Source organism: Microtus pennsylvanicus, chromosome 1, assembly GCF_037038515.1.
Source record: "Microtus pennsylvanicus isolate mMicPen1 chromosome 1, mMicPen1.hap1, whole genome shotgun sequence".
In the NCBI taxonomy this organism is placed as follows: domain Eukaryota; kingdom Metazoa; phylum Chordata; class Mammalia; order Rodentia; family Cricetidae; genus Microtus; species Microtus pennsylvanicus.
Window position 1 is genome coordinate 150,164,532 of NC_134579.1, and position 70,454 is coordinate 150,234,985.

Sequence of the window (70,454 nt, forward strand, 5' to 3'; positions counted from 1 at the left end):
CTGATCATGCAACTTCAGCCTATCCCACCGCATGGCAAAGCTAAGATCTCACCACAGTGCTGCCATGAAAGACACTGCATGAGTGTGGGCCCTCCCGGGGCCTTTCCCGTACAATGCATTGGTGTAGGTATTGGAACTGGGCTTCATTGGCCATGTTAGGATGGGCACTGGGGCTTGGCAGCTTCGTCAAAGGTGCTGGTGGCACCCACCTGCCATCTGTGTCTACACCTTTGTGAACGTCTACATTCACAGCTACAGAGTGGCTGTAAAATGTTGGACAATCCAATTAGAAGTGCCCTACCCACAACCACAAGAACTGGAAGCCAGAGGCAGCTGCAGCGTGACTGACGGGGTGGGGTGGTGGGACGTCACCATTAGGACTGCTGGTGTGAAGGGGAGGCCGTGTTATTAGCCAGGTCCTTGGAACGCTGGTGAAACTCTCTTTGCAGAAAGGGCTGTCCACCCTTCTTTCCTATCTGCAAGCTGCAAGACCTCCCAGCCACCTTCTCAGTTCAAGAAAGAGCTCTTACCACTAGAGGGCGTCATTGCTTCAAATGAACGTCTGCTCTGATGAAGACAGCCAGCCCTGGTTTCCTACCACACTACCCTCCGAAGCCTATTTCCTAGTGAACACCCAATTTCTTCTAGGAATCTAGCCACACCCATATTCTTTCATTTACTTATACATTGATTATTCCTTTTATAAAACGTATAAAGGCATCCTGCTTTGACCATTTCTTTGGACACATCTTCCAGGGAAGGTCCATGTGTCCATTAAGAATAAGTAAGGGTAGTTCCAGGACAGGCACCAAAGCTACACAGAGAAACCCTGTCTTGAAAAACAAGCAAATAAATAAATGGATAAATGAATAGGACTAGGCATAGTGGCCCACACCTTTAATCCCAGCACTCAGGAGGCAGAGGCAGGCGGAGCTCTGGGAGTTTGAGGTCAGCCTGATCTACATGGCAAGTTTTTCTGGACAGTCAGGACTACATAGAGACCTTGTCTCAAAAAACCAAAAAACAAACATAGAGAATAAAACCTGGGCATGGTGGCACAGCATTTAACCCCAGGCATCATCATGCACAGCTATGTTCCCAAAACCGGGGGGCAGAGAGAATTGGAGACGCATGGTCATCTTTGGCTACACAGTAAGTTCAAAAGTTAGCTTGAGCTGCTCTGGCAAGACCATCTCAAAGCACTGGGGACCTTCCCCTGTACCCCCGCATTGTGCATGTTACATAGAGATGGTGTGGAAGCGGAGTCCTGGGGCTCAAATCGAGTGTCCAAAGACCCCCGCAGGGCGGGCCGAGGGTTCCTCCCTGGAGAGTCAGGTCTAGACTGCTGCACTGTGACGGGGCAGACTGAGGACAAAGGGCAGCCTTCACCTTTCCAAGGCCAGAATGGAGTCTTCTTGGCAAACTGCACTGTCCCAGACTGCTGGCACTGGTTATCTGGGGGTCCCTCGATGACACGGAGTCACCTAACTGGATAACTCGGCGTCACCTAACTGGATAACTCGGCATGGGTGGGGGGTGACAGCGAAGCACAATTTAAGAAATTGAAACTTCTCAGCGTGTAGCACAGGCCTTTCGTCCCAGCACCCAGGAGGCCAGGGCAGCCAGAGCTATAGAGAAATCTTGTCTCAAAAGATACAAAACATAAATTGAACTCTTGCAGAGGGGCACCACCTGCCTGAAGTTCCGCAGCCAGGACAAGCTGGACTGGAGCGGATCTGGTACCAGACCTTCCATGAACCTAGTGCTTGCTTCTGCAATGTGAACGTGAGGTGGAGCCCCACCCAAGTCCCCTGTGCCTCAGATGCTCAACCTCCCACAACACAGGAGAGTCCCAGACTCCTGTACACACCGAGTCCGTCACTTTATTACTCTCACTAATGCTGGTGACCTGCCATCTCTAACAAGCTTCTCAGGCACCTCTGCCCACCTCATGCCTTTGAGCTGTGCAGAGAACCAGATCCTAGTCTGAGCCTGCTCCTCAGAAACTATTGCCGCCTCTTGCCCCGACTCTGTCCTGGGGCCCAAGACTGCCTTCCTCAGGAGGCGGGAGGAGGAGGGGGTTTCCTCCTTCCCTGAGCTCCTTTTCCCACGTGAAGGGTGTCCTGGGACAGGTCTCCCCTCCATAAAAAAGAGAAGGAAAGGAGGGGGAGAGAGAAGGATCTTTTGTAGGGGCAGGTGAAAGCTGAACGCTCCAGAAGGGAGGAAGGAGTGGAGACGGGGCCTGAAAAGGGAAAGCACCATTTGGGCAGGAAAGAGGTGGCGGGGAGGTGGGTGGGGTGCTAAGGGGATGACGCCGCTTCAGCAGGTGTTTGGAACTGCAGCTACCCCAGGGCCCAGGGTGGGAAGGCACCGCCACCCTCCGGACCTGGTGCTGCAGTCCCCTGCGCTGCGGCAGCCCGGCCATGAATGCGCTGGTGGCGGAGCACGTGCTCACGCCGCCCGAAGCCCTTGCCACACTCCCAGCAGGCGAAGGGCCGAGCGCCAGAGTGCGTCTTACGGTGGCGCACCAGGTGCTCGCGCCAGTAGAAGGTCTTGCCGCACTCGCAGCATGCGTGTGGCTTCTCACGTGCCGGCAGGGGGCGCAGCGCGGGCCCCGGGCTGCCAGGGTGGGTGCCACGGTGGCGTCGCAGGTGCTCCTTGCGCCGGAATGCCTTGCCGCACTCAGGGCATGTGTGCGGCTTCTCGCCTGTGTGGCTCTGCCGGTGGCGCAACAGGTGAGCCGGCTTCAGGGGAGACTTGCCGCACTCGGGGCACGATACGGTGCCAGGGGCCGCCAGGAAAGCAGGGAGGACGGGGACGGGTGCCTGCGGGGTTGGTGGGGGGCTGCCCGGCTCCTGCTTGTAAGGGCGCGTGGCCCCTGCGTTCTCAGTTGCAGGCACCTCTGTCCCGGAGGCCCTGGTTCCTGCAAGGGTAGGGAGAAGCAGCAGGGTCAGGGTGGGCAGCACAGTTGGGGACACGGAAGTGGCATGAAGGGCAGGTTTCCCATCCCTGTGTCTTCTAGAAAGGAGCCTGACACTCCCTGATAAATACTAGGTCAAGGGGTACCTGACTAGATAGGGACCCGAGGAGGGAGTAACAAAACAAACAGCAAGCGGGCAAGAGGGAGCAGCACTGCGGGAGCGGACCAATACACATGGGTGAGGATACACACTGATTTAGGACCAAAGAAACCAGGTGTGGGGAGGGAAGGGTACACAGATGGGTGGGCGGACTTCCCTGGGTAAGGCTGAGGGGGTCCGAACAGAACAAACAGGTAGAGGCAGGTAAGAGATAAGTATATATGTCTGCTCTGTCCAGGTGTCCTATCTGCCCTAGGCATTCCCACAACCTTGGTTTTGGTAGTTTTACATCATGAACTTAGTGTCCTCTTCTGTCTGAAAGGCCCATTTGTCTCCCCTTGTTCCGGCCCCACCCTCAGCAGTTACCCGGTATCTTCTGGGATATCTGGCTTCTGGCCCACTGTCTAGAGACACATGGAGTCACCTCACCCTAAAGAGATGGAACAGACTCCACGCCCATCTCAAGGGCTGGGCACATGATACAGAACCCTGACACAGCAGCGGGGAGGGAAAAGTGGGAGCTGATCTGAAAGAGGTTGAGGGGGCACAGGATCTGAAGCAGGCTGCCTGGGCCCAATCATGGTTTAGCAGCACGCACCCCTGGGAGAGTCCTTTTGGAACCCTGGATCTAAATACACTGCAGCCGGTTCTCACTGGGGCATGCTGCAGGCATGCCGGTAATCTCAGCACTCAGGAGGCCGAGCAGAGACTGTGCCAGCCGGGGCCACACAGGGAGGCCCTAACTACAGGGACTGCATCTGTTAGGTGCTGCTATGGGTTCTATGCACCGGCAAAGCAGCTCCTGGCAGACAGCAAGAGTCTGACCCCACCTTCCATGGGCTTCCCAAAGGCACAGGCATGTGTTGAGCTGTCCCAATGGCACTCACTGAGCAAGTAACAATGGCCAGGCAAGTCCCTGCCCTAGCCTGCGACACAAGAACCCCTGATCATCAGGAAGGAAGCTGGAAAAGAGGCCAGTTGCTCACCTAAGGGAGTCACCCCACTTTCTTCCTTTCCAACACTGACCCCCGAGGCTTCTGTCATATCCCGAGGTGCCCTCATTGCTGAGGACCGATCTGGGGAGGTTTCTGGGCCCTGAAATGAGATAGCATATGCCAAATTGAGAGATTACAATAGCCTGTTTTTGCCTCCCTCCCTCCACACTTTACAGAGTTCTCAAATCCTGCCTTCTTTTTTAAAAAATATTTATTTATTTATTATGTATACAATATTCTGTCTGTGTGTATGCCTGAAGACCAGAAGAGGGCGCCAGACCTCTTTACAGATGGTTGTGAGCCACCATGTGGTTGCTGGGAATTGAACTCAGGACCTTCGGAAGAGCAGGCAATGCTCTTAACCACTGAGCCATCTCTCCAGCCCTGCCTTCTTTCTTTTTAAAAATATTTTATTATATACACAGTGTTCTGTATGCATGAAAACCTACACACCAGAGGAGGGCATCAGATCTCATTCTAGATGGTTGTGAGACACCGTGTGGGTGCTGGGAATTGAACTCGGGACCTCCAGAAGAGCTCTTAATCTCTAAGCCACTTCTCCAGCCCTGCCTGCTTTTTGTTTAAGATTTATAGCTAGTATGCTGGGGTGGGATGCATAGGCACGCATGCATGCGGAGGCAGAAGATGGTGTCTGCTCCTCTGGAGCTGAAGTTACAGATGTTGTGAGTCACCTGACATAGGCCTTGAGAACCAAACTCCAGTCCTCTGCAGGGGCAGAACGAGCTCTTAATGGGAGAGCCTTCTCGCCACCCTGTGTGTGTGTTTACATATGGAGGTCAGAGAACTTTGCTTTCGAGACAGGGTTTCTCTGTGTAACAGCCCTGGCTGTCCTGTAACTAGCTCTGTAGACCAAGCTCGCCTTGAACGCGCAGAGATCCACCTTCCTGGGCCTCCTGAGTGCTGACATTAAAGGTGTGCAACACCAAGTCCTGCGCTGTTTGCTTCTGTGCTAATGCTGGTCTCTGCCGAGTCCCCAGGCTCCACTGGGCTCCACTACAGGCTGCCCTCGGTCTTTGCAGTCGTTAAATTTCCCAACAGAACATTCTTTGAGAACACATGGTTTAACAACCCTTGCCTGGAGTCAAGTGGACAATATTCTACTGGAGATCTTTGGATCTATTCTCGTTTAGACAGGCCTGGGCTCGCCTTTTTTAGGCTGACCTTGTATGGCATGGTTAGACTGTGGGGTGGTGAGGCCAGGGGGTTGGCAATCTAGCAAAATGAGCTGGGTGCCACCCCACTTCATACTCTAAGCAGTCTGTGAAGCAGAAGAAAGCTCCTTTCCTAGAGATTTAGCAACACATAAGGCTATCAGGGCCTGGTGTCTTTTGAGTGTGAGGTCTTTGGTCACTGTTTTCAGCCCTCTGATCTCTGGTTTTCAGGTTCAACCTGTTGCTTCTTCATGAGACTACTTTGGCAGTTTGAATTCTAACCCGCCCCACAGTGTCCACTCCCTCTAGGGTTTACACTTGTACAAGCTGTTCCAGCAGTAGTTTTCTCATCTGCTCACACCCGCACCGCTGTGGTTTTGTTTCTGGTACCTATTGCTGTTTCTCCTTTGGCTCCTGGGCAACTTGCTGCAGAAGGCTTATGCTACTCTCTGATGCTTTGGGGCTTTTTTTCCCCGTTGTTGCTTTGCTCTGTTTTTGAGACGGGGTTTCTCTATGTAGCCCTAGCTGTCCTAGAACTCACTTTGCAGACGAAGCTAGTCTTGAACTCACAGAGGTCCACCTGCCTTTGCCTTCTGAGTGTAGGGATTAAAGGCGTGTGCCACCGACTGGCCATTGCTGATGCTTTTCAGAAGTCAGCTTTGGGGTTCTAGCAATCAACATGCCTTGGATTATTTCTTTTCTTTCTTTCTTTCTTTCTTTCTTTCTTTCTTTCTTTCTTTCTTTTTTTTAAACTAATTTTTCCTCTTGTCACAGACACACATTTGTGGTGATTTTCCATGCTCCCAGCTGCCTCCGGGGCAGACTACCCTCAATTCTGATCTGAGACAAACTGGTGTGGCGTTTCTTGTTGTTTAACCACAGGCACTGGCTGGAGGTGCCTCTCCCAGGTTCCTAGCCCAGCCACCAGCCTTTTTGGGTCGGCAGACACCCTGCTCCCAGGGTCTCACACAGTCCCATGGCTTCCATCCAGAGGCTGGATGACTATGGGCGAATCATTCTGTTTTATGGGGCATGTCAGGCTGTCTCTAGAGATCAAAAAGATCAACCAGAATACACCTGGCCTTCGGCTATGAAACAAGTGTTTACTCAGCACCTACTAACGCAAGACGCTATTCCACCAGGGACACATGAACGAACAGGACAGACAGTGGGGCTGACTCTACAATGCAGACTGGACCAGGCCCACCGCTGAGGAGCAACAAGTGCACTGTGGTGGTTTACACTGACACCTCGACAGGACCAGCATCACCTAGGAAGGAGCCCCTCTCTGCGCATGCCTGTGAGAAGGAAGACGCACCCTAACTGTGGCTGGCCATTCATGGCCAGGGTCACTGACTGAATCTAGAAGAGAGCGAAGAGCCAGGTGTGGTGGTGCACACCCTTGATCCCGGCACCTGGAGGCAGGTGGATTCTGAGTTCAAGGCCAGCCTGGTCTACACAGCAAGTTCCTGGACAGCCAGGAATATACAGAGAAACCGTGTTTGTTTTTCAGCCTGGGTCTCTGATGAGCTAGCTGCCTCTAGCTCCGAATGCTGTGACTTCTCCACCACAGACTGCACCCTTGAACTGGGAGCCCAAAGCTTCCCTTGAGCTGCTCTCAGCAGGGTACTTTACCACACCGATGGGACAGGTGATGCAAGCACCATTAAGGGAAACCTGGGAGAGGTTTCCCTATGTCCCTCAAGCCCCCAGAACACAAGGAGCCGAGCAGAGTCTTCTGAAAAGAGAGCCCGTGGATCTCTGTGAGTTCGAGGCCGGCCTGGTCTATGGAGTTCAAGGACAGTGTAGGCTACACAGAGAAACCCTGTCTCAAAACCAACACGGAAAGAACACAGAGCCCAATGACCTCCGCACCTGTAGACTCTCTGACTAGAACTCCCCACCACCTAGCCAATAACAGTGGTTGTTGTTGCAGACACAGCCTTCCTCTGTAGCCCAGGCTGCTCTAAAACCAAAATCCTCCTACCTTAATTCCCAACAATGAGATTAGAGGTGTGTATTGACACATGGGTCTTTGAAGGATTTTTCCCCCTAAATTCTGCTAGATATCTGTAACAAAAACAGGGTGGGCCATTGAAATGGCTTAGCAGGTAGAGGTGCCTGTTGTCAAGCCTGACACAAAGTCGTGAGTCCTACATGGCAGAAGGAGAGAGACAACACTAACAGTTGCCCCTTGACCTGGCCCCCCACGCACCACCACCACCACACAAATACATATACTTGTCACGGAAAACACTTTTAATGGCGCCGGAGAAGGCTGGCTGTTGTCCTGGCTTCTGGGAAGTCATATGCAAAGTTTCAAATGTCACACCTAGAAAGAGGGTGTCTGCCTGGGTCCCAGACCAGACAAAAAACCATAACAGATCTGAGGTGGCGGTTTGGACCTGGCAAGATTAGCCAAGCTCTGGAAGAGCTGGTGACAGATCAGTCACATCGCAAGCCACCATGTTGCCAAGCTTGGGACCTAGTAAAAACTCTGGACTGCAAGGTGAGGCTTCCTAACTGAAGGCACTCCCTGCTTCTTGCTCTATTGTGAGGTTTGCTTCTTTTTAACGAGACAGGGTCTGGCTACAGACTGCCCTCCATGACCTTCCTGCCTTAGCCCCTTTGGCAGGTATGAACTACCAAACCAGACTAAAGGCTCCCTGCTCACAGCTCCCCACTTTGTAGCTAATACCAGTTGGCCCCGTTCTGTCAGATGGCTTGGAATCTTCTAGAGACACCCTCACCCACCACCTGTGCTGGCTCCCGGGGCTTCCTTTAGCTGATGTCCTTGTTTAGCACTTATGCAGACCCTGGGCAAGCCAGCCTTCAGCTAGGCCTTTCCTCAACTATCACTTGAAGGAGGAACTGGGGACCCTGATGTACAGATGACACTGGAGAAGCACCCTTGTACCTCGGGAAGAGCAACTTCACCCCAGTCCCAGCCATGGACCACACCTTCATGTCCAGGGACTTTTTGATTATATGTGATGTGCAGTCGCGTGCTGAGAAGCACAATTCAGTGACACCCCTCCCACAGCCACGGCCACCACGGACTCCTGCTCACCCAGAGCTCCTCCAGCAGTGCCACAGCCTCCTCTCCACTCTGGGGCCGGCGGCTACACACCCAGGCCTGGGTGTCTGCGGGGAGGGCACTCAGGAACTGCTCCAGAACCAGCAGCTCCAGCATCTGCTCCTTGGTGTGTACTTCTGGCTGGAGCCAATCCCGACACAGGGCCCGGAGCAGCCCCAGGGCCTCTCGTGGTCCCGCTGCATCGCCCAGGTGGAAGTGGCGGAAGCGGTGCCACGGGGAGTCAAGTGTCAGGGCCTCTACGGACAAGGTCTCCTGCTTCACCGCCTGGGTTGCTGGGGCCTCCATGGGGCCACCTGGGTTCGAGTCACCAGCGCCTGCAGAAAGGAACAGTCAGTAACAGGAGGGTAAAGGTCAGCAGTCGGACTATGGCCTCATATGTGGGCGAGAGAACTGGCCTGAAGCCAAACAGATATCAACCACTACCTGCTCGTCCCCTTAGCAGCCTCCTGGGCTTTGATTTCCTACTCTGTACAGCGAAAGCTTGCCTGCTTGCCACTCAGACCGAAGAGAAGACAGGCCATCAGTGCCTGTGAGGTGGTGATCAGTGATGAAGCAAGGCTGATTGGAATCATCTCTTCTAGGGGCCGAATGGAAACCAAATACAGTAGAAAGTTCCGTGTGTGTGTGTGTGTGTGTGTGTGTGTGTGTGTGTGTCTGTCTGTCTGTCCAAGTAACTGGAGAGACAGAGCCCCTACTGAACATCTCTTGTCACCAAATGAAACTTCCAGGAATGGATACCTCCAATCAAGTTGTTAACTAACAGGGCCCCAAACAATCCAGGCTATTGTCAAAGCTACTGGTAGCTCTCCACAAACTGGCCCTAGACAACTCACTGAACACAGACAGAGAAGTTCCACTGGTGCCTACCTGGAGCTTCACCCAGGACGGGTGTTCACTGGCCTGGAATACACTCTGCACAAGGCCAAAGGAGAAAGGTAAACACTCACCCAGCTAGAAACCCTTCAATCGACAATCATAGTCTGATGGAGGAAGGTCACTGGTTAAAAAATAAAGAAACTGCTTGGCCCTCATAGGTTAGAACATAGGTGGGTGGAGTAAACAGAACAGAATGCTGGGAGGAAGAGGAAGTGAGCTCAGACTCGATAGCTCTCCTCTCTGAGACAGACACGATGAAGCTCCGACCCAGGATGGACGTAGGCTAGAATCTTCCCGGTAAGCGCACCTCGGTGCTACACACATTAATAGAAATGGGCCAGGCAGTGTTTAAATGAATACAGTTTGTGTGTTGTTATTTCGGGGTATAAGCCAGCCAGGAGGCCAGGAGCTGGGGCGGCAGGAATGCAACCCGCAGCTCCTCCTTCAACAATAGTCTGCCTACCAGATGCCCCGGTGCAATAGTGGAGTGGCCAACCACTGTCTGATTGGATTAAAGGCCCATTTCATGAGATGGAACCAACCCTGACTGCTCAGGTGGCCAGGAATCAGGGACCTGACAGGCCAGGGATCTGGGGGAAACCAAACACTGCTCTTCTTTTAAAGGACTAGAGCAATAAAATGACTCCTAGTGGTATCTGCTAGACTCAGAGACTGGTGCCTTGCTCAGCCATCACAGAAGCTTCCTCTTACAGTAGACAAGAGCAATAGAGACCTACAATGGGACAATGTGCACAGTGAGAAACCTTGGAACACTCAGTCCTAAGGAGGACATTTCCATCAAATCCCTCCCCTCAGGGCTCAGGGAATCTTGCAGAAGAGGCAAAAAGACTGTAAGAGCCAGAGGGTATGGAGGTCACCAAGGAAACAGTGCCTTCCAAACACACACAACTGACACACATGAACTCAGAGACGGAGGCAGTATGCCCCAGGCCGACATGGGGTCCCAGAGCTGAGAGCGGGAGCGCATGCCTTCATCCCTAACCCAGAAGCTGTATTCCATTGATGACCACTTGCAAACTAAAAATTAGGTTTCTCCAACAGTTTCACTGGGTATACAAACCATTCTGTTATTTGTTTTTTGAGACAGGGTTTCTCTGTGTAGTCCTGGCTGTCCTGGAACTCAACTCTGTCGACCAGGCTGGCCTTGAACTCAGAAACCTACCTGCCTCTGCATTCTGAGTGCTGGGATTAAAGACGTTCGCCACCACTGCCTGGCTTTAAAGAGTGCTGAGAATAAAGGTGTGTGTTGCTACCACCTGGCTTATAAGTAGTTTTTGAATGCTCAGCTCTAAGTGGGACATCTATGTTACTCCTTCCAAGGCTCAAGGTATAGGGAATTGGAGAAGGAAGAATGTAGGGCCAGGCATTGTCTACACGCCTGTGAATAACCCCTCACCCACACTCAGGTAAGTAACCCAGTTAAACGCCTAGGGCTCGACTGAAAAAGGAAAAAAATACACAAAAGAAGGGAGACAATTTGAGAAGCGGGAGGGACAAGGGTCACGAGAGGGTTATGAAGTTCACGTGAATATGATCAAAATACATTATATACATATATGCCACGGGATCATTATTAACATAGTTAACATGGGCTAATAAACACTTTTTTAAAAATGGGGGGAGCTCAAGAGATGCTCAGCAATTAAGAGCACCTACTGCTGTTCCACAGGATCTGTTCCCAGCACCCAGACTGGGTGGCTCACATCTGACTCCCTTCTGGCCTCGCTGGGCACCAAAACATGTGCAGCACATACTCCAACACATGTGGACACACATGTGCAGCACATACTCCAACACATGTGGACACACACACGTGCAGCACATACTCCAACACATGTGGACACACGTGTGCAGCACATACTCCAACACATGTGGACACACATGTGTAGCACATACAACACATGTGGACACACACATATGTGCAGCACATACTCCAACACATGTGGACACACACATATGTGCAGCACATACTCCAACACATGTGGACACACACATATGTGCAGCACATACTCCAACACATGTGGACACACACATATGTGCAGCACATACTCCAACATATGTGGACACACACGTACAGCACATACTCCAACACATGTGGACACGCACACGTGGAGCACATACTCCAACACATGTGGACACACACGTGCAGCACATACTCCAACACATGTGGACACACACACGTGCAGCACATACTCCAACACATGTGGACACGCACACGTGCAGCACATACTCCAACACATGTGGACACACACGTGCAGCACATACTCCAACACATGTGGACACGCACACGTGCAGCACATACTCCAACACATGTGGACATGCACACGTGCAGCACATACTCCAACACATGTGGACACACACGTGCAGCACATACTCCAACACATGTGGAGACACACACGTGCAGCAATACTCCAACACATGTGGAGACACACACGTGCAGCACATACTCCAACACATGTGGACACACACGTGCAGCACATACTCCAACACATGTGGACACACACGTGCAGCACATACTCCAACACATGTGGACACGCGTGTGCAGCACATACTCCAACACATGTGGACACACACATATGTGCAGCACATACTCCAACACATGTGGACACACACATATGTGCAGCACATACTCCAACACATGTGGACACACACGTGCAGCACATACTCCAACACATGTGGACACACACGTGCAGCACATACTCCAACACATGTGGACACACACGTACAGCACATACTCCAACACATGTGGACACGCACACGTGGAGCACATACTCCAACACATGTGGACACACACGTGCAGCACATACTCCAACACATGTGGACACACACACGTGCAGCACATACTCCAACACATGTGGACACGCACACGTGCAGCACATACTCCAACACATGTGGACACACACGTGCAGCACATACTCCAACACATGTGGACACACACGTGCAGCACATACTCCAACACATGTGGACACGCACACGTGCAGCACATACTCCAACACATGTGGACACACACGTGCAGCACATACTCCAACACATGTGGACACACACACATGCAGCACATACTCCAACACATGTGGACACACGTGTGCAGCACATACTCCAACACATGTGGACACACACGTGCAGCACATACTCCAACACACGTGGACACGCGTGTGCAGCACATACTCCAACACATGTGGACACACACGTGCAGCACATACTCCAACATATGTGGACACACACATGTGCAGCACACACTCCAACACATGTGGACACACACGTGCAGCACATACTCCAACACATGTGGACACACATGTGCAGCACATACTCCAACACATGTGGACACACATAAACAAAACCTTTAAAACCCTTTTAAAAGGCTTTAAAGAGAGGCTAGAGAGATGGCTTAGAGATTAAGAGCACTGGCTGCTCTTCATAGGTCTGAGTTCAATTCCCAGCAACCACAGTGGCTCACACCCATCTACCATGAGATCTGGTGCCCTCTTCTGGTGTGCAGGCACACATGCAGGTGAAACACTATATACATAATAAATAACTAAATCTTTAAAGGCTTTAAAGAGAGCACAGGAAGGCCTTTCGCTGGTACCTGGCCTGCAGTAAGTGAGGGTTACTACCTGCCCTAACATTTACTAACTGGTTATTGCAGAATTTCACCCAGTTTCTGACTTTTTTTTTTGAGTCTTGTGTGGCCCAGGCTGGCCTCTCACTCACCACGTAGCCTAGGATGACTTTGAACTTCTGACCTTTCTGCTTCTGCCTCCCATGTTAAGATCATAGGTATGCACCACCAAGCCAGCTCTTCTTTTTTTAAGAGGGCACTAGTCCCGAGAGTGAAGGTTCTACTCCATGGCGCCACAACTTCCTCCAACAACCACTTTGGGGGCTAGGGTCAAGTCAGTGAGCACTGGGGGACACAGGCACTGCGACAGTAGGTCCCACATGCGTGTGAGAGCTGGTGAATGTGGCCAACTGCCAAGCGTTCCCCAGTACCTATCTGCACGTAATACCTCCAAGCCCCAAGGAAGGCAGTTGCCTTCCTTCCGCTTTCCCAGTTCCTGAAGGCGAATGGGGGATGAGGCTATGGCTCCAAATCCAGGAGCTGGAATGACTCCCAGAGGACATCTGGAAGGACTTGGACGTTCTGATCGTCAGACAGGAGGTGGAGTGGAGGGTGCTGCTGGTGGCCGAAGGGCATAGATCAGAGGCACCTGAATACCTGGGACACACAGGAGGGACGTTCTCCAAACACAGCACCCAGCACCACGTGCCAACTGTGCCAACATGAAAAAAACACTGCCCTGGAACTCCTGAGGGCCTGTCAGAAGCACTGGGCAGGAGTATCATTCTCATGTCTAAGCTTAAGAGTCCTGGGCTGCTTGTTAAGTCAACACAAAGAACCTCCCATAGATTTAGCGTTCTGTAACTGGCACCAAGAGTTCACTAACACACGCACAAGACAGCCCACACCACACCACACCACACCACCCTTATCTTCACCGTAACCTGTGATCAGGCTGCTAAAGTTAGCTTACTGTCTGCCGACTCCATGCTGTGCACAACTCCCCAGCAGTCTGCCACGGGTGCACCTCTACATCTTCCAGTCTCTCCCAGGGTCTTTACACAGCAGCTGTACAGCTGTCCTGTCCATCAAAAGGCCACCTCCTACCTCCAGTACGGAAACCTAGAGAACTGCCTGGGCTGGTGAGCTCTGGATCTAGAGGAGAACCTTTACCTCCACTTACTAGAACAGCATGACTCCTAACTGCATGCTAAACCTTACTCCTATATCTGTACACATAAGTGTAGCTCTCCCCTCTTATCGGAGAAACTCCGTTTAACAGCAAACAGAGACCATTACAGAACACCTCAACTGTAATAACAGAGACCAGTGGACTGCTGGGAGACGAATCCCAAAGGCTACATCTACAACACAATTCTTGCACTCAAAGCCCAGGGATGCTGCCCAAGAAGGGGTGGACAGACTATAACAGTCAAAGAACCATGGAGTCTGCTGTGAGGTTTCATCTAGAAATGACAGAGAACTGACAACCAAGATACCTCAACGGTACAGCTGCCGAAACAAGACCAGAACAGTGGAAAATCAATACATGTGCTACCTCAAAGATGGAGATCCCATGGATTACCCCAGACAAAGAACTAACAACTGTTGAGAGAGGAAGAATTAGCCTCTCTCAGGAATGAGTCCCCTAATTGGCTTTACAATACCAAATGGCTATACACCCAAGCAACACTAAACGGACTGAGCAGGATGTGTTTATATAGTTATACACTATATATGTATATATATATGTGTGTGTGTGTGTGTGTTTCTGTGTGTATAGTGTGTGTACAGACACACAGTCAAAGAAAAACAGTCCGTCAACTTGGGAGTACTGGGGAATATTCAAGGTGTTGGGGGGAAAAGGGGAAAAATAATGTTATTATACTTTAATTTTTAATATAAAGAGTTGCTGAGAGCTGGATTAACTGAATACAGCTGAGAGTAGCAATGTAAAGAGGTAAAGAGAAGAACAATACTCCCACGTTCCTGGTGATGACCAGCCAGGCAGCTGAAATCACTCCAAAAGGCAGAGGCTGGGTACCCGACATTGTAAAGGGACCCCTACAAAGAGTAAGAGCATGCCAGGGCCCAGCGAGATGGCTCAGCGGAGAAAGGTGCACACCTCCCCTCCATGTCCAAAGAGCCGAGTGAGCCCCAGAGCCCGACAGTGACAGCAAGAACTGACCCCTTCAGGCTGCCCTCTGACATCCTATATGTATGTCATGGTATGTTGGGGCCACTCCTCCTCACCCCACAGAAAAACGCAAAAGGATCAAGCATTTCCCAGCATGCTTTTTTTTTTTTAAACTGGAGTTACAGACTGTTTTAGCCACCATACGGGTGATGGGATTTCAACCCTGGTCATCAGGGCTGGAGAGATGGCTCAATGGTTAAGAACACTAGCTGTTCTTCCAGAGAGTTTGGGTTCAATTCCCACAACTGTCTGTAATTCAAGTTCCAGGGTTTCTCACACCCTCACACAGACATACACGTAGGCAAAACACCGACACATGTAAAAATAAATATAGATATGTGAGTGTGTGTATGTGAGTATACACACATACACATCAGTCATTCAATCAATCACCCTGGTCATCTACAAGAGCAGCAAGTGCTCTTAACCACTGAACCAAGCCGCCAGCCCTCAGCCCATTTGTCTTTAAGGTTGAGTTAGACTGTATTTTTTTTTTTAAGTTTTTTGAGACAGGGTTTCTCTGTAGCTTTGGAGCCTGTCCTGGAACTAGCTCTTGTAGACCAGGCTGGCCTCGAACTCACAGAGATCCGCCTGCCTCTGCCTCCCGAGTGCTGGGATTAAAGGCATGCGCCACCACTTCCCGGCAGGCTGTATTGTTAAAACTTGCCATCAACTCCATTATCAGTAGCCGGGCAGTGGTGGCGCACGCCTTTAATCCCAGCACTCGGGAGGCAGAGGCAGGCGGATCTCTGTGAGTTCGAGGCCAGCCTGGTCTACAGAGTGAGTTCCAGGACAGCCGGAGAAACACAGAGAAACCTGTTTCGGAAAAACAAACAACAGAAAAGCTCAGTATCAGTTTCCCAGATCAAGTCCATTCTTACACGATGGGAAGGGAAACAAAGAACTAACCCTGGTTGAGCACCACTGTGGTAGGATGCTAGGTGGGAGGAATGGGAAAGGCTCGCAGGAACCTGGAAGACACACCTATCAACACATTAGTGTCCTCGGACAAATGGTGTGAGCGGTAAGTAGCCCCTTATGAAAGCGCATGGCAGATGTCTCTCAGGAGACTTCCACTGAGGCAAGACCCAATTCCTGCAATAAAGAGAAAACCCAGTTTTATGAGCTGAAGTGACCAGCCTAAAGCCAGATGGAGAAAGTCCTCACACCTGTGGGTGAGGTAACAGTCCACATAAAGTGAGATGTGTATTTCATACCCCCAGAAGCTGTACCCTAGACAGCAGACAGCAGACCTCCACAGCTGAGTGTTGGGGGGTAGCCTGCAGATTTCCATGGCTGAGCCTTGGGTGGGGTGGGGGACAGCCTGCAGACCTCCACAGCTGAGCCCTGTGTGTGTGTAAGGTGGGATAGCCTGCAGACCTTCACAGCTGAGCCTGGGGGGGGGGCGGGTGTAGCCTGCAGACCTTCACAACTGAGCCTGGGGGGGGTGTAGCCTGCAGACCTTCACAGCTGAGCCCTGTGTGTGTGTGTGTGTGTGTGTGGTAGGATAGTCTGCAGACCCTCCACAACTGACCCTTGGGTGAGGTAGCTTGCAGACCTTCACAGCTGAGCCCTGTGTGTGTGTGGTGTACAAAACTCAAAAGTTGGACCAAGTCAAAGGTTAACAGGGAAAACTTCCAAGCCGCCTGGAACTCACGTCCAGGCACCAGCCTTCAAAAATAAACTCAAGTGGGCGATAAAGATCACAGACTGCTCGCTGGTAACTGATTGCAGGGCTAAAGCTGAAGTGATGGGGGGAGGGGGTCTCGAAACCGGCCTCACAGGAAAAGCAGGGACAGTGAACTGAGCAGTGAGCTATTCCTTCTCTGCACGGAGCTTAGAAACTAAAAAGTAAACCAGTGACGCTAGTCCCAGCCGCGGAGGGCAACAAGCTGGTTAAAGTGAATACTGCAAAGGTTAACGATTCCCTCCTGTTGACCACACGGACGGGCGGCTGACTTCTTGCCCAAGGTCCACTATGGGAGGAGGGGAGTTGTGTGTCCCCCTTCAATAACCTCTGACCATTGTTTTCTGCCTTTTGATTTCTCCAAGTTGTTGGTATTTTGGGGGAGGGGGTGCTCACACACTCCTTGCAAATTGCCTCTGGAGGCCTGAGGTGGAGTTTGGGCGTGTTTACCTATCTTTAAAAGTCTCCCACTGAACTAAGGCTTGCTGTTTCAGCGGGGATGACAAGTCAGGGAGGTGTGGCACTGAGGTGTCCCTGTGTTCAACCTTTCCTTGAGGACTAACCCCAACTCCCAACTCCGGCTCTCAGCTTGCACCTTTACCATTGAGCCATCCCTCTACCATCCAGTTTGGTTTGGTTTGCTTTTACCTTTGAACAAGAGTTTTTCTGTGTAACAGCTCTGACTGTGCTAGAAGACCAGGTTGGCCTCGAAGGCACAGAGATCCACCTGCCTCTGCCACCCGACTGCTTTTTACTTGTATTCTATGAAGTGTATAACTTTCAGTGTCCCCTTCTTCCCCCTCGCTCCCCGACACTCAACTGTCCTTCAAGGGGCCAGGAATCTGCACTGGGGACTCTGCCCTCAGCTATACAACACACCAAATATTTACTCGGAGAACAAGAACTGCTGAATTGGGGCCAATTCCAGCCACCGTCATCCTTGGGCAAAGAACAATCGCACCTTTCACAGACAATCTCCATGTCTTTGGCTGTAAAATGGGGGCAACAATCCAGGCTGGAGAGAGTCTCAGGGGTTAAGAGACGCTGGCTGCAGCCAGGCAGTGGTGGCCCACACCTTTAATCCCAGCACTCAGATGAAGGCAGGCAGATCTGGGAGTTCAAGGCCAATCTGGTTTACAGAATAAGTTCCGTGCAGCCAGGAAAGCCTGTCTCGAAAATAAAATAAAAATAAAAAAAAAGAGCACTGCTCTTTCAGAGGAACCAGGTTCAATTCCCAGCACTGGCATGACAGTTCACGACTGTCTGTAACTGCAGTTCCAGGGGATTCAACGGACATATATGCAGGCAAACCACCAATGCAGGTAAAATAAAAATCTCTCTCTCTCTCTCTTTTTTTAAAAAAAGGACCCAGAACAGCACCTGGCAATAAACAAACTCACAAATTCCATCTAGATACTCAAGTTTGCATTTACTCCTAACGCGAGTTTACCCCCAAGTTCCTTGTGAGGGGTTAGGAAAAGCACACTGTGAAACAAGCGCCCAAGACTAAAATATAAATTGGAACAGGTGTTAAAAGGGGGTGAAGACGAGTGTTGGGGTGCTTTTCTTTTTATTCCAGCACGTCCTCCGGGGTGTGAAGACAGAAAGTAGGGGTTCAAGGCTTAGCTTGGCTACACCATGAGTGTGATTATCCTGGGCTACACAAGACCCTGCCTGAAACAAAACTAAACAAAAAAGCTGGTTTTGTAATCTTGTAATTACAACGCTTGTAATCTCAGCACTTGGGAGGAGTAAATCTATTTTATCCGGTTAAAATCAGTCTCCAAGCCCCTTCTGCACATTCACGATTTTAGCCTCTAGCGACAAGCTAAAGAAGCGGGTGCTCTTTTAATAAGAACAGAACAGGTTCTTGTCCTGCAGAATCTCAACTCGACAGAAGTGCACGTGAACTTGCGAATAGCGCACAGTGCGAGCCACCTGCAATCCATCTACGCTGCTACGGCACGGTGCCCCTGAAAGAACCCCTTTCCCGCAATCCTTTTCGAAGAGATTAGAGATCCCGGCGACCCAGGCTTCCACAGTAGGGTTGGACTTACACCCCACGCTTAGTTCCCAACCATCCCAGGGTTTCACCTCGAGCATCTCACCACCTTCCCATTGCCCAGCCTCCCCGGGCCTCCAACTCTCCCGCGTCTGCACCTCGCGTCCCTTCCCTTCCCCAGCCCACCCCCAGCACCCCAACCCGCCTTAGTCTCTTTATCATCTCCCTCCCCGAAGCCGCCCACCCCTCCTTTCCTCTCTTCCTCCTCCAGACCCAAGTACCCCTCCCTGTGATCCGTCTGTCCCCGTATACCAGACCCCCCCATCCCGTCCCTCCCTCCCTTTCCCCCTAGCTCACCTCACACTCCAGGGCGAGGCCCCCAAAGCACCCTCACCTTGCCGCACATGCGCACAAAGCTCACCAGGACTCCATGCCCCAGCAGGCTTTGCGCCAAACTCACCCGTCCCTCCCCCGTTCCTACGTCCCCTCACCCCAACACTCGGAACCGCCAGTTCTATCCAATAACTCCGTTCCTCCTCGGCCAGCTGGGAACTACAACTCCCAAGAAGCATCGCGACAAAACCAGCTTCCCATTGGCCCTCACTGTAATGACTCACGGACCTGAGCCGGCCATCTCTGCCTGCACAAAAACTACATTTCTCGAGATGCATAGAAGCAAACCCGCTCCCTATTGGCACACTGATGCAAAAGGAGTGCTTCTGATTTTGAACTACATTTCCCAGATATCACATGGTGTTTCCCCCCCCTCCCCCGCCCTCAGAACAAGACGCCCCGCAGGCGGACCTCAGGCATGCGCAGACGTGTCGAGGAAGGACAGGCGGACTCGGTGGGATCGTTGTCGTGGAAACCGGTGGAGGCGGCACATCTTGGAGTTCGGCCTTCCGGACCTTTGAGCGCCAGTAAAAGAGGTCCAGGAGGCCTGGCCAGAGTTCTCCCCCAATCATCAGTGGGAGATCCGTCTCCTTGACAACGGTCGCAGTTTCGCCCGCCCTCTCCAGTACTAGATTAAAGGAAAGTTGAGCTGGTGAACTAAAGCTCACCCGGAACCGCTCACTCTTTGGCCTCCGTTTCCCCTCAAGAGCAAAGAAAGGAGAATACTACCTGTCAAGCGGCCCTTGTAGAGCCTCATCGGACAGACTACAGCCTTCGTTTCCCTACCTCAGAAACAGGAAGAAGGTTTTGGGTTTGTTTTTTGTATGAATGTTTTGCCTGCATGTGAATCTGTGCACCGCGTCCAAGCCATACCCATGAAGGCCAGGAGAGAGTGTGGGATCACTTAGAACTGTAGTTACAGACTGTTGTGACCATGTAGGTGCTGGGAATTGAATCTAGGTCCTCTAGAAGAATAGCCTGTGCTTTTAACCTCTTTGCCATCTCTCTAGCCTCTCCCTCCACTCCCCCACATCTCCCCCTACAAGGTAATGAGAGGTTGTTTCAGTTCGAATAATGGATGGCTCTTTTTTTATTTTATTTATTAATGTATCTTGTGTGTGTTTTATTTATGTATTACTTTTACGTGCTTTGTCTGCACATATGCCTGCACGCCAGGAGAGGGCATCAGATCACATCACATGAGCCACCAAATGTGGTTGCTGGGAATTGAACTCGGGACCTCTGGAAGAGCAGCCAGTGCTCTTAACCGCCGAGCCTCTTCTCCAGCTCATGATGGATGGCTCTTACAAGCAAGTGGTGGATCAGACAGACTAGAGACTCTCCCCTCCTCACTGGACTTTGAAAGAGGTGACAGTATCAAAGGCAAGCATGCATGAAGCAGAAGTTGCTATTGACTTCACCAAGTCCGTGGATGGACAAGACCCTTCTTCTAGCTTCTACAACTATCTACTAGCTACTGCAGAACTGGGTACCAACCTTCTACCCCATGGCTGTTGAACCTGAGCCTGCCCCACGCTCTTGTCCTGTGTGCCTCATCTTGCTAAGTGTGCCAGTCACACGAGCTGTGCGTCTATTCCTTTCCTATATAGTGTATTTCACCTTCCGGTTGAATTCATTCCTTAGATATACTCTTAAGCCCTTTTAAGACAGAGTCTCTTGTAGCCCAGGTTAGTCTCAAACTCACAATGTCGTCAAAGATGATGCTCCTGCCTCCACCTCCAGGATGTTGGAATTACAAGTATGTACTACCATGCCCGGTTTCATTTTCACATTTATTTACATTGTTTTAAACTATGTTTGTTTTGATTTAGTGGGGGGGGGTTGAGTGTCACAGTTTGTATGTCGAGGACAGAGGGCAACTTTCGGGAGTTGGTTCTCTTTCCACCAAGTGGAGACTGGGGATCAAAATCAAGACATCAGGTTTGACCACAGGTGACTTTATCCACTGAGCTCAACGGCCCGATTTCCTTTCATTGTCAAACTGAAAATTGTAATCTCAGCACATAGGAGGTGGATACAGGAAGATCCAGAGCTCAAGATTTCAGCCTTGGCTGTGCAGTGAGTTTGAGGCCAGCTTGGGCTCCATGAGACACTGTCTCAAAAAACAGTGAGATAGACTGGGCGGTGATGGCACACGTCTTTAATCCCAGCACTATAGAGACAGAGGCAAGTGGGTCTCTGTGAGTTCAAGTCCAGCCTCGTCTACAGAGCTAGTTCCAGGACAGACTGCAAAGCTACACAAAGAAACCCTGTCTTGAAAAACCGAACCAAACAACAACAACAAAACAAGCAAAAGCAAACAAACAAAACACAGTGAGATGACTCAGCTTGTCAGGATGCTTGCTGCCAAGCGTGACAGTCTTTGATTGTGGTGATTGTTAGAAGAAAAGAACTGACTTGTGCAAGCTGTCATCTGACTTACAGGCATGTGCATACACACACAGAATATGTTATAGATTTATAATATTTGTTATAAAAATTATTTGTTAAATATTTATTTATAGCCGGGCGGAAGTGGCACACTGCCTTTAATCCCAGCACCTGGCAGGCAGATCTCTGTGAGTTTGAAGCCAACTTGGTCTACAACAGCTAGTTCCAGGACAAGCACCAAAGCTACACGAGAAACCCTGTCTCAAAAAAAAAATTAAAATTATTTATAGCTGGGCAGTGGTGGCTCACTCCTTTAATCCCAGCACTGAGGAGGCAGAGGCAAGGAATCTCTGTGAGTTCAAGGCCACTCTGATCTACAGAGTAAATTCCAGGACAGCCAGGGCTGTTACACAGAGAAACCTGATGGGGGAGAGTCTTCTGTTTTGTGTTAATTTCATTGGTTAAATAAAGAGACTGCCCTGGCCCTTTGATAGGACAGAAAATTAGGTAGGCAGAGTAGACAGAACAGAATGCTGGGAGAAAGAAGCCAAGTCAGTCAGTCGCCATGATTCTCCCACTCCAGACAGATACAGGTTAAGATCGTTCCTGGTAAGCCACCTTGTGGTGTTACACAGATTATTAGAAATGGGTTAGATCAATATGTAAGAGCTAGCCAATAAGAGGCTGGAACTAATGGGCCAGGCAGTGTTTAAAAGAATAGTTTCTGTGTAATTATTTCGGGGCATAAGCTAGCCAGGCGGCTGGGAGCAGGGCGGCAGGAATGCAACCTGCAGCTCCTTCAACAGAAACCCTATCTTGAAAAAACAACAAAACAATTAATTTATAAAGATGTGTGTGGGTGTTGTCTTTAAGAACAGCAAACACTTATAACTACTTACCCATATCTCCAGCCACCCAATTAAAAATAACAACAACAAAGTCTGGGGACATAGCTTAGTATCAGAAAGCTTAATATGCTAAGACTCTGAACTCTGGGGACTGGAGAAATGGCTCAAAGGTTAAGAGCACTAATGTTCTTCTGGAGGTCCTGAGTTCAGTTCCCAGCACCCACGTGGTGGCTCACAACCATCTCTAATGAGGTCTGGTGCTCTCTTGTGCAGGCAGACATGCAGGCAGAATACTGAATACATGATAAACAAATAAACCTTTTTAAAAAGGCTTCTGAACTCATCCCACACCACAAAGAACAGGACTAAATAAGATCCCATCATATGGATACACAACATTTTGCTTATCCATGCATGAGAGAGATCCTTTAGACATGGAGAAGACTTTAGCTTGTCTGTTAGAAACCTTCCAACATAAACAATTGAGTTTCTCCCGTACACCACCCCACATGTCTGACTCTTCAGATCCAAGATCCTGTTGCAGGAACAGGGTCTTTGTTCACATCAGCAGAAGCAGGCTGAAGTGAACAGAAACGGTCCTCAGAAGCAGCAGGCCTGGGCTGGGGCACGAGAACAGAGCCAATAGATTAGGAGAAATATTTCCACCTCCACTTCCCGCTTGGCCAGATGCCTATAGACTGGGTGTGAGGTTCACACGGACCTGCAGCCCAGCACCTCTTTCCCCACTCCCTACCTGCACCAACGCACGGGTCACCTGGCTATATTCACGTTCTCCAAGCCCCTCTCTAGAGTTGGTTGTTGTTGTTATTGTTTTTGTTTTTGTTTGGTTTTCGAGACAGGGTTTCTCTGTAGCTTTGGAGACTATCCTGGAACTCACTCTTTAGACCAGGCCTGCCTCAAACTCACAGAGATCCTCCTGACTCTACTTCCTGAGTGCTGGGATTAAAGGTGTGTGGCCCCACCTGGCCAGAATTGATGTTTAATAAAGATATTTTAATATAGACATAACAGTTAAGAGAAAAATACTGCAGCTCAGAAAACAGTAAAATATTCGATGAAGAGTCCAAAAATAAGAATATAGAAATGTAGATTCCAAAAATAAAAATGAATAAATAAATAAATAAATACAAAGTTGTAAGCCTAGGAGAATGAGAGCAGGCTGTCAGCAGCTTATGGGTTCACTAATAACAGTGGGCTACTTTGCTTTACAACTGGCTGCTCTGTTTACAAGACCAATGTATCCTTCTAGAAACTGAGGGTCAGCTCTGCACACTGAGAATTAGCCCTAAGATAACCCCCCGGCCACTCATGACCAGCAATTGATGTGAGCTCAGTTAACTTTTTTTTTATTAAAGATTTATTTATTTATTAAGCATACAATGTACTGCTGGCAAGGAACGCACCAGGTCTCATTACAGATGGCTGTGAGCCACCATGTGGTTGCTGGGAATTGAACTCAGGACCTCTGGAAGAGCAGCCAGTGCTCTTACCCTCTGAGCCATCTCTCCAGCCCCCTGAGTTAACTTTTAAATGGTGGGATGTACGTGACTTTTGACTCTTTGGTTTTACATTGTCCCTTTTCCTTCCCTGCTATGTAAAAGTGGCAGTATCGGGAGGGCAAGGCTTCGGTAAACACCATCAGCAAGCACCAGAGAGAAACAATGGGCTAAATACAAACCACTGGCTTAACCGAAAGAACCCTGTTAGTGGAAATTGTATCTGAGTTTTACCTTGAGATTGTAAAAATTCTTTTGTTATTGCCTAATCCTTACTATAAAAAGGTGGGGTTCCAACTGTTTTAGATAGGATCATCTGCCAGCACACCCCTAGACAAATGTCAGCCAATCAGGGGTCCTGAACCTCAGCAACCCCTCACCCCCATCTTTACTACTATAAAAACCCAACTCTAACTGAGCTGGGGGCTCTCCGATTATTCCAATATGTTGGACACACAGAGAGACCAAGTTTGCAAACTCGCATTAAAATAAAGGCTCTTTGCTTTTACATACGGGACTCGGTCTCCTTGTTGGTTTGCGGGGACTTTGCGGATCTGAGTTTCTGAATCAGTCGCTCTGAGGACTGGGCCAGCATTGCGTGTGTGCTATACTCCCAGGTGACACTCTGTGCCAATGGCAGCATCAGATTTTGACAAACCACTCTTAGGAGCGTACACGAGCAAGTCTCTTTTACAGAATCCCACACTCACGCTATTGAGTTGGGTCCACGGGGGTCGCGCAAAGATGGGGGTAGACCACTGAAGTTTAGTAAACCAGAAGCAAACTTTATTCCAGGAAAAAAAATTAAAAAAATAAATCTCCACAGGGCACAAAAAGCTCATCAGCTAGCTGAGACTACAGCCAGAGTTTGGGCTTGTAAGGCTGTGGCAAACGACAGCTTCCGAACCCCACCTTTTTATAGTAAGGATTAGGCAATAACAAAAGTGAGGTGCCTGCATGAGGGTGTGAGTTGGGGTCCCCAGCACTCACGCGAAAGCAAGTCACAGTGACACAGACTGTAATCCCAGAGCTCGAGAGACGAAGACAGGTGCATCCGGGGCGGCCCTGCCAGCCCAGCTGAGTCAGGGACACTATCTCAAAACCTAGGGTGATTGGAGCTGGAGGGATGGCTCAGCAGTTAAGAGCACAGACTGCTCTTGCAGAGGACTGAGTTCAGGTCCCAGCATCCATTTCAGGTAGTTCCCAACCACATGTAACTGCAGCTCCAGGCAAATCTGACACATCTGACTTCTGACCTCAGGTACCTGAAATTCACATGCATACATGCATACCTAGATGTGTAGTTACAAATAAAAAACAAACCTTTAAAACAAGGCGAACAGAAATTGTCAAAGACACCTGACACCTGTCTCTGAACACAACACACATGCACACACCCACACAAACACATTCATACATCACACAACACAAAAGAGCAGAGATTATACATAGCTCATCAGCAGAACATGTACCATTGAGGGTCTGGGGACCTGGTCCACTGTTAGGGCACCTGCCTAGAATCACCCAGTGAGGGGCTGGGGTGTGGCTCAGTGGTAGAGCCCCTGCCTAGAATCCCCCAGTGAGGAGCTAGGATGTGGCTCAGTGGTAGAGCCCCTGCCTAGAATCCCCCAGTGAGGGGCTGAGGGTGTGGCTCAGTGGTGGAGCCCCTGCCTAGAATCCTCCAGTGAGGGGCTGAGGGTGTGGCTCAGTGGTAGAGCCCCTGCCTAGAATCCCCCAGTGAGGGCTGGGGTGTGGCTCAGTGGTAGAGCCCCTGCCTAGAATCCCCCAGTGAGGGCTGGGGTGTGGCTCAGTGGTAGAGCCCCTGCCTAGAATCCCCCAGTGAGGGCTGGGGTGTGGCTCAGTGGTAGACCCTCTACCTAACATGCAACCCATCCTGTGTTCAGTTCCCAAAAGAAAGAAGAAAAAAGAAAAATGAGATGCAGTTCTTGTCACTGAGCCACGGCTGAGGACTTAGCTGCCTTCTCTAGTGCCCTTGCTTTCTGACCCTCTCTTGCCCCGACCCAGACTTCTCCAGCACCTGCCTGCCTTCAGCAGGCTGCTCCCACTGAAGTTAAGGTAACATGGCATACGTCTGTTACCTTTCCCACCCCTCTGCTGGTACAACTGAAGGTGGCCTGCTTTCTGCTGCTACTGAGGAGTCTGTACATTCACGTAAATGCAATAATTCATCCGAGAACAGGGGAAGATCCAAGGGTCGCTGATGACTGCTGAAAGACACTCAGGAAGGTGTTGAAGAAGTTTACCTGCCGGGGCACTGTAGTTGGCCATCCAGGGATGAGGAAGGAATTCAGGCAGACCAACACCAGAACACATGCCGGTTCCTGACAAAGCGGTACCAGCTAAGAACCATGAGCTAGCTGAAGCTCAAGTGAGGCTGTCATTGCAACGGCTAGCACTTCCCTTCTATCCATTGTCGTAGGTTTAAAAACCTCACAGCCCAGATAACCATGGGACAGGTGCTTTTTAAAGGTTTATTTTAGTATATATGAGTCTGTACTGGAGGAAGTCAGAAGAGGGTGTTGGAGCCCCAGGGACTGGAGTAACAGGTGACCATGAGCCACCATGATGTGGGTGCTGAGAACCAAACCCCGGTCCTCTGCAAGAATAGCAGGGCTCTTAACCACTGGGCCATCTCTTCAGCCCCCAGGGGTCCACTTTTAACATAATCTAATAGATAGCTTTCATACAATAAACTGAAAAGATCCATAAAAAAAGAAAAAGGCCCAATAAGAGGTGGATACTTACGGTCTAAAGCCAATTCAGATACCACAGAGTCCTTGCTCATGTGTTTGTGTGCCTTGGATGGGTTTGCTAGTGGGGCTTCTGGAACTGTTTCTTCCACTCTGAAAATGAGATCATCAAAAAGAAGACACTGTCCTGCAAAGTGGCCTGCAGGTGACACTAGAGGCTGACAGCCATGTGGCTGGAGCAATGGCTCAGTGTTTAAGAACGTACAGTTCTTGACTTAGGGTTTCTACTGCTGCGATGAAACGCCATGACAAAAAGGCAAGTTAGGAGGAAAGGGTTTGTTTGCTTTACACTTCCGAGTCATCGTCCATCCCTGAAGGAAGTCAGGACAGGAGCTGTTGCTGATGCCACGAGGGCGGCTGCTTACTGCCGGGCTCCTCATGGCTTGCTCAGTCTGCTTTCTTATAGACCCCCAGGAGTACCAGTGCACCACCCACAATGGGCTAGACATTCCCCCACCAATCACTAATTAAGAAAATTCTCTATAGTCCTGTCTACAATCCCAATCTTACGGAGGCATTTTCCTTTCTGTTTTTTTTTTAATTATTAGTGTTCCTTTTAAATTTGTTTTTATTGAGCTACATATTGTTCCTACTCCTTTTCCTTTATGGAGGCATTTTCTTACATGAGGTTCTCCCTCAGAGGACTTTAGATTGTGTCAAATTGCCATAAAACTATTGGGTACAGAAAGAGAAGAGAGAGAGAGAGGGAGGGAGGGAGAGAGGGAGAGAGAAAGAGAGAGGAAGCAGGTGGATGAAGGAAGGAAGGAACAAAGGAAGGAAAGAAAGAAGGAAGGAAGGAAAGAAGGTATCTTCCAGCGTCTGAGGATGGGCTGTCCCCCAACAACAGCCCAAGAGAAAAATCGCCGTGTGCTGTTGCAGAGGACCCAGGTCTGGTTCCTGACAGCCGTATCAGACTGCTCATAACTACCTGTAACTTCAGCTCCAGAGGACCAACCAGCCTCTGCTGGCATTCATGGACACCCCCCCCCAACACACACAGGGGATGAGTGCACACAAGTACACACATGAAAAACCTGTGGGAGCTGTCTGGGGGCCAGGAAGCCCCTGTGATAGGACCTCCACAAAGGATATTAGAGGGGAGGGGAGGCTCCCAAGTCCTTTGTGGGGTGGTGGGTTAACTACACCAGACATGATGCATTCACACTGGTGTCCCCCTCCCCCACCCGCTTCCTCTCCCCTCTCTGAGAAAGTTCTTGCTTTGAAAACCGGGCTGGCCTTGATCTTGTCGGGTCCCCCAAGCTAACCTTGAACTTAATCCTTTGCCTTTTCCTCCAGAGTGTTAAAAATACCACATCTGCCACCACACCCGCCCTCCTCAGCCATTTTAGCCATTCTTTGGGGGGAAAAAAAAGAATGTAAGTTACTTTTAGTTAACCACGGATCCTGTCTCTTTAGCCCCAGAGCTGTCTCTCCACGGCTGAGCTTCCCATCCATGGCTTAATTCCTATGGTTAAACTCCCCGTTCCGGCTTCCCTTTCCCACCGTAGACACACACGGACACGAGGACGGGCGTCTGTGGGCGAGTTCTGGCCGTTCTCTAGGACACCGTGTTCTCACTCAGGGCTGTTGCTCTGTGCTATTCCCTTCTTATCAGAGTTGGGGAACAGCCTGCCCTCAGGCTTTGGAGGACATTTGGAGAGGCGCATACACGGGTCTGAATTGGGGGGAGGGAAACCCCACTTTCCCGGGACTGCTTCTCAGTCAAATAGCACAAATAGTACAAGACGATTTACCAATATAATGTGCATGTCACTGCTCTCTGCAGCCCAGGCAAGTACCCCCCATCAGGGACACCACTGCTACTGCCCTCAGTCCCTGATCCCAGTGACGGACCTGCCCTTCGAAGGAGTGAGGACTCCAGGAAAGGGGTTCCTTTCTGACTTCTCAGGCCCCAGGGTGAGAATTCCTTTGGCAGCAAACACAGTTCATGCCTTCCTAAAGCTCCCCAGCCTCTTCGGAGCACCACCATAATTACGGCTCAAAATAATAATTAGCGCTTTCTCTTTGTACGGCACTTTGAAGCGGCGAGATCCTGCAGGGCAGGGATGTGGTTTGGTTCATCTCTAGGTCTCTGGCCCCTGGCACTGGAAGGCTCAGATTATATTTATTGGACAAATGGATGATGGATGGGCTGAGCAGGTGAGCTCCCGAGGAGAGGGGGCTGGGAAAGAGCACAGCGAGCAAGTGGTGAGTCCATCCCTCTGCGTCTCATGGAGTGTCTCCGAGCCTGAGTGCCTAGGGCTGAGATTTGAGTGTGGGTTATCTTCTGATAACAGGTTCACTGAAACACTTGAGAAAGGCCAGTTAAATGAGGGGCTGGATGTGGTTCCGTTGGTAGAATGCCTGCCTAGCATGCACACAAACAACCCTGGGTTCAATCCGAAACACCATATTCACCAGGTGTGGTCGTGCAGGACTGCAATCCTGGCATGTGAGAGTCAGCTGCAGGTGGGTGGAGCTCTAGGCATTCGAGGGCAGCTTGGTCCACACGGTAAGTTCCAAGTCAGCTGGGGTCCACATAGTGAGACACTGTCAAAAATTAACAAACAAATAAATGAACAAGATTGGGCCTGTAGAGGGGGCTCAGTGGTTAAGAACACTTACTGCTTTGTCAGGGACCAGAATTTAGATCCTAGAATCTACAGCTCACAAATGCTGTAACTCCAGTCCTAAGAGATCTGACACAACCTTGTGACCTCTCTGGACATCTGCACAAGTGCAGACATACAGACACGGACAGACATATGTACACACAAATACAATGTAATACAAAGCATCTTTAAAAATTGGGGTTAGGTGCAACTCAGGGATTAACAGTGTCTGCTGATCTCACAGAGGACCTGAGTTCAGTTCCCAGCACCCACATCAGAAGGCTCACAACCACCTGTAACTCCAGATCCAGGACATCTGATGCACTCTTTTGGCCTCTTTGAATACCTGTATTTATGTGCACATACCCACACAGACATGAGGAGCAACCATTGATGTTGACCTGTGCGCACGCGCGCGCACACACACACACACACACACACACACACCATACACGAAGAGGGTGGGGACTCACTCAAGTCCTCTGGAAGAGAGGAATGCACTCTTACCTGCTGAGCCATCTCTCTAGCCCCAACCTTGATCCCTCCTGAGTGCAGTGCTATGATTACAGGCGTGTACTACCAAGAACCTCCATTGTAACATACAGTGGGTGGGATGACACGTGTGTAATCCTAGCACGGAGGAGGTAGAGGCAGGAGGATTAGCAATTCAAGGTCATGTTTAGCTACACAGCAAGTATGATGTCAACCTGGGCTCATGAGACCCTGTTTCAAAAAAACAAAACAAAAACAAAAAAACTGAGGCTGGAGAGAGGCTCAGCAGCTAAGAACACTGGCTGTTCTTCCAGCGGACCGTGTTCCGTTATCCCACCCACATGCTGGCTCACAGTCACCTGTGATTCCAGTCCCAAGGCATCCTGATGGAGGAGGGTCATCTGTCTATCTGTTGCTTTCATTGGTTAATTAATAAAGAAACTGCTTGGCCTGAGAGAACATAGGTGGGTGGACTAGACAGAACAGAATGCTGGGAAGAAGGGAAGTGAAGCAGACGCTATAGCTCTCCTCTCCAAGATTAAGATCCCTCCTGGTAAGCCACCACCTCGTGGTGCTACACTCATTAATAGAAATGGGTTAATCAAGATGTGAGAGTTAGCCAGTAAGAGGATAGAGCTAATGGGCCAGGCAGTGTTTAAAAGAATACAGTTTCCATGTAATTATTTCGGGTAAAGCTAGCCGTGCTGGAGCTGGGCGGGAACGCAGCCCACCGCTCCTCACTACAGCATCCAACACCCTCTTCTGGCCTCTTTGGTCACCAGGCATGCACATGGTAGACATACATACTTGCAGACAAAGACACATAAAAATAACAAAAACATCTTTAAAAATAAAACAAACCCTTAAACAAGCAAAAAGAAAGACTAGCATTTTATTTCTCAGGATAGGGTCCTGAGAACATGAAATGAACTGTCTTGCAGACCTATGAGATGTGTGTCCTTGAACTCAAGATGTAGCTGAGGATGACCTTGAGGTCTCACTGCGCCCCCTCCCCGGCACCCCAGAGCACTGGGATTGCAGGTGTGCCCCACGTGTTATGTACAAGGTGCCGGCGATCTACCCCAGGACTCCGTGCACTCCAGGCGAGCATTCTGTCGACTGAACGGTATGACATTCTCAAGTCTCTCAAGTGGCTTCCATCAGGCCAGAGACGCTCGAGTGTCAAGGGCTTCCTGCACCTCTGTCCTGCATCACCCCGAAGGTCTCAATGGTGGCTCTCCCTATCTCAGACCCTCTCCCCACTCCACCCTCACACCCGGGAGATCTGAGAGTAAAGAGCCTGGTCACCTTCATGACGGACTGCACCACCTCAACAGCAGCAACATGCAAATTCGAGGTCAGACTGGAGTCACAACAGGGACAGTTTATATTGTGGGACACAGTATTGTCAGGAACACACACCCTCGAGAACTCAAGGAGAGAGAGGGATGGGAGCATTTCCCAGAATCATGTAGAACCTGCGGATGAACAATTTCTAGTTTCCAAGACAAGTCAGTCACTCCCAGAAAGAGAAAGTTGACCAGGTTCTCCAGTTTCTTTCTTTAGACCCCATTTCCTTAGTCTCAACAGCCTATCATTGCCCTGGCACAGCTCATCTCAAACTGGATGGAAATCTGAAGGCTCGTCATTTCCTTATTGTGGATATTGGATAAAAGGGACAAGTGCTAGCCTAGTGCCCAAGGGTTCATTGAGCTCTATCAGCAGTCTGGAGTGTTAAATTTTGTTTGGAGAGTGGAACTCAGGTTCTCGGGGTTGGTGGCAAATGCCTCTTCCCACTGAGTCATCTTGCCAGTCGGCAATACAATCTTTTATTTATTTATTTTACATTTAAATATTTGTTTGTTTGCTTGTTTTGTTTTTCGAGACAGGGTTTCTCTACAAAACAGTCCTGGCTGTCCTGGAACTCATTCTGTAGACCAGGCTGGCTTTGAACTCACAGAGATCCTCCTGCCTCTGCCTCTGCCTCTGCCTCTGCCTCCGAGTGCTGGGATTAAAGGCGTGTGCCACCACCACTGCCCGGCTCTAATTAAGTGAAGGAGGTGCACACCATGGTGTGCGCAGGTCAGAGGACAAATTATGGGTGTCGACTCTCTCCCTTTACCATGTGGAGATTGGATTTAGGTCATCAGGCTTGGTGGCACCTTTTCTCACTGAGCCATTTTTGGGTCACCAATGCAATGTTTTAGAGAAGAGAAAGTGGAGGGTAGAGACAGTTTACCTCACCTAGTCATTCCTTCATTTTGAGCCTGGACAAGAACCTGTACTGTATTCCAGTAATGGGGGTGGAAGGATACCTCAGGGTCAGGGTTCATAGGCAGATTCTGGGGACCACAGAGAAGGCTCAGAAGCTAAGAGCATTTGTTGCTTTTCCAGAGGACCCACATTCTGTTCCCAGCATCATGTCGGGGAGCTCACAACCACCCATTAACTCCAGCTCTAAGGAATTGGTGTCCTCTTCTGGCCTCTGTGGGCACATACATGGTATTTACTCAGAATGTGAGGGGGGCACTCACACATACACATAAATAAAAACAATAAAGTAGGGCTGGAAAGAGAGCTCAGAGGTTAAGAGCATTGTCCGCTCTTCCAAAGGTCCTGATTTTAATTCCCAACAACCACATGGTGGCTCACAACCCACCCATAATGAGATCTGATGCCCTCTTCTAGCCTGCAGGCAGACTTGCAGACAGAACACTGTATACATACGAAATAAATAAATAATTCTGAAAAAAGTAAATCTTAAAAAAAATTACAGGTCTGATTCAGGAATCTGCAATTTCATATTTCCCATAGGCTTTTGGGAGTTGCCAATACTGCAATCTGAGGTCCTCACCTGGAGGAAAGGACCACACTCCCTCATGCAGAGAGGGAAAGATTAAGTAAACAAACATCTCTGCAGTTCCAGATGACAGCTAAAATATGATTGTTAATTTTAGTAATGACAATTTGCAAAGGGTGTATGTGAGAGAGTGTGTGTGAGAGAGTGTGTGTATGAGTGTGTGTATGTGTGAGTGTATGTGTGTATATGTGTGTGGTGGAGTGAACCAGGGACCCTTCAGGGATCGTACAACAGCTGCAGCCCCTGTACTGGCAGCTGTTCCCATCACTCTCTGGGAGAGGGCATCCCGGGGAGGATGAGGGCTTGTGAAGGGTTCTCTGGTGGGGGCTGCCACTCAGACATCTGTACCCAGGAATTCCTGTGACTGTGGTGACTCTGGAGGCTGACTCACTGCCTCAGAGGTAACTGCCTGCTGCTTAACGCAGGAGCTGAGTTTGAGATGCTTGGTGACAGAAACCCAGGCAGGCAGGAACAGATAAAAGCCAATATGGGTTTTCCTGGGAGTTTGGAGACATTGCTCAGGATAGTGGAATGAGAGAGGCCAATAGGAATGCCAGGAAGCCTTAGGGGCACTTGAGGCTTTTGGCTTGGGAAGGGCTGAGCCTTTCTCTATCTGTTTCTTCTCATCCCGCAGGCTGAGAGACAAGGGAGCTCCCAGCTCCAAAGCTTGTCAACCTCAGGACCCACAGCACCAGAGAATGCCAGGGAAGGCCACTGATTGGCCACTTTGGGTCAGATGACAGTTCCACGCCTCCCAGTTTGCTGTCCTTTCTCTACTAAACTCTGTTCCCTCATCTGTGTAACATCCTGAACTGTCCTGGAACTCATTTTGTAGACCAGGTCTAGCATCGAACTCACTGAGATCCACCTGCCTCTGTCTCTCGAGTATTGGGTTTAAAGGCATGCCTCACCATTTCCCGGCCTAAAATGCTTAGTTTTTGATCATGGAACCATCTTTATTGGCTGGGACATGTCTCCACAAGGTACCCAGTCGCAAACCCAGGTTTCTCTGACTTTACCACTTTCTCTGGTCCATGTAATATCTATCAAAAAGCTAAAGGATGCCAGGCAGACATATTTGTTTGCAAGTGGCCTATGTCATTTCTGCTCCATCTTACTGGTAAGAACCAAACACAAGGCAACACTCATGCCTAGAGAAGTGTAATTCGTGGGTGTGAAGAGACACCCCAGCAATAATCTGATGTAATTCCATGGAAAAGAAGAGCTGGCTGTAGCAGTCACTGCAACTGTGTGGGAAACTGTGATGGTTAAGATTGATTGCCAAGGGGTTGGATGATGGCTCAGTGGTTAAGAGCACTGACTGCTCTTCCAGAGGACCTGGGTTCAATTCCCAGCACCCACATGGCAGCTCACAACTGTCTGTAAACAACTGACTGTAATCCCAGTCCCAGAGGACCAGATACCCATGGCAAAACTGCAATGCACATAAAATATAAAGAAATAAATAAGACTGCTTGCCAAACCTGAGAGGTGGCTCAACAGCTAAGAGCACTTGGTCCTCTTGCAGGGAACCTGAGCTTGGATCCCACCACCCATGTTGGGCATTTTAAAAATACTTGCAACTCCAGCTCCAAGGGCATCTAATACCTCTGGCCTCTGCAGGCACCTGGACTCAGTGCACTTACTGGCATGCACACACACACAGTTAAAAACAAAATGAAAATCTAAAAAGATATTGATGACTGATTTGAGCGACTGTAGAGTTACCTAGCCCCCAAGCATACTGCGAGGGATTATTTGGGTTAGGTTAAATCACACAGGAAGACCCACTGTAACCATGGGTGGCACTATTCCCCTGGCTGGAATTTCTGGAGAGCTGAGCACCAGTATTCACGCCTGTCCATTTACCGGAGGTGGTTGCAATGCCACGATGGACTTCTCCCTTAAGTTGCTTTGGTTTGATATTGTGTTGCCAAAAGGAGAGAGGTAACTATTACAGAAATACCCTAGGACTGGGTGGGTGGGTAACTTTCCTTTGGGTTGAAATCGGGAAGAGTAAGCAAGCTCATAAAACTCATGGCTCATGGAACTCAGAGTGACAAGATTCAATCGCTAGGACTGGGAAAAGGGCTCAGCTGGTTGACTGTGATTGCTGCCGAGCTTGACAACCTGGGCTAGCCTCCCAGGATCACATGCTAGACGAAGAGAACCAACCAACTCCTGGAAGGTGTTCTCTGGCCTTAAATGCACACTGTGGCGAGTGCATGCGCACTCGTATGTGTGTGTGCACTGGCACCTGTGTGTGGACACACACGTACAACCTTTAAAGATTCCATTCGATCGCTGGCGAGAGATTCTCAATGGAGTTTGCTGGGAGCAATAGAGTATGATTCCTGACATCAACTTCAGCTCTCCACATGCCAACATGCGGACTCCCCACATGTGTTCCCATACATGTGCAAACACACATAGGGAAATGAAAAAAAAAAAAAGAAACCCAAACGAATCAGCTACAACAAGTGACTGGAAGATACCTGGTTGTGTTGTGTGTGTGTGTGCGCACCGTGGTTGATGTTGGGTGTGTATGTGTGTGTGTGCACCCTGAGCACCACAGTGCAAGTGTAGTGGGAAGGGAGACGGAGTGTGTGGGAGGGAACCTGCTGACAGAGTAAAAAAGTCAGGGGAGATAAGAGATAGCCTGGAGCACCCAGAGCCTTTGTACCTTGTAGTTGTTACTGAAGGGGGCACAGAGCTGTTCCTAGCAGGGTTTTGTGAGAATGAGACCGGTGAGCATGCCTCTGCCTTCCGAGGTTCACTACGGAGGAAATAGTTAACCTTCACATAACTCAGTTAACATTCTAAGAATTCCTCTGCATGGCCAGGACTCAGGATGGGATGATAGCTAAGCGTGTTCACTGTGGCCAGCTTGCCCTTTAGCTCTGGTAGCTCAGAGCCAGGGAGGAATAATCAATTCTATTTACAGTCCTTGTTCACCTTTAGTCTTTCAGTCAGTTACAAGCAGCCCGTGATCTTTATCACTAGCTGGAAGGTCGGCTGGTTTATCTTTAATCTAGGCCTGGAAGTCAGCCCTTGAACATGAATTACTGACAGTTTGGAGATTTTCCGTTTCAGCGCTAGGCACAGGCCTCCTCCTGAATTTCCTACTTCTCTACTCAGCCCAACAGACCCAGCAGCGAAGGCTGGGTGTTGCTTCTGGGGCACATAAAGTTGGCATCTTGCTAAGGGGACAGTTACGTTTTCCATTTTCTTAGTTTGTCCTCAGGTGTCATCTATCTTTTTGCCTTTGGGCTTTGTTTCTTTAGGCTGTACAGGATTTTCTCTGGTGTGGGAGGGGTTGTTTCAAAAATGGTCCATCTCTCAGTTTAAATACGGGCAGCACAGACGTCTGCTTTTGAAAAGTTATAGAGCGCTGATTATGCCATTTGTCTCAGAGAAGCTACCATTGACATTTTATGCTTCAAACTGTGCCTTGAAAGCACTAGCTACAGAGGATTCTTTCATTCTGTTCCTCCATCATCAGCATCCTTGCAAAGTTTAAGTCATAGAGAAACACTTAATTGGGTGGCATACTCCGCAGGTTCGAGTCCAGGCTCCGTCATTCTTGCTATGTCACTTAATCTGTATAACGGGGACAGACCTCAAGATGAGGTCGTCTCAAAGTGCAACTCTCAATCCAGAAGATTCAGGATAGCAGATCTCAGGAACCGAGCTTTTCAAAAGACCGGAGTTGGCCTGGAGGCATCCCGGAGCGGAAGGGGTTACGATGATAGAGACGCCAGGAGGACCGGAGTGGCGGGAGCGTCCCCGCGAGCAGCTCACCACGCAGGCGCGAGTGGTGAGGCTGGGTTGGGGGCCGCCCCGACACCCGGAAGTGTGCTCCTAACGGGTCGAGCCCGGCCTTCTGTCCGGGGAGGGGGCGGGGCCGGAGCCCCTCGGAGAGAGGCGCCATAGAGCAGGACGGAGGACCCGGGTCCTAGACACATCCGGAAGTGGCGTCCTAAGGCGCCTCTCGGTAACCATAGAGCCGGAGGGGGGTGGCGGCCAGGGGTCGCAGAGTTTGCCTGCCTAGAGCGGCGAGGAAGCGGTGGCAGCCGGGCGGGGGAGGAGAGGGAGAGGCGCGAGCGGAAGCGGCCGGGAAGGTCACTTCCGGCCTGGGCGCCCGTCCCCCTGACCCCAGGGTCTGAGTCGCCGCTGCCTCTGCTGCCACCATCTGCGAGGCAGACGAGAGGGGGAAGAGTGCAGCGCGGCGGCCCCGGGGCCGAGGAGGTGAGGGCGGCTGCGGACTCAGGGGGGCGTGCGCTGAGGGGCTGGGGTGGGCGCGCGTCGGGAAGCCGGGCTTCGGACGGGGGTGGGTGGGGAGGCGGGAGGGCGAGCGCGGCAGAGCGGGCGAGTGCGCGTGCGCGTCGCGTTAGAGGTGGGGGTGGGCGTGAGCGGGCGCGCGGCCGGGGAACTCGCGCGCGGGCGCGCGGGGGAATGGGCGCCGCGAGCTGGGGCAGTGCGCGTGCGCGACGCAGGCGGCTCTGCGGGCTGGGAGGCATCTCCGCTAGGCGGGCGGTGGGGTCCGGGACCCCCGGTCCGTGCTTGCCGCCGGCCATGGCCGGAAGTGCCGGGGACTTTGGGTGGGGGGGCAGATGGGGAAAGGGGCCCAGCCTCCTGGACCGGGCTGACCGGAAACGGCGGCCCAGGGACAGTTTAGGCCTCAGTCCTCTCATGCCCTTCCTTCCCCATTTCAAGTCGGCCTGGTCCGTTGCTGCCCCGGGCGCCATGCGCCGGTCTTTGATCCGGCGGGTAATTACGGGGATGCAGGCGGCGGGAGGCCCATTCATCTCTTTCCCCCGCGCGTGCTGATGGGCGGCAGGAAACAGGTCCCGGGAGAGGAAGCACCAGGCCAAGGTCAGCGCCGCGTGGGCCGTGCGGCCCAGCCTGGACAGTTGCCTTCCTCCCCCGGGGCGGCTTCGGGGCTGGGTCCCGCGCGGAGCCCCGCCCCTCAACAGCCCTCCTGCCTCCACCCCCAATCTGCACCAGAGCAGGTCACAGGGTGACCCCCAAATCCTAGGCATGAGTGCCCTAGCACCTGCAGAGGTCAGTCGGAAAAGTGATCTACAGATACAGAAGCGAGCGCGGAGCGTGAACCGACGCCTGTCTTAGTGCCAGGCCGGTGCTGGGCTCCAGGATAGGAAGGTGAACGTAGGGGGTGGAAAGCAGAAGCTGAGAGCTGACCCAGCACAGGCCCAGGGAATTTTGTTCAGGGCGTTATTAAAAAGGCAGCGACTTGGGTTTTTGTTTTGTTTTCTTTTTTTCCTTCTGTGTAGTGTGTGGTTCAGACTCCATGTCGGGCATCGTTGAGGTGTATAGCCTCAGCTCTGCTGAAAGCCCAGGTGGGCCCTAAGCCTCTTGGGTCGTGTGCAGTCAGCCTTCCCTGCCTGCCTCTCTGGAGTTTCTGAGTGCTGTGCTGCCATGGGCCAGAGAACTTTAACATTGGGTTCTGATTCCGCTTATCTCATGTATTTTCCCTCTAAGAGCTGAGGATGGGATGGGAAGGGCATATCCTCCAGCTTGGCCCGTGGTGAAGTTTTAAGACTGAGTAGCAGCCACTGGGAATATTCATCCCGATGGGCTTCAGCTTCCTAAGTTCTGCGGTAGAGAAGAACTTCACTCTGTTCCCATGAGGACACAATGGAGGTGATAACAGTATCCTCCCCAGTACAAGGCCTGTTGTACTTTCCTTTCAGGCAAAAGTTACTCAAAAGGTCTTTGAAGCCAGCGCCCCTGAGTCCCAGTTTTGGCTCTTTTACAGATCTGTGACCTTGGATGTGTAGCACTTCCCCTTTCCCAGGCTGTTTCCTCCACAGTCTCCTTAAGTGGGGAGCATTGTTACAGTTCCCTGCGTAAGCCTAGCCCATCAAGACTACAGACACGGCTAATCCCAGGACATTGTTCTCTTGTGGGGACACCTCCTAGGTTGGAGAGAAGTTCTGAAGGTTTCCGTGGGCCAGACCTGCTGTTGGGTGACACTGGTCAACTTGACAAAAATCTTGTAGTCCCTTTTTGGAGTTGTTCAGACCAAGAGGGAGATATGCCAGAGTGGCCATGGGCCTAGGGACCTACAGGGAAAGGGACTGAGATCTCAGTCCAGGGACAGTGGCATTAGCATGGTGGGTCTTGGACAAGGCAACCCCAGGGCTTACGGGAGATGGCAGGATGCAGAGCTCAAGGCCACCAACAACTATGTAGTCACTGATGGGCACCCATAGTTCTCGTGGTGGTGGTGGTGTGCCCAGATCCACTTCACAAGCTTTCCAAATCTGTACTGGCATTCTCTGACTAACAGGCTGTACCGGCTGTTGGGCCCCATATTTAGGAGAGTCTGCAAATTTGATGACGAGTTTTGAGAGCTTGGCAGGCACCTGGTGCTGACTTCTTTGAGTCCCTGGGACTGAGGTGGTCACCTTGGTTTGGGCAGGCTAGGACAGATGCTTGTGCTAGTGTTCATGCTCCCTAGGCCCTAAAGTAGCTTCAGAGTGTGGTCTCTGTAGGAGCCCAGAGCTGGCCCTGATTGTAGTGCCATCTCTACTGTTGGAACAGTTCTGGGCAAGCCTGGGTCTGGGATTACAGGCCTATTCTTAGGTGCTAGCCATTGGGTTGAGGTTCCTGGTTTCCCATTCTGTGGGTAAACTGTCAGGAAGACTCTTACATACAGGACTGCTGGCCAGAAGACTCTTGAGACCTAGTCTCTTATTATAGGGGACTTATAGCTTAGTGGGATAAGCAGAGGTGACTTCTACTGGTGACTGGGAAGGGTGGTGAGAATTGAGATCCCTGTCAGCTGTGGTGGAGGCCTCACTAGCCAGCAGGGTGAGTAGGAAGCTGAGCTGTCATGGTCTTAGTATCAATGGCCCTAAGGTGGAGTGCAAAGAACTGTAGAGGAATCATCTCAGCCCCTGTCCAAGTGGGCTGGGTGACCCAGGTTGCTCGTGCTTCTGCTCCTCTGCCTTGGCCTCTGGGGCTCTCTTTTTGTGCTCCCAGAACAGTGGCTTTTCTGCTGTGCCCAATGGGGAGTTCTGTCTAGCTCCGTGCTGGAGTGCCTGCCCTGATGTGGATAATGCTGGGGACTAGACATCAGATAAAAAATCTCAGCCTCAGGGCCAGGCTGCTCAGAGCATCGCTTTGTCTCTGTGTGCAGGGTCAGGATAGTCAGACTAGTTCCTGGCCTCCTTTGAGGACTCAACCTGCTGGACATTCCCAGTGATGTTAGGGGATGGAAACCCATAGGAGGAGCTTTAGGGTTCGGATAGGAATCTCCCAGAGGACTGAGGACTCGGCCACAGGAACAGACATTAATTGAGAGCAGTGCCAGTGTCCTGAGGGGAAGTCTGGCCAACCCAGATTGGACCTGGAGTTTGCTCTGTGGCTGTATGACATTGTGTTAGCCTCACAGTTGTCTAGATCTTGGCTTTCTCATCTCTGAACAGGAACAGCAGTTATGGAGTGCAGCAAAGGCTTCATTGCCTTGTCTGATGGCATAAAGTGCCAGCAGCTTTCTTGTTCAATACTAGGCTTGTGTTATGATTTACTATTGACACGGGATGAGATGAGGCACCTTGCCTCTGTCACGTGGTTGGTCAGCAGCGGGGTAGGTTCCGACCCTGGCAGCTTTCCTGTAGGGATTGTCCTCTGGCCTCTCCCAGGGAGTTGAGGGGATCAGGATCTAAGTTTATGCTCTTAGAGCACCATGCACCCCACGGCTTGGGGTTTAATCTCCACTTGGTGAATGTGATGTTACTGTTGGCTAAGGAGGACAGTTGCAGAAGAGGGAAGGCTTCCCGAGGGAGGACCCGTTGATGCTGGGCTTGGCAAATGGGCCTGTTACTTCAGCACGTCTAGAAAGACATAAGACCAGGTGGTATCTGCACCTAGAAAACAGCCCAGTCCAGAGGGTGGGTCTGAGATGGCTCATGGGTCTTTCGTCTGTCTGTTAAGATCTAGTTTTTAGAGTTTTAGGGTCACAGAAAAGTTGAGTAGGAGGCACACTTCCCTTGTGCCCCTCCTACCAATCCCAGGTTCCCCACTGTTGGAATCCCACTCCACCCCCATCCTGGGTTAACTTGCGGTTATTGATAAACCTGCACAGTGTATTCTTGAAGAGGATTTTGCTTTTGGCAGTTTGCAGTTATTTGCCAATGGTTAGGAGTCAGGTGCTTAGGAATGAGTGACCCTGGAGATCTGCAGACGTACTGAGTCCGAGAGCTCATGCTGCAGGTCCCCGTCTGACTTGGCTCCTGCTTCCTGGCTGTGCTTGGCTAGGGTTGAGCAGGGTGCCCCTCGGGACTGCTCCAGCTGAGTGCCAAGTGTGTCACAGATTTACAGTGGATTTAGAATCTAGAGAGCTCTCCTGGGGTAGGTGGGGTCAAGGTCCTTCTCTATCCTGACCTTGTTTACTTCTTTTCCTTGACCGTAAGGCCCTGCTAGCCAGGGTTGACAGTGTCCATGCCTGCTGAAGAGACTAGAGCCCACAGGAAGTGAGTGTACTAGACCAGTTAGGAGGCAGAGGCGGCTCCTCAGCTAAAACACTGGAGAGGAGAGCATGAGGACCAGGAAGTTCTGCCTGGCTCCATGCCATGTTCTAAATACACCCTCAGATCCGGATGAGGTACAGACGGTGTTCTCAGATTGTCACTACTAAAACTGACTGGATGAGATGGAGTAGTCCCCACGAGCTCACCCCCGAAGGGCAAGTGTAAGAGCCCAGGGGTGGGATGCATGCCCTGGATGGTCAGGCCTTGTCCTAGGGCTGAGGAGATGAGGGCTTAGCTTTGGTCTGGTGTTGGATGCAGGGCTTGTTTAGAGAGGAAGCCAGAGGGCCTGGAGTGAGGGGAGAGGCCAGTCACAGACAGGGAAGCCAGAAGGGATCTGCTAGGGAGGGAGAGCAGAGACGTTGCTCTGTGGAACACCCTGCTGGAGGACAGCAGGGCAGTGGGCTGATGGCCACCTGCAGCAAGCATACTGTGGAATGGTAGGTACCTGGCACACTTAGTGATTGCCCTCAGGGAGCACAGAAGGAAATAGAAAGATGATTAGAGATAATGACACAGCTGGCATGTGATAGGAGGTGGGGCCCTGGCATGGGGGCGGGGAGGCACTTGAGTCAGCCCTTGAGAGGGGAGGAGCTGGAAGATCTGGGGCAGGATTCTCCAGAAGGGCCCGGTAGGGGTAGATAGTGAGACTGGGGTTCTGAGAGAAGATGGGAGTTTGCAGAGCCTGGGCCAGACTGGGGTCCTGTGGGGGCTGGACGAATTTTGCTTTTGTGGCTACAGCATGGAACTGTAATGGACTGTGTTAGGCAGGGTAATGTTTCTTGCCCGTGGAAGTTTTACTGAATTAGGGAATCATTTCCATAAGGTACAGTTCACCCACAGAGAGCACACAAGTTTGCTGACTTTCAGTATATTCACTGCTTTGTGTGTGCAAAACCACACAAGATTTTAGAAAATTTCCTTGTTACAAAAAGAAACTAATCCTCATGGTGATCCTCCACCATAAAATTATTTTCCTTACTACTTTGTAACTGTAATTTTGCTGCTGTTATAAATCGTAATGTAAATATCTGATGTGTTGGATATCTGCAACGCCTGTGAAAGGGTTGCTTCTCCCCCAAGGGGTCACAGCACACAGGTTGAGAACTGCTCTTCTATGGGTTTGCTTATTTTAGGGGTCTTATATAGAATGCAGCAGTATGTGCTTCCCCAAATTTGGCTTGATTTACAAGCAGGAAGCTTTCGAGCTTCAACTTTGTTGTGTGTGTTAGTGCCTCACCAATTGTGGCTGAGTGCCATGCTTCTCTAGATGGCCATTTTTATTGGCTCTTTTTTGTTTCTTGTTTTTCAAAACAGGGTTTCTCTGTGTAACGGCTATCCTGGAACTCACTGTTTAGGCCAGGCTGTCTTTGAACTCATAGAGATCTGTCAGCCTCTGCCTCCCAAGTGCTGGGATTAAAAGCCTGTGCTACCACCACTGCCTGGCTATATTGACTTTTTGGTTTTTGTGATTATATTTTCAGAACATTCAAATCTAGATTTCCGTGTGGAGGAAGTTTTTCCCATGCACTGCTCTAGCATATAGACTGGAGTGGAATTGCTGCGTTGATGACGATTGTTTGCTCAACCTTGAGGGACTGCCAGGTGTTTTCCAAAGCAGGTGCACCCGCCTTGCCCTCTCGTGAGCCAAGCCTGAGGCTTCCTTTCTCGACCTCATCACCAGCACTTGTGACAGTGGCCTGTAATGTGAAGCGGATCCTCTTTGTGGCTGTACTTGAATTTCCCCAGGGCAAGCATCATTTCATGTGCCCACTGGCCATCTGGATGTCTTCTTTGGAGAAAAGGGTATTTAGGCCTGGTGCTTACAGCGGGGTTTGTGTGTGTGTGCTCTGACTGCACATGTGCAGATACTTATGAGTGTGAGCACTCTATCCTTTATTTGTTAGGTTTGGTTTTTTCAAGACAGGGTTTCTCTATGTAGCCTTGGCTGTCCTGGAACTCACTCTGTAGACCAGGCTGGTCTCGAACTCATTGATCTCCTGCCTCTGCCTCCCAAGTGCTGGGAGGTGTGCACCACTTAATTTAAAGATTTATTTACTTATTTAACACGTATGTACCTGTTTATATGTGCCATGTACATGCAAGTACTTGAGGCCAGAAGATCATCAGCTCCTTTGAAACTGGATTTCTAGGCAGTTGTGAACTGCCATATGGGTGCTGAGGACCAGATTTATGTCCTCTGTAGCATCTCTCCAGCCTCTTTACCTTGGGTTTTGTGGTGGGGGTCACACTGAGCTTGGAGCTCACCCTTTTGGGTAGATGAGTTAGTTGGCCTTGCAAATCCCCCTCCCCAAACAGGCCTGGCTTTGCTTCCTGGCGCTGGGGTTGCAGGTGTGGAGTGCTTTCCCTAGTGTTTTTATGTGGGTGCTGGGGACGTGTACTTGGTTCTCACACTGTGCAGCCAGTGAGCCATGTTTCAGCTTGTTTGCTTAGTTTTTATTTAGGTTATTTGAACTAAGTAAATTTTTTACAAAGACTAATTGGTTGTGGAGTGGAGAGGGGTCTTGAGAGGCACAGGCTGCATCCAGAACTGGAGTGCCAGTGAGGGAAGGTACACAGGAGCAGGTCCTGAGGTAGGTGGGTGGGTGGAGGGAGTAGAGGGAACGAACAGAGGAAGCAATGGCTTGCTTGGCGCCTTTGAAAAAAGAAGGGATGATAGTGATGTTGGTATCTCCGCTGGTGACCCAGGGATTTGGGGAGGTGGGGGTAGGGGTGTTTGAGACTCAAAAGCAAATGTGGGCACTTGGTGACAGAAAAGTCAGAGAGTATAGTTTGCTAATGAAAACAGAAGAGGACAGGTGGTTTGGAGATGAATGACAGGTAAGGTGCTGCTGGGAGGAAAGGAGCAAGGAATGCTAGGCTGGAACAGGGAAGCAAGTGAGGGAGAGAGGATGAGGGGCAGGAGGGGCTGCTTCTGCACCCAGTCCCAGCAGGCAGGGGGAGGAGGAGGTGAGATTGGCAGCAGAAGAAAGCAAGGGGATAATTGGTGGGCAGGCATCCAGAGGGGGTGGGTGGGACCTAATAACAACAATAATAACAATAATTTGTCTGGGCTTAATAGCCCTGTCAGATCCACACGCTAATTGGATTGCTTAAGGGCCCTGCTGGGAGGGGTGGGGGCCGAGGGGGTGCTCACTTGTCTACTTCTGCAAGGAGGAGGTCAGAGCAGGGTGAACATCCAGAAGCTGGAAGTACTGGCTGAGAAGGGAGAGGAGGAGGGAAGGCAGGGGTGGCCTACACCTGCAGGGCTCCTGGTCGGAAGCATCGTGTTGCTTGGACTGTTTGCTCTTATTTCTTCAGCGGTGCTGGAGCTTGACCCTAGAGGGTCAGATCTAGGGCCTCTGCCATGTGCTGGGCATAAACTCCGCCATGAACACCTTTGCACATCTTGGAGTTTTCTTGTGTTCAGGTGGGGCTCTTTTCCATGGATCTGGGCTTGTGGCTCCTAAGGTTCTCCTGGTTCCTCTGTGCCTCCCCTGCAATCGCAGCATCCTACTCCCCAGGCTGTGAGATCTTAGGTGGGTCCTGCGCCTCAAGACCTAGAACAAGAGAGCCAGTAGCTACCTACCTCCATGAATGGGGGACCCAGTGGATAGGAGAGGAAGAGGACTGGATGCCCTTCTCAAACCCTTTGCAAGAATCCCTGATTCATCCCTACAAGCTTGGTGCCACTGGGGGTGTCCCACAGCTCTGTGACTCGCTTGTCCTGAAACGACACAGCTGAGCCCTAAGAGCTTTTACTTGCTCAGGGTCACAGAATGAAGCTGTGGTAACACGTGGCTTGAGCTTCCAGACTGGGATTTGCCAGGTGAAGAGAGGTGTGTGTCCCTGGCTGGTACCAGACCTGCTTCCAGCTTGTTTGCCTATGTCTGCCAGGTGTTTCAGCTCCTGGAGAGCACAGTGGACTGCTCTAGGCAGCCATCTAGACGCCCTGTAGTTCTGCTAACTAGAGGAGTCGGGACGTTAGAGTGGTGGGCACCTGTGAGGCTCGCTGAAGATCTGCCTTACCCCACACAGAAATGTAGGCTCTTGTGCCCAGGGGCCTGGGGCAAAACAAAAAGACTGCAGCGAGGCAGGAAGAACAGAATGCTTTCTCTTCTGAAGTCTAAATCTTTCAGGACATTTTGTGTGGGTGTGGAGGCCAGGTTTTGATTGATGATGTCAAGTCTTTGACAGTCATTTTCTTATTTTTTAAAATTGTCTTTCACTGAACCTGGAGTTCATCATTTTGCTAGACTACCTGGCCAGCAAGCCTCAGGAATCCTTGTGTGTTCCTTTCTCCAGCAGTGGGGCACATGTGCACTGTCAAATCCATCTTTTACATAGGCGCTGGGCTTGAACTCACTCTGTGTGCTAGTGTGGCTGGCCTCTATGTACCGAGCTATCCATCTCCTCAAACCCTTCCGGGACATTTTGTGTGTTATTTTACCCATGGGATAGGAGCCAACCCTTCCTGTACCCTGGGCCCAGCAGTGCTTTGGACTTGTGTGCTCCCTTGGTAAGGGGAACGTACACATACAACTCGGCTTCACAGACAGAAATCAACACAGCAGCACATGGCCTGAAACCTAAGCGAGGCTGCCTCCTGTCTGTGCTCCCAACCCTAGCTCTCATGGCTCCCACAGTCCTTGGATTTGAAAGCTGTCCTTATTTTTGTATCTCTTGTTCTTTAACATTAGGAGTCAATGAAACTCTTCCTTTTATTTGGCCAGGTATTAAATATGTTAGACTTTATGGATCACAGTGTGAACCAAAACTGTCATTCTTAATAGGTGACTAGGAACATATAAAATGTGGCCATTTGAGGGGAGTCATCGCGGTGTCAGTGTCAGGAGGAGGAATTTGGCTAGTCTGGCAAACATTGTCCAACTAGCACAGGTCACCCTGCCAGTCCCCTTGAGGGTTGTCTCCTGCCTGGTCAGAATAGCAAGGCTTCCTGGCTTTCAGGCCGTGGAGTCTGTCCTTGTCTGACCACGGAAGGCCTGCCGCAGGGGTGAGGTGAGTAGAGAGGAGGCAGGAGTGCCCTGCCTCCCCTCCTGCCTGCAGGAAGTAGGCTGGAGACGGAATTCCCGGCTGCTTGAGCTCTGGGCTTCTTATTTAAGTGAGAATACCATATCACACTGGCAGCAGCCTCTCATAGGACAGCCCTCTTTACACCTCTTTGACCCCTGCCAGTGCCTGTAGTTTGTCTGTTTTTTCTCCCCTTAGGTACTTGTAATGTTGACAGTTTGATGGTCATCAGGCATGTGTAGTTTTTAAAATTTTTCTTTGTATTAAAGATATTTGTGTGCTGATAATGCGCTGTTTTAAAGCACACGCTTGGGCGAGTTGCTCAGTCCAGATTGCAGGGCCGTCGCTGCTGTCTCGTCCCATGTGTTTCATTCCGTGCCAGGAGCCCACGCCTTCTTGTCATTTCCAGCACTCACAGCACTGCAGTCACTAGTCTGCTGCTGCCTTGTTTGTTTTCAAGACAGGGTTTCTCTGTGTAGCCCTGGCTGTCCTAGAATTTACTCTGTAGACCAGGCTGGCTTCGAACTCAGATCCACCTGCCTCTGCCTCCTGAGTGCTGGGATTAAAGGCGTGCACCACTTCCTGGCCTCGTCTACTTTTTGTCTGTGGGCGTCTCTAGAGAGCCCATACCCACGGAATCCTACGCCAAGTGGCAATGGACTCAGTGACCTTGAGTAGTTAGTGAATACAGAATCTTACACCGCGTGACCCTGGCTTATTTGACCCTGAGTTTTGTGACCTTGGCCAGCTTATTCACTGGAGCCACACACCTTGTAGCTCTGGGCTTAGTGACCTTGGCAGTTCATGTACCATTGAGTCTACACTGGTGCCCTGGGCATAGTGACCTTTGGCATTTCATGCAACCATGTGGCCCTGCTCTCAATGGGTCCATGACCTTGGGAAGTCCATGTACGTGGAATAATAGGCTTAGGCCTGTTTCTTTCCCTAGTATTTGCTGTCTGCTTTCTAGCTGGCACGCATAGCACTGCGTGCTGTTCACTCACGCTGTCATGCAGGTGCGTGGTTTCTTCTCTGGTATATGCCAACAGTGCAACTGTGGGGCAGCTCGGACACTCCTTCTGTTTGAGAAGTGGCTTGTTTTCCACGTGACAGTTCACCTGGCACTTTCCTAGTGTACTTGCAAGTTCTCCTTGGAGTTGTTGGCTCACTTTTTCATCCTGAGACAAGATGTCACGTAACCCGGGATGGTCTTGGATGCCTTCTGTAGCTAATGCTGGCCTGGAACTTTTGATCCTCCTGCCTCCACCTCTCAGTGCTGTTGTTAACACATGGTCACCACCACACCAGCTTCCTTTAGAGTTTTGGTGTGCATGGTGTGCCATCCGAGAGCCCTGTAGTGTGCGTCCTGTGTAGGCGGGACAGAGCTTCCTCTCTCTCAGAGCTTTCTGCTCTGTCTGAGAAATAAGCTGCCACAAAGCCCTTTACCCAGCAGAAAGTGCAGGTGCCTCCTTGTGTGTGGGATCATGTAAGAGCAGGGCCCTTTGGGGCTTGTGTGCTGCTGAGAGAGTTGTGCCTGGGGAAGCTTGTTTGTTCCCAGATCCCTTGGCCTTGGCTCCCAGCCTTGATAAGGTAGTTTCCTCCCCTGGAACAGGGAGAGCCTGTCTCAAGAGGAAGCTGCTCTCTGGCTTTCAGGAGTGAAAGGGAGTCACTAATGTCCGCACACACGGGGTGTGTGTTCTGATGTGTTTGTGCCCTCACCCCTGCCTATTCTGTGTTATATAGTCCTGAAGGTTGTCAGATGAGGGGAATGAAGAGAACAGAAGAGATTTGGACTCAACTTCTGAGAGCTGGAGGACCCACTAGTGTCACAGCCCCGTGACCCATGGCTCTTCCCGACCATGCATGTGCTTGCCTGCAGCTGTTTGCTGACATTCTGTCCTGTCCATAGGCTGATGTCCTTCCAGGTTTCCCAGTTTAAACCTTGCTGCTCTTTTGAGAAGCATCCTCAGTGTTTTGAGTTTTCTCTCAGTATCTTCTGGAGAGGTCATCACCTAGGGTTCCTTTAAACATTGCACCTAGCTCTTGGGCCACTTGGCCGCCTTGTGCAGTCATGGAACTGTTCAGACCTGGCTCCAGCAACTGGGGCCCTCTTGGGTCTTTGTGTCTGTTTCATGTGGTTCCCCCTCCTGAACCAGACCTGGGGCAGAACCAAGTACTAGAATTCAATGGGTTTTTCTTTTAAACCTTTCCTTGGCCCAGTTTCATTCACCTATGTATTCATACCGTTGTTCTCTGAGGTACTTGGGCTGCCTGGCACTGTTGTAGGTGCTGGGATTCCTGTGGGTAGTGCTGGCTTAGGAGTGGATGAATGAAGACAGACTAACCTGGTAACATGAAGGAGCCCTAGTGTGTTGCACGAATTCTTATTGATATTAATAATAAAAACTCAGAGTCAGATACAGGGATTAATGCTAAAGATCAGAGAAGCAGAACCGGTCACTAGAGAGTTCTTAGCTCTACTGAATCCTCAGACCAAAGGGGCGATCCTGTCCTCAGGCTGCTTCAGACTGACTGCCTTCTCAGACTGCTTTGAGCTCCTCTCTCCTCCTGTCTTATAGTCCTCTCTCCACCTAGCCCAGCCATAGTCACTCCTGTCTCCACTTCCCTAGGGCTGGGATTAAAAGTGTGCGATCCTATGTGCTAGGTTCACCTTTGTGTGAGCTCTGTTTCTCTTTTAGACTGGATCAATTTCGTGTAGCCCAGGGTGGTCATGAACTCACAAATATCTGTCTGCCTGTCTCCTGAGATTAAAGGTGTGTGCCACCACTGCCTGGCCTCTAGTGGTTTAGCTCTGCACTCTGATCTACAGGCAAACTTTATTTGTTAAGATAAAAACAAATATCACTACAAGGGTGAGATGGAGAAAAGGCCGTGTGGGGGTAGAGGTGGGTAAACAGGTCTTCCAAGGAGGTGACTCTCACTTCAAACACAGCCTGGCAGGGACAATGACCATAGCAGTCATCACTTGCTCAAAGGCTCTCCAGAGCCAGGAGGAACACCACCTGAAGGGTCCCAGGTGGCTGTACTGGTAGGGGACCTGTGGTCTAGGGTTTTCCTGAGGGCTGGACCTAGCCCAGGCTTTCTATTGCCTGGCCTAGAAGACCCACGTGTTAGTATTGTCTTGTGGAGCAGGCTTGTTGCTATGGTTCTAAACTTGGGCAGCCAATCGGTCCATGTTCAATACAGGAGGTACAGGCTTTCTGCCTCTGAAATTTCTTTTTGTTGCTCTTACCTTGTTGTAGAAATTAACAGCATCTGTCACTGCTCTCTCCTCTCAGTTGTACCTGAATGTCACTGCCACAGTCTGGAGGCATATGAGTCTCTTCTACTAAGTGTCAAATCTGCATGATTGTGTAGCCCCATGCACCTCTGCCTTCCATCTCACCCATGAGGAAACTGAGTCATGGAAATGGGAAGTTGGCTGTGGCCTGTGTAGCCATGGGGACTGAACAGTCTTACCGCCTGAGTCAGGGTGCTGCAGCTTCAGCCTCCACTGCCTCAGTGCAGGCTCCCGTCTGCGGTGACTGTGCCTGCTGTGCACATCTGTAATCTGTCTTCCTGTGTTATCCCTTCCTGCAGGGACCCAGATATGGAGCTGCGGGAAGAAGCTTGGTCTCCGGGGCCGCTGGATTCTGAGGATCAGCAGATGGCCAGTCATGAGAACCCAGGTGAGGTGGCCTCGGTGATTCTTCAGCCAACCCCACTGCCTCACCACCAGGCCGGGGAACCATCCTTTTGACTTTGTGGTAGCCGAACCCCTGCCCCTTTCCCTCCAAGAGCCCCACACCCACAGCTAGAGTGAGAGGCTGATGCTCCAGTCCCTAAGGGTTCTTTTAACAGGCCCCTCCAGATCCTTGGGGTCCACCTTTTGTCTCATGTCTCCAGCTGGCTATTGTTGAGCACTCCCTTTTGTGCCCTATGCTCTGTTCTGGTTCTAGGAGCACTGTGGCTGCTTTACGGGCACTCCTCACATCAGGAGTGGCCCCCAAACTCATGTTCTGGAAGTTGTAATGAATGAGTGAAGTACTAGGAAGGGGAATCTAGTCATGTGGTAAGATTGGGAAGGGTGGGCTGGGCTAAATATGAAGTCATTCATTTTTAAGTTTTGGCAACATGTGTTTTGTTTGTTTAATAAAGGATTATTGGGTGGATCAAAACTCCCCTGTGGGGTACGTGGTGCCTAGGTTTGTTGGGTAAGACCCCTCCTGGCCTACGGCACCCTCGTCCCTCCTTGGTGACACCAGCGTGATGACAAGAAAGCTCATGATTCGGCACAGTGAACACTGTCTGCCGCTTGTGGCAGATGCTTTGGCTCCCTCCATTTTAATAAATCGGTGCTTACAACACGTTGCTTCAGTGTTCCTTAGACTTTGCTGTCATGACCCGAGGTGGCTTGTCTCGTCACCTCCACCTGTACACAACCACAGATCCATGGGGGAGGTGCGTTACAATAAAAGTTTGGCCCGACCCTGAGCGCCTGAAGTGCATGTAGACTGTCCCAGTTTCCTTTCTGTTGCAGCGATAAAATAACTCACCGTGGAAACGTAGGGGAGAAAGGGCTGATCTGAACTTCTAATTCCAGGTTACAGTCCATCATGGCGTGAAGTCACAGGGGCAGGAGCTTGAAACATCTAGTCACAGACATCCACAGTCGACAGCTGAGAGAAATAAATGCATGTTTGCTTGCGTGGGCCCAGTTTGCTTTCTTTCCCCTCATGTCAGTTTCGGATTCCCTGAGCAGTGACGCCCTCACAATGGGCTGGCTCTTCCCACATCAGTTCGCTGATGACAGTTCCCGACAGGCGTGCCCACAGGACAGCCAGTGTAGACGACCCTTTATTGAGACTTCCCAGGTTATTCTGGCTTGTGTCGAGTTGACAGTTAAAGCTGGCCAGCACACTGACGTTGCTTTTCCTGGGCTCTGCCTTGTCTAGGTGCTGGCCTGTTCATCACAGGCTTGACTAGTCTCTAAAGGTGGTCCTCAGCAGAGCCCTGCTCTGGACAGCGGAAGCCTTGTTACCTCATTCTGCTGAATGGTTGCTGAGAAAATAAGAGGCATTCCAGAGAATTAGATCGCAGGGCTTTTTTTTTTCTTTTTTGGACTCTTGCATATTTCTGGGAAGCCTGTTCAAAGAGGCACTGGTGCTGTTACTGAGAATGGCACTTGCCGTCTGTCCCACCATCATTGCCATCTCAGTGAGCATGCATAGAGCCTGGGAAGGTCAGGCTGCCTGCTGTTGATCTGCCTTATTTCTGAAAGGATATTGGTGGTGGGTGGGAGCCAAATTGGGGCAGAGGCCAAGCGGCTTGCTCAGGCATGGGGTGCACAGGTGAGCTAGAGCTTCCTAGGGCTGAAGCGGTTTCACAGTCTCCGAAGCTCCTTTTCTCCTGATTGCTCCAGCTGCCATATGAGATGGGCAGTGGCCGTGACGAGAGTAATCCTTCTAGATTGCTTAGTTCTTAGCCTGGCAGCAGGATTTCCAGACAAAAAGTAGAGTAGTCCCAGTCGAAAGGGCTTTCATCCAGTATTGCGGTAGACTCCCACTGGGTGATGAGGCTCTGTCCTCCCTGTGGAACATAGCACTCACCCTGCCATGCACCTCCATCACCTGGGAGAGCTCACTTCAACTGCAATGGTCCTTGAATTTTCCCAGGTCCCTATGTAGTAGTACACCAACACAGCCAAACCCCAAGCCATCAGACCACACTGGCAAGTGTCAGGACTTGAGCATACCTGCTAGCTCTAGTAGACATTAAATGGGCTAAGCCACTTCAGCCTGGGTGTGTAGGCGTGTCTTAGGGAAAGGAAGCAGAGGAGATGGCTTTCAAGTGTTCATTGGAAAGCTTGGGGGCAAGGACACACTTGAGGACCCATAGCTATAAAGTAGGTGTTGTATGCAGAACTGTGAGACATGAGAGGCCAGGGAGGTCAGTGAGGAGCAGCCTGGGGTCTTGAGCCAATGAACCTAGACTTGCGTGGCATGGTCTAGGGAACTAATTGTGAGCAGGGAGGGAGGAAAGAGAGAATGTTCTGATGGAAACAGAGGTGGCCATTTGTGTGACCACAGTATGAAAATAGCAGAGAATTCCATCCTATTGCTTCATGAGCCAGGACACCTGCCTGTACAAGTAGCCGTGGCCCGTGCCCTAGAAGGCTGTTAGGTTAATAAGGAAACAGGGCAGCCTCTTCACAGCCAGGTGACTGGGAATCCCCCCCCCCCCTGCCCAAAGTCCAGATTGCCTAGGTGTATTGCGAGAACACGGCACACAGAAAAACCATGTGATCATAGAACTCTTATATGGGGCAAACCATCTCAGAATGGAAAGACTAGGAGGAACTCAAGTCAATAAGCACATTGTTCCCAGAATATTAAAGGTGAGGGGCTAGAGATGACTCAGTGGTTAAGAGCGTGTATTTGCAGAAGAACCATCTGTAACTGCAGCTCCAGAGGGCCTGATAATTGGACTCTGGGCACCTGCACCCACATACACAGCCCCCTCAATAGTACATATAATTAAAATTATTTAAGAAGATGAGAAACAGGATACTTGTTAAAATGAAAACAAGTTATTTTTGTTTGTTTCAAGATGATTTCTTGGTAGTGCTGGCTGTCTTGGAATTGTAGACCAGGATGGCCTCAAACTCAGATCCATCTGCCTCCTGAGTGCTGGGATTAAAGGTATGTGCCGCCGTCTCCCAGCAAAAATGAAAATTTAAAAAAAGATTACAATGAAGTAAAGAATATTGAAGTTGGGCAAAGAAGGTGTGGTACACAATTAGACTGAATCCTTGATACATGCAAAGCAAAGAAATAGGGTATATGGCAAAACTGTAATTCATGGGCTACATGGCACTTGCTGCTCTTGCCGTGGACCCAGATTCCGTTCCCAGCACCCATGTCTGGCAGCTCACAACTGCCTGTAACTCCAGCTTCGGGGAATCCAATGCCTTCTTCTGACCTCTCCATTATCGTACACTTGTGGCATGCATTTACACAGACACATGCGCACACAAACACAGATACATCCTAACAACTAATCCAAGTGAGAATCCCCACTATTGAGCTCTGTTGAGAACAAGTCACAAACACTGAGAGCAGCTGTTCGGAGCCGAGGCCAGGATGTGGCTCAGTGTAGCGCTCTCATTTCCCATGCCTGGGCTCCAGCGCTTGATCCCACTTGTTACAAAACCAAAATCCAGCTTCCTGGCAGAAAGAATGAATATCTTATAAGGAAAAATATAGGCAACAAGTAAAGTTAGACTTCCTGCCAGCAACATTTCACCCCAACAAAACAATAGTAACGTAACCTTGACAACCAGGCTGAGGGGTGAGCCGAGGATTTGAAGGGTCTTGACAGAACTTGAGCCCTTAGCTGTAGTCCTTTCCCCAAAAATGTGATGGTGAATAAGCTTTGGACAACGCTAGTGACCAAAGAGAGGTAGGCAAAAGGTGGCAGTGAACAGGGGCTGGCCACCCAGATACCTGCCTATGAAAATACTGTGAAAATGGAAAGGGACCCCTTAGGGCACTTAGTATGGCTGTCCCTAGAAGGCAGCATGGGTCACACCAGTAAGTGATTCCTGTGTTCTGCTTCCATTGTTGCCCACAGTGATGATGGGAGCCAACCCAAGTGGGTACTAAATAGTTGAAATAAAAACTTTGGGTTGCCGAGAGTGCACGTGGCAGTTGCCAGTATGGATTCACAAGTTACTTGAAAACAAAACCCCAAACAGGCACTTTCGATTCTGCTCCGGAGTCCTGCTTTGGAAAGCTGTCCGTGGTGGGTCTGGGTAAGCAGCATATAGAACAGATGGGATGCTGTCCTGCACCCAGGGAGGACAGCAGCATTGAGGAGGCTCACTCACACTGGAGATGGGCAGTTTCAGCCTGAGTGAATATAACAGAGTGCCTGTTTTTCCTGTGGTACTGGGGGCCTAAGGGCCCTGCCACAGAGCTGCATTCCCAGCCCTGTTCTACTTTTTCTGTGGTCAGAAGATCTTGCTGAGTTGCCCATACTGACCTTGAGCAGGCCTTAGCCTCCCAGAAAGCAAGATACTGCAGACCCTGCACCACCAGGACCAGCCTGTAGTCCTTGCGTTTTATGGTGTTGGGAAGGGGGAAAGACTCAGTTGGTCACTTTGGTGAAGAATAGGAAACCAACCCACATTCAAAAACTGGGCCAATGTCCTGCCTACAACCTCCTGAAGTGGGCTCTTGAAGCACCAAGAGCTTGCTTCTAATGTGTTGTCTTGAGATCATCACAGCTGCTATCTCACAAACAGAACAAATAGCTGCCCCTTCTGTGGCCAGTTGGTCCATGATCTGAATATCATCCCAGGAGCCTTTCTCTGGGGAGAGGACAGGACGGCATCTCGAGACTGTCTTTGGCAAGGCTGGGCTACAAAGGGGTGGTCTGTCAGTCCACTGGTCCAGAGGAGGTGAGTGGACTGTAGCCAGCAGAGGCATGTGGGCCTGCTTCTTTCTGATATTTTTAAATTTTATGTGTTTTGCCTATATGCATGTCTGAATACCATGTGCCTGTCTGGTGCCTGTGGAGGCCAGGAGGGTACCAGAGCCCCTGGAACTGGAGTTACAGGTGATTTTCTGGCACTGTGTTGGTGCTGGGAATCGAACCTGAGTTCTCTGCAAGGGCAACAAGTGCCCTTAATGACTGAGTTAACCCTGGAACTTCTACTTAATCACTTAACAGCCTGCCCCGTTTACAAAACAGGCACACTTAACTGAATAATCAGACAACTTAGAAAAAGTTGGAGCCCCAGGAAGGAACACGCGTGACCAGAGTTCTTGCCCCTACTGCTTATCCACTTCTTCCCTAGCTTGTCACTTAGCCTGTGATGGCCCTGAAGGGAGGTGGATGCATTTCCGCCCCCTACAGGTCTCTGTCCTGAGCTCCCAGACTTCCTGCTGTATTTAACATTCAGGTTCTATGTCATGACTGGGTATACTCCTCAGAGATGTACAGACATGGTACACTGGCACTTTGAATCTTTAGTGTTTTAAATTGTGTTTTGTATGTGCACAGGTGCAAACATGCCACCACACACATGTGGAGGCCAGAGGAAAACCTGAGGGGTTGGTGTTCTCCTTCCACCATGTGGGCATTGTGACTGAACTCAGATTGTCAGACTTAGGGCAAGCACATTTCCTTGCTGAGCCATCTCCCAGGCCCCGTTAGGACACTTGAATACATACGTGTCACTATTTTGTTTCTGCTTTCTTCTCTCATGTATTCCATTATTCTTGCATTTTGCCTGCCCCTTTTAGACCTCTTCCTCGCCCAGTCTTCTTTCTACCTCCCACATGTATGTTTGTCTGTGTATGTGTAGAGTGTGCATACATGTGTCTGCCCACTGTGTGTGCCCATCCACTAGTGTGCATAGGCCGGAGGCACATGCAGATTGTTTTAGCGTATTGATCTTCACACAGACCCTGAAGCTGCGTGTGTTTGTTGCTAGGTCGCCTTTCCAGGGAGTCCATTTGTCTCTACCCACCAGCCAGCATTGGAGATTCAGGCCTGCACTGCCATGCCTGGCTTTTATATGGGTGCTGAGGATTTGAACTTGGGACCTCTTGCTTTCACAGCAAGTTCTTTTACCCAGTAAGTCACACACCACCCAGCTCCATACGTATATTTAAATCTTGCTGCTGCTGGGTTTTTTTTGTTTGTTTTTTTGCTTTTGTGTGTGTTTCAAGACAGGGTTTCTCTGTAGCTTTGGCTGTCCTAGAACTCCCTCTGTAAACTAGGCTGGACTCGAACTCACAGAGATCCACCTGCTTCTGCCTCCTGAGTGCTGGGGTTAAAGGCGTGCGTCACCACTCCCTAGCTTATGAGGAAAAGTGACATTGTTGGAGTCTGGCCTGTCTCATGTAATAATCCAGTTCCACCTATTGTCCTGCACATTTCATTCTGCACCACTGAATAAAACTGCATTGTACGCATGCACGTTTCCTTATCCGTCCTTCTGGGGACGGGCGTCTAGGCCGCCTTAATTTCTAGACTGGCAGTGAGTATCTCTGCCCACTGTGTGCCTGGGTTTGCTCTCTACCCAGGCGCTTCTCAAAGTCTTTGCCTTAGACTAGTGTGTCACAGCCTTGAACCTGGAGAGCCACCTTGCTGGCCTTGTGACTGTGCAGCTGAAGTTGGGGAACACAGTGAAGCCGGAAGGTCCTAGGGCTTCGGTGGGTGAGTGCCCTTGGCTACTCTAAGCTTGGAACTGCTGCAGATGTGTTGGGCAGTGACCATTGGTGTGGCTGTTCAGATCTTGGCTTGGCCGATTTCTGGTTCTGTCACCATGAACTGTTACTTTAGTCCCTTACACCTGGAACTAGGAACATTTCTTCCAAGCAAAGAAGCATAGCCGGGGCACTGAGCCTCCCTCCCCCAAGGTTCTTGTTCTTAATCAAAGCATTCCCAGATGCCGAAGGGGACTTGAGGACAGACAGTTCGATCCATGTCAGAGGGATTACTGTGAGCTTAAGGGTCAAAGTATTGGGAGAAGGTAAAGAAGGGAGACAGCCACACCTGCAATAGAGGTTCCCTTTTTTTTTAAAATAGAGTTTGCAAGACATGAGGAAGACTAGGGCCTGAGGCCTGGTTCCTGGTTGAGGGTGCACACAGTTATCCCAGGGTGGTGTGGGTATTAGGTGAAAGAGCAGCTCTATTCTTTGGATCCACCGAGGAGGAAGTATTTAATCTTTATAGTCTTTGGCCAGCTAAGAGTCGCTGTGTGTGGCCTGGAACTTGCCCTCGGAGGAAGCTCCACTTATCTTTCAGATTTGGGCCCTGACAGAATAGCCATGTTTACTCTCACCTGTCCAGCTTCACTAATGGGGCCACTTTGAAGCATCTGTCCATTGCTTCAGCTTTAACCCCTTATCAGCCACCCAGCCTGTCTGTGATCGTTATCTCCTGAGTTTATTTTTTATCTAGGCCCTGAGGGAACTCTGGGCTGCTTGGAGGGTTCTCTGTAACCTTTGACATAGAGCACGCGCATGCATGCACGCACACACCTACACACCTGTAGAGGTCTGCAGGCAGCCATGGGCCCCTGGAGCATATGAAGTCCATCTCTCTACTACAGAGACTGCATTTTCTTACCTTGTCTCCCTGTGTCCATCTGACTTTAGGCCGCCTCCTTAGGTTATGACACTGGAAGCGTTTTCTTCTGTGTAGAAGTAGAAGGAATCTTGCCTCGAGTCCACTCTCCCCCAGTCCTGATGGGGGACAGGGGCTTCACACACCTGTCAGAGCTGACCTTGACAGTTGCGTACTTCCCTCCTACCTAGCTCCCATTACAAAGAAGCAGGTTGCACTGCAGCCACCAGATGTGGGGTTGACAGGCCTCAAGTGTGTCTTCCGGCCTAGTGGGCCAGTTACTCATTGCCAGCATCGCCTCCGAGGCCGCATTTATGAGCACTTGGAGCTGGTGAGAGAGGAAGAGAACTTCAGTGGGCTGTGAGCCTGATTTTGAAGAGACTTCAGGGTGCTGCTCAGCTGAGCTGGTTGGCAGGATGTACCTGGTGAGGTCCTGGCATATGACCATGGGCCTCGGCTCTGCTGTAAAGGGGCGGGGGGCTGGAGGAGTTTAAGAGGTGGGTAGACCCCTGGAGAAAGTGTAGCCCGCCTTAAGAGCAGGACAAGTTAGACTTGGACAGGAGGCAGGCTTCGAGGCAGCTGGATGTACGTGGAGTGAGTTGGGGCTACCCTGGGTGTTTTCAGTTGTTCAGAGCAAGACCCCTAGACTGTAGTTGTCCTTGATAAGTGGGGGTGTAATAGGCTAACTGTGGGGCTTGCATGCCCAGATAGTCAGGCTAGGGCACATCACAAGCTGGTGTTCCCTCCTGTTCGTTCAACTCCTTCCCGTTTGTTTCCCGCCCTGCAGCTAGGATTGCCCAAATGTGACACCATTATGTCCTAGCCTGCAGACCTCTGAGACCTATTTTTCCAGTGGCATCAGGTCTGGCCCTCCCACCCACACTGATACTCAGGTGCCATTTGTGCTGGGGTTTCTCTTAGCATCTTTACCCTTGACCCTCTATAGCTCTGGTTGGTAGACCTTTAGGGGGGCCCTGGTAGCCTTAGCCATTGGTCTACAGGTCCAGAGAAAGGCTAGCAGAGAAGTCCTCTCTGAGGGAAGAAGAGCAGGTTTGGGGAAATGGGCTATGAAATACCTCGAGTGATCAGTGCTCCATGGGATAAGGGGTGTGGACTGCGAGCTGGCACAACCCAGCTGGCCCTGGGTTGTCGAAACCCTGAAAGGATGAGCCGCCCCCGGGTTGCTCACTAAACTGAAATCAATCCATTGGCCACCTGCACGTGGACAGTCACCATGGGCCCGCCACCTCTGACTTGCCTCCTTTCCTCTTGCCTTATAGTGGACATCCTCATCATGGATGACGACGACGTCCCCAGCTGGCCCCCGACCAAGCTGTCCCCACCCCAGTCGGCGCCTCCGCCTGGGCCCCCGCCCCGGCCGCGGCCGCCCGCACCCTACATCTGCAACGAGTGCGGCAAGAGCTTCAGCCACTGGTCGAAGCTGACCCGACACCAGCGCACGCACACAGGCGAGCGGCCCAACGCCTGTAGCGACTGCGGCAAGACCTTCTCGCAGAGCTCGCACCTGGTGCAACATCGGCGCATCCACACAGGCGAGAAGCCGTACGCCTGCTCCGAGTGCGGCAAGCGCTTCAGTTGGAGCTCCAACCTCATGCAGCACCAGCGCATCCACACGGGCGAGAAGCCCTACACCTGCCCCGACTGCGGCCGCAGCTTCACACAGAGCAAGAGCCTGGCCAAGCACCGGCGCTCACACAGTGGCCTCAAGCCCTTCGTGTGCCCGCGCTGCGGCCGCGGCTTCAGCCAGCCCAAGAGCCTGGCGCGCCACCTGCGGCTGCACCCAGAGCTGTCAGGGCCCGGTGTGGCGGCCAAGGTGCTGGCGGCTAGTGTGCGGCGCGCCAAAGCGCCCGAGGAGGCTGCGGCGGTGGACGGCGAGATCGCCATCCCAGTGGGTGACGGCGAGGGCATCATCGTGGTGGGCGCACCGGGTGACGGTGCTGCGGCAGCCGCAGCCCTGGCCGGAGCAGGGCAGCGGGCAGCGGGGCCGCGGTCACGGAGGGCTCCGGCGCCCAAGCCGTACGTGTGCATGGAGTGTGGGAAGGGCTTTGGGCACGGGGCCGGGCTGCTGGCCCACCAATGCGCGCAGCACGGGGACGGGCTGGGGTCAGCGGGTGGCGAGGAGCCTGCACACATCTGCGTGGAGTGTGGCGAGGGCTTCGTGCAGGGCGCTGCCCTGCGGAGACACAAGAAGATCCACGTGGTTGGGGCGCCTTCGGTCTGCAGCAGCTGCGGACAGAGTTTCTATCGGGCAGGTGGGGAGGAGGACGGCGAGGATCAGTCGTCCGGTGCGCGGTGTGCGGAGTGTCGTGGTGGGGAGGCCCGGTAGGGACGGGGGTGCCCGAGGGGTGGGCAGGGCCCCTCGGGCTCAGTGGGGACTATCAGCGAGCAAGACCACGAGGCCCAGGGAGAACCGGACCGGGCGGAGCAGCAGCCTCCCTTCTTCCTTGGCCCACGCTGACCTGGGTGTGAGAGGTCCCGCAGTCATCAGGGCAGGTTCTCAGGACTGCCCACAGCCTCTCTGCTGACTCGCACCGGCCCTGTAGGTTCCCAGCCTGGGAATCAGAGACTATGTGAGAGAACTGTGTAGATCAATCGGCACTAGACCCTCAATAGAGAGGCCATCCACCACTGCAGGTGTGGGGCTGCGGTGTCCTAAGGAATGGAGGGATCCTGGCCTTGTGCACCAAGAGGGTCTTCCTTTCTAGAATTTTCTTTTAATCATACCTTTTTGGCCCCTCCCATTCATTAATTTTTCTGCCCCATGGGTCCTTGTCGATTTTCTAGCCCAAGTCGTTCCTCTCCCTCCTGGATTTGCAGTAGCAGAGGAGTGAAGAAGTAGCCTCCTGTTCCCATCACGGTCTCATTGAGAGGACAGAGTCCTGTGTGCTCCCTGGATTCTGGTGGAGAAGGGATGTGGGGGCAATAAATGGCACTATTCAATTGATCCAGCACTGCCTGGTTCTTGAGTTTGGGACGGAGAAGGGAAAGAGGTTAAATACAAGTGACAAGCGCCAGACCAGGGGTGACCATACTGGGCCAGACTGCCCTCACCTGGTTCCAGGAAAGAGGCCTGCTTGCCGAGGAGCTCCTGACTGACCTGGTACAGGGTCACTGAAAGTCACTGAAGACGCTGACATCTCTATAGAAGGGTGCAGCTCCCAGAGACCCCCAGTGCTGTGACTCATCCAAGTGCTGGTTACTAGTGAGCCATGTATGTGCGCTCTCTGCAGAGCAAGCTATATCGTGATGACTGCTACTGTCCAGGGAAGGGGCTCTCAACGGAGGAAGATGAGCTTGGAGTAGACAGTGTCTCTGGATCCAGCACCCAAGTGAGGACAGGATGTTGGCATGTTATGTTCTGTTCAGGTTCTGCTCAGTGTCAGTCCAAGGCATCTCTTGGAACACCATACCCGCAGGATTAGAAGGCACCTTTAGTGTTAGGGTGTAGTTTCCTGGGCCCACAGCCCTCAGCTCAATGTCGCCTGTTCCTGAGCCTTGGAAGGCCGTATTGTGGACCCTGCCAGGGAGTCCCTTCAGCCTAGTCTGGGGAAGTGGGGGATGAGCTACAGATTTCCTCCAGCCATCCCAAGGAGCAGTGAGGCTTCTTGTTAACGGGTGTTGGAGGAAATATGAGTCCTGAGTGTGCCCATCTATACCTGTCCATCCTGTCCCATCTGAAGGTCAAAACCCAAGGTCACAGTGGGCAACTGTCCTTTGGAAGGCTTATAGTAGTTGTAGGTCAGGAAGATGCTCGGGTGTTCACTGCCTGGCTTGGGTGAGTGGCACTCGAATAGCTTATCTGGTAGGTACTATCACAAAGGAGAGTTATGTGTGGAGTGGCCACAGGTTTCTAAAGATCACAGAAATGTTGCTTAAAAACCCTTCAGTTTCTGCCAAATGCTGACCTAGGACGTTGTTGGAGGCCAGAGAGGGGAGACTCTGTCTTGAGGATGTAAGCTGGAGCCCACCGCCAGGACATGGACAGGTTCTGCTTCTTACAGGTTGTACTACTCTGGGCAGGTGAACCAACCTCTCTAGTCCTCGACTGGCTTTCTTCTCTGCAGAAGGAAGAGCTGGGCTGTCTCATGAGCTGTTGAAGGTGATCTAAGCCAGATGTGGGGTCGCGGGCCTCTGCACCTCTCCCAAGCAGGAGCTGAACACAATGGTGAGGAGCTGGTGCTTAAATTCTGGCTCTGTGCTATGCATTTGGGCCTCAGGTGCTTAATGTAACTCAGTTTAATAGGGAATTCACTGAGCAAATGTGTCTGTGCACTTAGGGCAGGGTGTCATGTCCCCTCTCCCCCAGTGCCAGGCCAGCCTCAGTCTTGTGAGGCGTGCCTTCCCCTGGGAGTCACCATCTAGTTCCCAGCCCGAGGTGCAGCTGTTCCAGTGGACGAGTGGACAAATGGACAGACAAGGCTGGACAAGCTCGACTTTGGGAAGACAGAGGTGGTGACAGCAGAAACACCATGTGCTGTTTGCTTCTGTGCACGTCATGCCATTTAGTGGCTCCGCATCCATGATGCTGTCCATGTCTCTAACAATTTTATGTTGTGTGTGTGTGCATATGAAGGACAAGTTACAACAGTCTGCTCACTTTCCACCACCTGGGTCCCGGGGATCGGAATCTGGTTGTGGTAGGCTTAGCAGCAAGCATCTTTACCCACTGAACCACCTAAGTTCCCAGCTCTGCTTCCATGTGGAGCTGCTGCTGTTACAGCCAACATGGATAGTCTGACCCCGATCCCTGTGCAAAGCAGAACACCCCTCCCCCAACCCACAGCCGCAACCCCACACTCTTCCGAGTCAAGTCCTATCCGGTCGTGTTTACCGAGCACGTGCTATACACAGGGGGCTCACCTGAGTTCCAGGAACGTGGTGGTGACCTTAACAGCCACAGTCTGTGCCCTTGTGAAGCTTGTCCTCTGGGGTGAAGGGAGACACACCAGCAAGGCACGGCACAGTTGCTTAGAGAGGGTGCCAAGGGCGTATGGGACAGACAGACACGCAGAGAGGAAAGCGCCCCCTTGGCCTCCTCCCATCCCTGAGTGCAGTGCACATCATCTGCTTCTCAGTGTGTCCTAGAGGGTGGCTGGGGGGACAGTGATGTGTGGAGAAAACTGGGCTCTCTGCACCAGTAACTTGGGAGTGTGTCAGATTCAGTGAATGGCATGTGTCATGATGTCAGGTACCCTTCCCCCAAGCTTGCATCTCTTGGAAGACCTGAAAATAGCACACCCCTTCTTTGCCCAAACCCATTCATTCCCAGCTAGTCATGAAGCCGCATTCTCTGCAGAGCAGGCTGTAAGGGGTGGGCTGCTCCTGTCCAGTGATGAAGGGAGCCATGGGAGAAAGGGGAAGAACAGGAACAGGCACTGCTTGGGATGTCGTATCCAGTGTCTTCTGAACTTGATCAGTCAGGAAACCTTCCATTCATAGAGCATCTCGGGGCTGGGTGGTATGTTAAATCCCACCATGGTGTGATGTCAGCACCATGGACAGAGAGCCTGAGAGTGCCTGGCCCTAGGTTCTCTAGCGCCCCTATTCCCCCCCCCCCCCCCCGCAGCCCGCCGCCCCCAGTCCACAGGCATCCTGGTCTGAGGGGAGTACACCGAATAGGGGGACAGTGTCACATTTTCCAGCAAAGGAAACTGGTTCATGGAGGCCGAGTGCTGTGCTCCCATAGTTGAATAGCGGAGGTTAGCCATCCAGAATCTAAGTCCATATACCATGCTTCCCTGAAGCAGTCAATTGATTTAACATCGATTTGATTGTGTGCACTCACTCGCATGTGGCAACCAGAGGACAACTTGCAGGAGTCGTTTCTCTACTTCTACCATGTGGGTTCTTGGGATCAGACTCAGGTCACTGGTCTTGGAGGTAGGCACCTTGACTTGCTGAGCCCCCTCCTCAGCCTAGACTGTCTTGACAGGTATCATCATTTGGGCAGGGTGATGAGAACTACGCTGGGGAAATTTGGGCAAGGAATTTATGTTTGGTAACAGATCTTTTGTTTGTTTTTGTTTTTGTTTTCGAGACAGGGTTTCTCTGTGTATCTCTGACTGTCCTGAAACTCCCTCTGTAGACCAGGTTGACCTCAAACTCACAGAGATCCACCTGCCTCTGCCTCCCGAGTGCTGGGATTAAAGGTGTATGCCACCACTACCTGGTGATTTTATTTTTTAAAGTCATGGATACTTGGAGGAAATACTTAGTCCCTCCTATACCATCTTCAAGAGTCCTTATTCCATGCATCGTCCATAGGCAATACTTAGTACAAAAATAGGGCATATTTTTAGAGTTAGCATAATGTGTGTATGTGTGTATGTATGTACACACACACATGCATACACGCACGCACACATACTATATGGTGTCATGTAGTCCAGGCTAACCTGGAATCTGCTGTGTGAAGACGACCGTCAACCCATCCTCCTACCTCCACCTCCCCGTGTTGAGGTTACAAATGTCTGCTGCCTCACACAGCTAAAAAACAATGTATTTCTGGGGCCACAGAGATGGCTCCGTGGTTAAATGCACCTCTTGCTCTTGCGGAGTGTTGTATTAGGAGCACGGGGCTGCATCCCCAGCACCCCGGCCACCTGGCTAGCTTATGCCCCAAAATAATTACACGGAAACTGTATTCTTTTAAACACTGCCTGGCCTCTTATTGGCTAGCTCTTACATATTGATCTAACCCATTTCTAATATCCCTGTAACACCATGAGGTGCGCTTACCAGGAAAGATCTTAACCTGCATCTGTCTGGAGTGGGAGAACCATGGCGACTCCTTGACTCAGCTTCTTTCTCCCAGCATTCTGTTCTGTTTACTCCTCCCACCTATGTTTTAACCTATGAGGGCCAAGCAGTTTGTTTATTGCTTAACCAATGAAATCAACAGATTGATATATGACACTCCCACATCACTTCCCCTTTTTCTGTTTAAACAAAAAAAGGGCTTTAACTTTAACATAGCAAAATTACATATAACAAAACAGTTATCAAGCAAGAATTACAGTTACAATATTTATATCTATTTTATCTTTTCTCATAACTAAGGAAAACTATAACTATCTATATATTCTTTAACTCCATCAAAGACTCCAGAAGGATATAATATTACCCAAGCAAACAAGAAATCCAAAACTCTAGAAATGACAGAGACATTTTGCTGCCTGGACAGTCACCCAAAGTTCCTCTGTACTGTTGGGGCATCCATCTTCGGCCTACAGGCCCATGGTATCCAGAGCCATTTCCATGAAGCAGGACATTTCAAAGTCAGTTCAGTCACTATCTGTTGTGTCCTGCAGAATGTCTCGCAGACTCTTTCATGAATCAGGAACCCCGAAAGATCATCTCACCTTTAGGCAAGTTTAGCAGTCCTCTCTCTGCGGGTTCTTTGTATCCAGTTTATGCATCAGTCCAGGCAAGAGCAGTTTCTTGCCCAAATGGCTATCAAGCTCCATAAGGATCCTCTTTGATGCCCATCTTCTTCTTGAAGTAGATTGGTGCTGCCAGGAGCAGACGTGTCTCTTTGTCATGAAAAGCCCTAAGTTATTAAAACATTTAAAATGCCATATTCTGCAGTCTTTGAAAGATATAAAGAATGTCTATCTAACTGAAATGTATCTCTATATATCTAGAAAATCTAACTAACATGACTACAAGCTTGACTATTACTGATGATTATCCATTAACCTATATTTCTTAATTATACATTACATTTTTTAATGAACTACACAATCACAATATCTTTTTTTTATTGAGAAAAGGAAGAAAAAAAACAAGTTTCCACTCCTCCCAGCCTCCCATTTCCCTCCCCCTCCTCCCACCCTTCTCCCCCTCCTCCCACCCTTCTCCCCCCTCCTCTCACTCCTCTCCCCCTCCCTCTCCAGTCCAAAGAGCAGTCAGGGTTCCCTGCCCTGTGGTAAGTCCTAGGTCCTCCCCCCTCTGTCCATATCTAGGAAGAATCACAATATCTTAATCAATAGCAGAAATATGCATATACATATAACAAAATTGACCTTAAATCTCTATCAATAAAGCAAAATCTATACTAATACAAATTATTCATATCTATATCATATCCCCCTTTAAATGTTAAAGAACGTTTATAAACCATATTTGGGAACATGGGCACAGTTTTTTCTCTCCAAACTGCTTCCTGCTGAATGGGGGCATCATTAATTAGGTCTTTTATGGTATAACCTGTATGATAGTTTCATCTCAGTTGGCAGTTGAGCGAAGCAATTTTCTGAAGATGTTCACAGAAACCCTTCAGGAGGGCGTGGTCCATCATACCACATTGGGCAAGAAGCGATCCACAGACTCTCACCCTCTGTGAAAACAAAATAAGAAACTCCTTTCCAAAGCATCATGTCCTTAGATCCAAATTTCAAAGTCAAGGCATTTTCAAAATATCTATGTTGGATTAGCTCAGCAGCATTTACAAACAAATATCTTTTAGCAGCTGTTGCTCCTTCCTCAGCATTCAAACAATTCAAAGAGAGCATAATAGCATACAGTATCAAAATTCTCTGTGTATTTTCCATCTTTGTGCACTTTATTTTAACCTCTATTTCGTTTATTTTTACTTTTAACTTTTTGCTTTTTGAGACAGGTTCTCTGTATCTTTGACCTGGAATAACTCTGTAGACCAGGCTGTCCTTGAACTCACAGAGATCTGTTTGTCTCTGCCTTCTAGGCACTGGGATTAAAGGCGTGTGCTACCTTGAAGTCACAGAGGTCAATCTCCCTCTGCCTTCCAAGTGTTGGGATTAAAGGTGTGTACTACCACACCCAACAACTCTCTTCCTTTTTTTTTTACTTTAAGAACTTCAACTTTTAGCTTGCATATATTTTTAACACACTGTAAACAATTTAGAAATTTTCTTTGTCTTTGAATCTCTCTTTACTGTATATCTCTCTTTTTCTGACCACACGAGCCTTTAATTTACCAAGCAATATCAGTAGGACTAAAGCCATGGCTTTGCCAGCTAGATCCAGTCCATTCCTTAGCTTTCCAGCCTCATGGCTGAGGTACTGGCTATAGCCATGTTTACTGCCACAACTCTATGGCATTTCAAGGTTCCTGCCAGCAAGTAAGTTGCAGCATTATGTCCACAGATAACACACAAGTCCTCTCTCTGTAGTTGGCCCTCCTGCCTCAAACAGTCAGAGTTTGCCCTGGCAGGATGGCCCAGAAAGCCGGCATTTTTAAACGGCGCAGCTTTTTTCCTGCTACGGCTGAAAACCGAAAAGCATGCCTTCAGCTTTTCGTCAACACCATTTAAGTGTTTCATGGCAGGACCTCTTAATGAGCTGCAGGGTTTTGCAGCTAAAGCTGAGTCAGGAAGCCTCTCTTAGATGAGAGCGTTTGATTGCCTCTGGCAAGCAGAGTAGACCCGAGAAATTGCTGCTACCATGTCGGGCGCCACTCTGTTGTAATATGAGCGGGGGGGGGGGGGGGGGGGGGGAGGCTGCATCCCAGCACCCCGGCCACCTGGCTAGCTTATGCCCCAAAATAATTACATGGAAACTGTATTCTTTTAAACACTGCCTGGCCTCTTATTGGCTAGCTCTTACATATCGATCTAACCCATTTCTAATATCCCTGTAACACCATGAGGTGCGCTTACCAGGAAAGATCTTAACCTGTGTCTGTCTGGAGTGGGAGAACCATGGCGACTCCTTGACTCAGCTTCTTTCTCCCAGCATTCTGTTCTGTTTACTCCTCCCACCTATGTTTTAACCTATGAGGCCAAGCAGTTTATTGCTTAACCAATGAAATCAACAGATTGATATATGACACTCCCACATATGATATAGATATGAATAATTTGTATTAGTATAGATTTTGCTTTATTGATAGAGATTTAAGGTCAATTTTGTTATATGTATATGCATATTTCTGCTATTGATTAAGATATTGTGATTGTGTAGTTCATTAAAAAATGTAATGTATAATTAAGAAATATAGGTTATTGATAATCATCAGTAATAGTCAAGCTTGTAGTCATGTTAGTTAGATTTTCTAGATATATAGAGATACATTTTAGTTAGATAGACATTCTTCATATCTTTCAAAGACTGCAGAATATGGCATTTTAAATGTTTTAATAACTTAGGGCTTTTCATGACAAAGAGACACGTTTGCTCCTGGCAACACCGCTCTATTCCCGAGAGAATGTTGAGCACCAAAGACACTCCACCTGGAGCCTTTCTATTTGGCAGAACTGGCCTTTGGGGGAAAGAAATGCCCATACCTCAACCACTGACAGAGATACAGAACATGCATCAATGGATAAAACAGGACTGTCATATCCTGCCAAGACAGGGTAAGATAGTTTTGAAAAGTTGCTTGCCTTTGAAAATGGTATGTCAGTTATGTTAGGCCTTAGCCAAAGTTGGTTGCTTCAACGCTGCTAACGTGACCTTGGGTGATTGCCCAGGTAGCTAGTTGTCTCTGTGATTTGTTGTATGTTTTGGAAGTTGTTTTACTGAACTTCCTAATTACTCAGGTAACATTATTTCCCTTCTCAGATCTTCGATGGGGTTGAAGACTATATAAATGTAGTTACTTTTCTCTCATGACTTGGCCAAGTTATTTATTATACAAGACCTAAGCTAGTTAGAATAGGATATTTGTACTTATTATATATAATTTCATAGTAGGTTTAGAACTCTCTTACTTAAACAAAAGGGGAGGTGTTGCGGGAGGTCCTTCCGCTCCTCCAGCCTATAGCCGCTGAGATACCAGCCCATTGGGGCATGGTCTCTCTCCCTTTAAAAAAGCGGCCACTTCCCTCTCCTCTCTCTCTTCACTTCCTGCTCCACCGGCGACTAGACTCCCTTCCTGGTTGCACAGAGGGCTGTTTCCTGGGATGGTGATCTGTAAGTTTTTTCCCCTTTAAATAAATACCACCCTATTAATCATAATTCCAAACTGGTGTGGCATTGTTTATGACTTACGCCTTCCGCGGTGGACCTGGGTTCAATTCTCAGCACCCACATCAAGCAACTCACAATTGCCTGTAACTGCATGCCCTGTTATGGTCTCTGCAGGTGCCTGCACCTGCATCATGTGTACACATGCACTCACAATCTTAAACGTCTTGCTATGACTAATGTGTCTGTATTGCACTCATGTCTGCCCCTCCCCCCCTCCCTTCACCTCGCTTGTTAGTTCCTATAAACACTTCCCTTCTGCTTTTATGCCATATGCTCAGAGAAACACATCTGGTTTCTGCACCTGGGAAAATGTGCACTAGAGGGTTTAAAGAATTGCCTTTTCAGGGCCAGTGAGCTAAGCCAGCGGGTGGAAGCGGTCGCCATGGAAGCCCGACAGCCTCATTTTACTCTCTGGTTTCACGAGGTGGAAGGAGAGAACTGACTGCTCAAAGGTGTCCCTTGACCTCCACAGGTGCGCTGCACATACCTGTGCCTGTGCCCACACCCTCCATTTACACACCTGATATCCACTAGCCCCATCACCTCCTGTTCATAGATGACTTGCCATCAACAGGAACCGCGTATCCACGCCTCTGTCACCCTCTCCCGATCACTGAGGGTCCCGCCCAGGGCCTTGTGCACACGCAGCGAGCAGTCTGCCGCTGAGCTAGACCCCTGGCTCCAGTTTGTCTCCATTAACTGTGTCTTTATCTGGGATTCTCTCCCACTCTCTCCTTTCCTCACCCCCCTCTCCCTCTTTCTCCCCACTGTATCTCTCTTCCTCTCTTTCTCCCCGCTTTTCCCTTCCCCATCCCAACCTGGCCTCAAACTTGCTACACAGCCAAAAATAAGCTTGAACTTGTGATCATCCTGCCTGACCCTCTGGATCACAAGCATATGCCGCTATGATGGGTTACAAGTGCCGCTGGGGCTCAGATCCAGAGCTTCAAGCATGCTAGGCAAGTACTCTATCAACTAAGCTGCAGGCTTGGCCCCATCTGTTTCTTTGAACAGCAGCCACACATCTTCCTGCATGGACACAAGGGTTCCAGTTCTTTCTTGGTGGATGCAGTTTGTTTCTGAATTCCTGCTGGTCACCAATACCCCTGCAGGAATGTATGTCCATGAAAGAGGTGTGTGCGTGCATATGTGTGTGTGTGTGTGGTGTGTGCACGTGTGTGTGAGCATGCGCATTTGCTCGATTCTGACGGCTACAGCTGTTTCACTCCTGAGACATGATACTAACTTACAGTGCTCTTTAGCAAGTGGTGCACACGGTGGCTGCTGACCCCCACCCCCACCTTCTCCAGTCAAGGCACTGTCATGGTGGACGCCTGAATCTAGGAGGGGGAGTTTAATGTCCACCAGCTTGGCTCACTGTAGATGTCACTTCCCTTAGATGGAGAAGGTAGACCCAGAGAATCGAGGGACTGATCAGGGGCTTCTGAGGTGGCACAGTAAGTCTAGCCTTGACCAACAGTTTCCGCTGTACTCTAAAGACCTGGCTGGGGCCAGCGAGGTGGCTCAGTAGGCAAAGGTGCCTGTCTCCAAACAGCGACAACCACAGTTCCGTCCCCAGGACTCACACGGTGGAAGGAGAGAGCCCTTGCTCACAAGTGCTCCTCTTGATTTCATTTCTTTTCCTCCCCCTGCCCCCCCCCGACAGGATTTTTCTATGTAGCCTCGGCTGTTCTGAAATTTGCTCTCTGACCTTGAACTCAGATCTGCCCACCTCCCTAGTGCCTCTCACTTTCGCATGCGCCTGTCATCCCTGCCCCACAAAACAAAAACCAAAGATGTTAGAAAAAAAGTCCTGGCTGCATCGTGTTCATCGCAGGCCCAGCCCTGCTCAGAGAGGTCGTCTATCCTCACGTGATGGACTATCCCGCCCAAAGGAGTGAAGATACAACTTACAGCATGGGTCAGCTTTGCTAAGGACAGACAACCCCAAAGGGCTGTGACTTCCCCATCACAGAATCAGAAATTAGCAGACACCTTGGGACAGACCGTGTCTTAATCAGTATTTTACAAGGGTAACGGGAAAGCCATTGGGTGCTACTGAGATTTCCATGAATAATGTAGGCCCCTGGCTCTCCAACCCTGGTCAGGGAGATTTGCCCCCTCAACATCTAGTGAAAATTCTGGTTGCTGCCCCTGGAGCGGGTGAGTCTTCCTGGCGTGTGGTCTG

General features: G+C 50.4%; 2 protein-coding genes across 15 annotated transcripts; one reads left to right on the forward strand and one right to left on the reverse strand.

The window, feature by feature from the left end:
* Positions 1 to 868: 868 nt before the first annotated feature.
* Znf444 (zinc finger protein 444) lies at positions 869 to 19,225 on the reverse strand. 6 transcript variants are annotated; one of them, XM_075992767.1, is made up of 5 exons: positions 19,044 to 19,160; positions 15,982 to 16,092; positions 8,318 to 8,658; positions 4,067 to 4,175; positions 869 to 2,923 (listed from the first exon to the last, which is right to left on the reverse strand). In XM_075992767.1, the coding sequence occupies exons 3-5, from the start codon at positions 8,627 to 8,629 to the stop codon at positions 2,343 to 2,345; spliced, it is 1,002 nt and encodes a 333-aa protein (XP_075848882.1). In that variant the 5' UTR covers positions 8,630 to 8,658; positions 15,982 to 16,092; positions 19,044 to 19,160; the 3' UTR covers positions 869 to 2,342. The 6 variants fall into 6 exon arrangements, with proteins under 6 accessions (XP_075848882.1, XP_075848861.1, XP_075848872.1 ...); XM_075992746.1 differs by having other exon boundaries at positions 15,907 to 16,092; XM_075992757.1 differs by lacking the exon at positions 15,982 to 16,092 and having other exon boundaries at positions 19,044 to 19,225.
* Positions 19,226 to 36,404: 17,179 nt separating this feature from the next.
* Positions 36,405 to 60,260, forward strand: Znf787 (zinc finger protein 787). Of its 9 annotated transcripts, none has more exons than XM_075992659.1 (3): positions 36,405 to 36,564; positions 49,757 to 49,845; positions 58,576 to 60,260. In XM_075992659.1, exons 2-3 carry the CDS (start codon positions 49,767 to 49,769, stop codon positions 59,640 to 59,642), a joined length of 1,146 nt encoding a protein of 381 aa, XP_075848774.1. In that variant the 5' UTR covers positions 36,405 to 36,564; positions 49,757 to 49,766; the 3' UTR covers positions 59,643 to 60,260. The 9 variants fall into 9 exon arrangements, with proteins under 9 accessions (XP_075848774.1, XP_075848765.1, XP_075848784.1 ...); XM_075992650.1 differs by lacking the exon at positions 36,405 to 36,564 and adding an exon at positions 36,587 to 36,818; XM_075992669.1 differs by lacking the exon at positions 36,405 to 36,564 and adding an exon at positions 37,221 to 37,445.
* The last annotated feature ends 10,194 nt before the right edge of the window (positions 60,261 to 70,454 follow it).

What these genes read in the sequence shown, in the direction of transcription:
- Znf444 (XM_075992757.1), bottom strand. Translation starts at nt 8,629, where the DNA reads ATGGAGGCCCCAGCAACCCAGGCGGTGAAGCAGGAGACCTTGTCCGTA. An exon ending in CACTGCTGGAGGAGCTCTGG is followed by an intron (nt 4,176 to 8,317) that starts GTGAGCAGGAGT and finishes ATCTCATTTCAG; the next exon opens with GGCCCAGAAACCTCCCCAGA. An exon ending in AAGTGGGGTGACTCCCTTAG is followed by an intron (nt 2,924 to 4,066) that starts GTGAGCAACTGG and finishes CTACCCTTGCAG; the next exon opens with GAACCAGGGCCTCCGGGACA.
- Znf787 (XM_075992659.1), top strand. Translation starts at nt 49,767, where the DNA reads ATGGAGCTGCGGGAAGAAGCTTGGTCTCCGGGGCCGCTGGATTCTGAG. An exon ending in GGCCAGTCATGAGAACCCAG is followed by an intron (nt 49,846 to 58,575) that starts GTGAGGTGGCCT and finishes CTTGCCTTATAG; the next exon opens with TGGACATCCTCATCATGGAT.